Source organism: Malaclemys terrapin, chromosome 24 (genome assembly GCF_027887155.1).
Source record: "Malaclemys terrapin pileata isolate rMalTer1 chromosome 24, rMalTer1.hap1, whole genome shotgun sequence".
Classification (NCBI taxonomy): domain Eukaryota; kingdom Metazoa; phylum Chordata; order Testudines; family Emydidae; genus Malaclemys; species Malaclemys terrapin.
This window is the reverse complement of record NC_071528.1, coordinates 4,238,491-4,307,402: the sequence shown is the minus strand read 5'-3', so window position 1 is coordinate 4,307,402 and position 68,912 is coordinate 4,238,491. Positions and strand designations below refer to the sequence as shown.

General features: G+C 54.5%; 3 protein-coding genes across 3 annotated transcripts; 2 read left to right on the top strand and 1 right to left on the bottom strand.

Moving 5' to 3' along the window:
- The first annotated feature begins 7,574 nt into the window (after nt 1-7,574).
- MRPL54 (mitochondrial ribosomal protein L54) lies at nt 7,575-10,839 on the top strand. The gene is made up of 3 exons (XM_054013516.1): nt 7,575-7,741; nt 8,833-8,989; nt 10,501-10,839. The coding sequence occupies exons 1-3, from the start codon at nt 7,639-7,641 to the stop codon at nt 10,631-10,633; spliced, it is 393 nt and encodes a 130-aa protein (XP_053869491.1). The 5' UTR covers nt 7,575-7,638; the 3' UTR covers nt 10,634-10,839.
- Nucleotides 10,840-23,294: 12,455 nt separating this feature from the next.
- Nucleotides 23,295-43,750, top strand: LOC128828723 (mucosa-associated lymphoid tissue lymphoma translocation protein 1-like). The gene is made up of 17 exons (XM_054013631.1): nt 23,295-23,393; nt 27,161-27,367; nt 29,428-29,594; nt 31,181-31,311; nt 31,722-31,872; nt 32,676-32,854; nt 33,153-33,249; nt 34,189-34,236; nt 34,596-34,634; nt 35,389-35,592; nt 37,033-37,210; nt 38,488-38,562; nt 40,594-40,721; nt 40,850-40,999; nt 41,565-41,722; nt 41,972-42,106; nt 43,021-43,750. The coding sequence occupies exons 2-17, from the start codon at nt 27,231-27,233 to the stop codon at nt 43,378-43,380; spliced, it is 2,337 nt and encodes a 778-aa protein (XP_053869606.1). The 5' UTR covers nt 23,295-23,393; nt 27,161-27,230; the 3' UTR covers nt 43,381-43,750.
- An 11,888-nt stretch (nt 43,751-55,638) lies between these two features.
- RAX2 (retina and anterior neural fold homeobox 2) lies at nt 55,639-68,351 on the bottom strand. Its single transcript, XM_054013885.1, has 3 exons — nt 68,048-68,351; nt 60,500-60,750; nt 55,639-56,082 (listed from the first exon to the last, which is right to left on the bottom strand). Exons 1-3 carry the CDS (start codon nt 68,349-68,351, stop codon nt 55,639-55,641), a joined length of 999 nt encoding a protein of 332 aa, XP_053869860.1.
- Between the last annotated feature and the right edge of the window lie 561 nt (nt 68,352-68,912).

The window sequence follows — 68,912 nt, the reverse complement described above, 5'->3', positions numbered from 1 at the left end:
GGCGCCCGGGACATGAGAACCACAATAGGCCAGAGCAAAATGCTGCGTTAGAAATCGGAGCTCAGGCTGCCAAGCGAACGATAGCTGACAGACAGGAGATGCGGGAATTAAGGTTGTGAATTCAGCCAGCAACTGGTGTTCATCCGTTTGCACCACACACACACCTGTAGGCAGGGCCACTATTTCCTTGTCTGTCTGCCTGTTTAGCGTCTCTCGGTCCTTACTGTGCCCATCACCGTGGTGTCTGAGTGGCAAACCAAGGGTTTGACGTGTGCATATGAAACTGCCTGACTGGAAGGACGTGGTTTGGTGTGAATCAGTGACTGCTGGGGCGATTGGTGGCAGAAGGCTCTGAGGGCCTGGCTCATTCCGACCTGGCTCATTCCAATGGCTTCTACAGCTGACAGCAGCCCAGTCTCCTGCCTGGGTCCGACGCAAACCAGGAAGTACAGGACCACGGTTAATAAGAGCAGCTCAAAAGATGATTTTTGCTGAGCCCAGCCCTGCACAGATTTCCAGCTTAGGTTTGCATTTTCAGCAAAAGTTCTTCTTGATTATTTTCTCCCAACCCCCTTCTGCCTCCATAATAGCCAGCCACCCCGTCAGTCGCATCCTGGGGCGCTCCAGGGACAGCGTGTGTGCGTGTATGTGTACGTCTGTATATATGTGTATGTGTACATGTGTGTATGTATGTGTGTACGTGTATGTGCACATGAGTGTGTGCACATGTGAGTGTGCGTGTGTATGTGTGTACATGTACCCCAGTCAGATGTATACATCTGGATTTCCTTTGAAAGAATTTTCAAATTGAGCTGATCAAGTGCAATGGCAAAGCACCCAATTCCTCTGCCCCCCAACTGCCTTCGCTGCTTTAACGTACAACCTGCTCCGCTGACACCTCTGACTCCTGAAAGCCCTAACGCTCCAGGGGAGCAGGCCGTGCCCTGCCCTGCCCTGGCTGCCCCGGGTGTTACCTCGGAGGGAATCGTTCCAGATTCCAATGGGTGGCAGGTCCAGAGAAGAGCCTTATCTGGGGGGAGGTTGTACCAGACCCGCCCGACCCAGGCAGGCTCCCAGGTACTCTCTGCTCGGGGCTGATAAGGCTCCTTAGCAGTTTCTCTCCAAACAAATTCCAGTTCAAGACACCTGAGAGCTCCACAGCAGGGCAGCATCCCCAAAGCGCAGCAGGGCGGGAGTTAGGGGGAGCAGTCGGTAGCAGCACCTGCCCCTCGTACTAAAGGAGCGAGAAGTGCCAGCCTCTCTGTACAGAGCAGCAGCGTTCAGCCTGGGCCAGACGTGCTGCGGTGATGGGTAAGAGCGGGCTCAGAGAGCCAGAGGGTCTGTGGGGCAGTGCTGGGCCCTTCTGCTCCGCACTAGGGCCGGGTGGGGGTGTTCAGCTGGGATTGGAACCCACCAGCACTTGTGGGTGCAAATGTGGGGCTGGAACGCAACGTGGGGCGCTCCCACCTTGCCCGGGAGCGACTGGGGGGAAGGGCAGAGAGACACCTGGGCTGAGACCCCAGCTCCAGGGAGACAGTCACCCCTGCCCAGCCAGGTTAAATTGCCCAGCTGTGTTGCCTGCCCTAAAGGGCTCGAGGGGACAACAATGGTCCGTCGCCCGGTGTGCTTGGCACCAATAAAGACACCGAGGGGAGAAAGCAAGCCAAGTTTATTTCAGAGCTCTTAGCAGTTAGCATAGAAGTAGGTGAGAGTTCCCAAGATGGAGTTTGGGGGTTCAGATAGGCCCAGAGCAAAAGAGCTTCATCGGCACTTGTGGCCTTCCACTCTCCCGAGTTACCTGGTAGCTATGCCTAGTGGACCCCAACAATCCCTCCTTTGAGAACACTCAACAAACCTTTGTCAGAGTTTTCTCATACTCTAAAGACAGAATGCGATTAAGCTCCATGCAATCAGGATTATCAATGAGAGGGTATAAGGGAACTTCTGGGGTATGGGAGGTACAAATCTTACGTATGAGCACTTTACAGCAAATGAGCAAAAGAACAAGAACAAAACATATCACCACACCTGTAAGCAAGATGCGAACAATGTTTCCCCCTATATCCCCTAGTTCTCCCAGACCAGGTATCCAACCCCAAAGGGAATCCAAAATAGTGGGTTCCCCTTCCTGGGCCTTCCACTGGTTAAAGGCCCGTTCAGCTGACAAGATGTGCTTGTTAATGTCCTGTGAAAACTCTGGGACATAGGTACAACACTCTTCTCCAATAAGGGCACAGACAATTACAACAACCCAAATACCCAGAAGATAAGAAGAATTGTTGACACTAAACAAGTCAAAAAATAACAAGACCAAATACATAGGCCAGGTCGGCCTTCTGTGAGAAAATAAAACCAATGCTCAGGGTTCTCGCGGGGAGTATGCTGTGACTGTTCAGAAAGATCACAACGCATTCCCAGTGACCCTTACTGTCTTTTGAATAACAGCTTAAGTCCCAAATCGTCGTTAGCAGTCTTCTCCGCAGGCTGGACAGTCCACTGTTTAGGAGCGGGCACTGCTTTCAGTCGAGAGTGATGAATCCAGTTCTTGTGTCCTTCGACCTTTGCCGCTGTATGGGTGACTAGCAGGACGGTGTAGGGTCCTTTCCACTTCTCTTGGAGAGGCTCGTCCTTCCAGGTCCGCACGAGAATGGAGTCACCAGGCTGCAGGGAGTGGACCGGAGTATCCAGCAGAAGAGGCTGTGAATCTTTGGTATACCTGTGAAGAGAAGAAAGAACAGCAGACAGAGAGCACATGTACTGAGACAAGAAACCACACCCCATCTCCCACTCCCCTGCCAGAACTGGGGTACCATTCATAGGCCATGCTCTTCCAAACATAATCTCGAAGGGACTAAGCCCTATCCTACCCTTAGGGAGAGCACGAATGCGAAGTAACACAAGGGGCAAGGCATCAGGCCACTTAAGAGAGGCCTCCTGACAGACCTTTGAGAGGTGTCGCTTGAGTGTCTGATTTGTGCGTTCCACTACTCCACTGGCTTGTGGTCGCCAGGGTGTGTGGAGCTTCCAGGGGATTTGCAGAGCACTTGATATCTTTTGAACCACTTGAGATGTGAAGTGTGTTCCATTATCAGATTCCATCCACTGAGGAAGGCCGAAGCGAGGAATGATCTCCTTGACAAACTTAAGAGCCACTGTCTTGGCAGTGTTGTTGCGACATGGGAAGGCCTCAGGCCATCCACTGAATCGATCCACTAAGACGAGAAGGTACCTGTACCCTTGGGTCCTGGGAAACTCAGTAAAGTCTATTTGCCACACCAATCCTGGGCCTGGGGTAGGTTCCAGGGTGGCTGGTGGCACTGCTACTCCTGGTCGAGGGTTATTCTTTTGGCAGATTAAACATTCAGCTTGTACCTGTGATGCTAGGGGTTTAAGTCCGGAGGTTAGAAAATATTTATTCATGAGCTGGGTAAGAGCCTCTCTGCCTGCGTGTGTGGTCTGATGCAGTTTCTGCAACACTGGTCGAATCAAGCCCTTGGGCAGGAGGATTTTTCCCTCTGTGGAATAAAGCCATCCCTCTTTTTCCTGGAGACCGAGACTGTCAGCCAGGTTTCTGTCCTCTTGGGAGTACTGAGGGGCTGCAAGCTCACCTACTGATGGGATGAGGGCATGCATTTGGGCATTCTCCTCAGTTGCTGATTTCAGGGTAGCAGCTCGCTTAGCTTCCCTGTCTGCTCTGGCATTACCCTTGGATACATCTTGATCTTCCCTTTGATGGGCTTTGCAATGCACCACTGCTACTGCTGAGGGGAGTTGTACTGCTTCTAAAAGCCGGAGAATTAGAGACCCATGCTTGACCGGGGAGCCTTGGGCTGTTAGTATCCCCCTTTGCTTCCACAAACCAGCGTGAGCATGCAATACCCCAAAAGCATACTTTGAGTCAGTAAAGATATTAACCCGTTTGTCTTTTGCCAGCTCGAGTGCACGAGTCAGGGCCACTAGTTCAGCAAGCTGGGCAGATGTTCCTGCCGGTAAACTCTCAGCTTCCACGGTATCATGAAGAGATACAATAGCATAACCAGCCCTCCTTTGCCCATCCACAACAGTACTACTTCCATCTGTATACCATTCCAAGTCAGCATTTGGGAGTGGCTGATCTTTTAGATCTGGGCGGCTAGAATACTGAACATCTATGATTTCTAAACAGTCATGTTCCTGCTTTTCTGTCTCTGGTAGCAGTGTAGCTGGATTAAGGGAGGGACAGGTCTGCAGGGTGACTTCAGGATTCTCTAACAGCTTCGCCTGGTACCGAGCAACCCGAGCCTGTGTGAGCCAAAGACCACCCTTAGTGTCCAGCAAGGCTCGGACCATATGGGGAACATACACTTGCACAGTTCCTCCCAGTGTCAGTTTTTCAGCTTCCCCAAGCACTAGAGCAGTAGCTGCGACCGCCCTCAAACAGGCTGGCCATCCCTTTGAAACTTGATCCAGTTTAGAAAAGTATGCCAGAGGACGTTTCCAGGCACCTAATAGCTGGGTAAGCATTCCCAAAGCTACCCCTTTTCGTTCATGCACATACAGTTGGAACGGCTTAGATATATCGGGCAAACCCAGGGCTGGAGCTTCCATTAGCTTCCTTTTCAAGATTTTAAATGCCCTGTCCGCTTCTGGGGACCAGTGAAAGGGGTCATGTTCCGCTCCCTTAACACATTCATACAGAGGTTTAGCCCACAGTCCAAACTCTGGAATCCATATTCTGCAAAAACCTGCCATGCCCAGGAATGCCCTAAGCCGTTTACGGTTGCTGGGGATGGGAACTTGGCAGATAGCCTCCTTCCTTTCGTTTGAGAGCTGTCTCTCTCCCTGCCTGATGTGAAATCCCAGATATTGAACCTCTGAAAGAGCAATTTGGGCTTTGCTTTGAGATACCCTGTATCCTCGCAGTCCAATAAAGTTTAGGAGACTCACAGTAGCTCTGAGACAAGGGATTAGACCCACAGCAGCAATTAACAAGTCATCTACATATTGCAGCAGGAGGGCTCTGTCTGAATTATCCCACTCCTCCAAGTCTCTGGCCAAAGCCTGTCCAAACAGAGTGGGGGAATTTTTAAATCCTTGAGCCAATACTGTCCAACAAAGCTGCTTTTTAACCCTTCGTTTGTCTTCATTATGCCTTGCAGTATTTTGCAGATCTCATAGTTGCTTGGGCACATTCAGGCCCCCCTTTCTCTTGGTTGTCAGCCAAGTCTTGGCTGTGAACAATGTCCTTGGATGAGCCAGCATGACTGAGCTGCTAGCTATATTTTCCTCTCAGTTAACTCATTCTGTGCTTTTTCCTCTTCCTTTCTCGCTTCTTCTAACTTCCAAAGGAACTTTCCACTCTTCACTCATACACCTCTTCTCCAACCATTAACACATACTCATTGCCATCATACACCTTTCCAGTAACAGAACTTTGAAGCAACAAACCAGGACGAGCACACTCACTTCTGAGGATTCCACTCGGTACAACCTCTGGTATCCAATAGCTTTCCCTTTAAACCTTAAATGCCTTCTCTGTCTTCATCCTTAGCCTTGGCTATAACCTGATTCCGCTCTACTTCAGACAACAGGGTTCTCATAAGTATATTACAATCATCCCAGTCAGGCTTATGACTAGCTAGACATCCTTCAAAGATAGAAATGAACTTGCTTGGATTCGTTGAGAATTCTCCTGCCTCTGCCTTAAAAGCAGCTAGATGTACAGGGTCAAAAGGTACATGCGAGTAGACAGATACTATCTGTGCTGGCCGTTCTTGTGTTCCGGGACGGGCTACCACACTCTCAGTAATCAACGGATACAATCCCACGGGGGGGGGGGGGGGGTACTCTCTGAAGCCTGTGGGGGTGGAGGAGCCGAAGGGGACACCGATTCTGGCATTACAACAGTGGGAGGGTTCTGGGGTTTAGCAGCCGTTACTACCGAGCCTGTCGGAGTCAAATGGCACTTGAGCAAAATATCAGTCCTATTTCTTAACACCATAAACGTATACGCATAGAGATGTTCATTCCATTTACCGGTTCTCTGACAAAACAAAAGCAATTGAAGGATCGTGTTGTAATTAAGTGATCCTTCCGGTGGCCACCTTTCTTGGCACTCTAGCTGGTACTGAGGCCAATCAACTGTACAGAACCTTTTCAATTTACTTTTAATCAACTGATCAGATCCAAACACCTTCCAGTTCACCAGAATGCATTCTAAAGGTGTACACTGTACCCTGCCGGCTGTACTCTGTCCCTGCCCCATACCAAGGGAGACTCTGGGCGTCCCCAGGTCACAACAGATAAGTCCCCACTGGACTGTTCCTACCTTATCCAAGGGTCCGGTTCTGCACCGTCACCGTCGCCTTATCAACGGGACCGGTTCCTCACCGTCGCCCGCAGCTGCTTCTCCACTGTCTGTGTGCGTTGCACCGTTGTGCCCTCCGGGGTCGAGCAAACCACGTCTCCGCCGAGGCCCCCGATGAAGTCACCGGTGCGTGCTGGGCGTCGGTCGTTGCTGTAATCCGTCGGCCACCAGGAGGGATCCGGGCAAGGCTAAATTTCAGCATCGAGCCCACCCAGGGACGCCAAAACTGTTGCCTGCCCTAAAGGGCTCAAGGGGACAACAATGGTCCGTCGCCCGGTGTGCTTGGCACCAATAAAGACACCGAGGGGAGAAAGCAAGCCAAGTTGGAGTTTGGGGGTTCAGATAGGCCCAGAGCAAAAGAGCTTCATCGGTACTTGTGGCCTTCCACTCTGCCGAGTTACCTGGTAGCTATGCCTAGTGGACCCCAACAGCTGTGTGACAGCCCCCCCATCCCCGAGGGGTCCCCCCCCCCGGTATGTCACAGCAGGGTAATGTGCGTACTGAATGGCAGGGGTTGCCAGAGACTGGCTGGGAGAGGCCTTTGGGGATGGAGGAAGCAGCACTAAGGTACATGCCAACCTCCCTACAGAGGAGGGGCCGTGCCCCGCAGGTGTGGGGCAGGGAGCTGGGACAGTGCACGGTGGGTCATTGTCTGGCCCAGGCCCTTCCTAGCCGGAGGCCGAGGCCGAGGCATTTTCTTCAGGTCACCTTCCGCTGCAGCTTGGCCATGGGCCCCTATAGCCACTAGCCCAGCCAGGGATCCCAAGTGGGGATTGTCACGGCTGGCTCCTCCCTGCCGCCAGCAGCTCTTCACTGCCAGGGAATTCCTGAAATCCTGTGTGCCCCTCCCCCACCCACCTCCTGGGGCTGTGAGTGCCACTGGCCAGTCCCTCCCCTCAACCCCCCCCAATGAGGGGGGCAGGGAGCAGCTGGGACCCACACATGTGCACACCACTAGGGTGACCAGACAGCAAGTGTGAAAAATCGGGACAGGGGGTGGGGGATAATAGGATCCTATAAGAAAAAGACCCCAAAATCGGGACTGTCCCTATAAAATCAGGACATCTGGTCACCCTAAGATTGACACGAAACAGAGTTCGGGCCCTTGGCAGAGACTTTCCCCACCTCCAGCCTGCACAGCCGAGGGGAGGGGGGAGTCAATGAACTACACCTCCCAGCATGCTCTCTGTTCTCTCCCGGACTGCAATTCCCAGCCTGCCCCGGGCCTGCCCGGCGGGTTGCGGGCCGGAGGCCGGAGCGGAGTCCCGCGTGTGCAGCTGCGAGCGGGGCCCATGGCCGCCCGGGCGCTGGTGCGGGCTCTCGGGGCCGGGCGCTGCCTGGGCGCCGCCGCCGCCCCCTGGCGGGTGCGGGCCAATGGCTATGCCAAGAAAGCAGGTGAGCGGGGGGCCCTGGGGTGCGCTGCGGGGCCGGGACTCGGCTGGGCGCTCCCTGCTGCCCTTCCCGGGATCCCAGACTCCCGGCAGCCCCCCGGGGCCCCCAGTACTGGGCAGCGGGGCCCAGCAGCGTTTCCAGGGTGTGGCTGTGTCCTCCTGGCCCCCGGCGCAGCCTTGGCCGGATTTTCTTTCCTAGCAATCCCGTGCCTCCGAGATCCACCCTGCCCAGGGGGGAGAACATCTGCCCTGGGTGCAAGCCGGGGGTCAGGACTCCTGGGTTCTGTTCCTGCTGGCGGATCTCTGCAGCCTCTCGGGCGAGTTTCTCTTTGCCGCTCTCTGCCTCAGTTTCCCCATGTTGCAAATCCATAATACCAACCGCATTGGGGAGGTAGGATTGGCCCAGAGTTGGGGCACTATCCATGGATTCAGGAGACCTGGGAGCCAGAGACCTCCTGTGTGACCCCGGGCCAGCCTCGGTTCCTCACCTGGAAAAGGGGGGTCCATAGGCCTGTCCTGCCTCACGGGGCATTGGGAAGATAAATACACTACAGATTGTGAGGGGTCACGTACTATAGTGATGGCATCACATGAGCACTGTAGATTGATGCCCATTTTGCTCTGTGCTGAGGTCTTCCCAAGTGTGTTTGGACATCAGCATGGTGGAGGGTTTAATATGCCTACTCCGACTGCCCCCACAAGAGAGGCTCATTGTTTTGCGACACAGTGGCCTGGAATCTCAGGGAGAGAATGTGACCCTAACTGGACTGAGAGCTGCCTTGATATCATGGTGACGGGCACGTCAGAAATTCATAGGATTCTGCTCCTTGTGTTGCGGTGGGCTGGGCTTATGGGGAGTCAAAGCGAGAAAGTCCAGTGGGGCAGTTGTAGACATTTGGGGTTTTCCCTGTCAGTGGACGTGCCTCCAAAGCTGATCACTTGTGTAGCGAGAGCATTTGGTCTCTGCCCCCTAGGAAGCAGAAATCGCAGGCAGAGGAATTTGGTAGCACCATTGCTGCTCCCCGTAATAGTCCGGTGCCTCCCCAGCGCCGAGGTGACCGGACTCCGGGCTGATGTCTGTGCTTGTCTCTGCAGTGCCGAAGGCCAAAGGGAAAGGCTTCAGTAAGGAGGAGATGAAAGGCCCGGAGGTGTGCAAGGACCCCGTGCTGCTCACCACGCATGCCATGGGAGTGAACTTCTACAGACAGGGCCCGGAGGTGGCTCTGAAGGACGACTCTGAGTATCCTGATTGGTGGGTGATGCCTGATCTGCCCTCTCCCAGCCACTCAAGGCACATGGGACTAGTGCAGCGTTTCCCAAACTGTGTTCCGCACGATGTGAACAGGTGTTCCGTGAAAGACTCTTGCACTTGATTTTTGTACTACTTTATACGCGCTTTCCAGTTAGAAATTGTTAGTTCAAGTTATTTTAAATTGTATTTTTGCTTTGTTTTATAAAATAAAATATATTTGAGCATAAATAACGCAATTTTTAACGACTACAACATAATATTATAAGTGTTCCGTAATAGGCTAAAAAGTGTTCTGTGGCCAAAACAGTTTGGGAAACGCTGGACTAGTGGTTAGAGCAGGGTCCTGGGAGTCAGGACTGCTTGGTTCCATTGCTGGCTCCATCCCTGACTCCCTGCGAGACCTTGGACCTGACTGTCCCAGTCCCTAACGTGGGTTGTGATATATTGTGCCCCACAGCTCGAAGGTGCTACGGGGAGAGCAAGGTGCTGAATAACTCGGGTTGTGAGCTCCCCGGGGCAGGGACCGGGTGCTTTGTGGTGTGTTTGTGCAGCCCTAGCACAGCGGGGGCTTGGGCCACAGCTGGGGCGCGTCAGTGCTACCGTAATACACCTAATAGATAATGTAGAGCCCCTATAGCACCATGGGGTCCTGGGTAATGATGGGGGCTCTTAGGCACTACCGTAATACACCTAATAGATAATGTAGAGCCCCTATAGCACCATGGGGCTCCTAAGCGCTACCAGAATAGAAATAATAAATGCACAGAGCTGTCACCCCCTCTACAAAGGTGTCCCCCCGCTACGCTGGCACCCCTGCACTTGAGTCAGTGTCTGACTCAAGCCACCTGCAATGCTATTGCTATATCCCGGCCCCCACGGCCCCCTACAGAACCAGGCAGCGTCTCCCCTGTGGCCTCAGAGGGCCCGACCCTGCCAGTGCTTAGTCCCGTGTGTTTGTGGGATTAGGCCCTGAGCAGAGAGTCCTTCCTCCCCCATCCGTCGGGGGGTGACCAACAGGGCTGGACAAGTAAGGGGAGTTTCTGGTTTGCTGGTAATTCTGAGAAGCAGGAAAAATATTCATTTCAGATGGAACAAAACATTTTGGTTTGATCTTCTCTGTTTCTCAACGTTTTTTATTATTTAATGAAAGGAAAGCTGGAAATGCCACCTCGCTTTGAACCAAAAAAATCAAAACATTTTGTTTTGAAAAGGTGGAAATGAAATGGGATCATTTTTCCCAACCAAAGCAATTTGGTGCGAGTTTCAGTGTAGCTGAATCTGCATTTTTCACCGGGGGGGGAAAAAGCTTTGTGCAAAAAATTTGGCCCATTTCTGGTGACCATGGCTAGCCTTGGGGCGCTTTAAATGACGAGGCGTGCTAGCTAGCAAGGGACTGCATGAGGCCAGGAGCCCAGCCGGAATCTGAGGGGCTGCTGCATCCCTTCGCCTGGGTCAGGATTCAGGGATTCCGCCTGGCCTGGGGACTCACTCTCCTGTGCATTGGTCCCCAGGCTCTTCCAGATGCACCTCGGCCCCCCCAAGACACTGGAGGAGCTGGACCCCGAGACGCCCCAGTACTGGAGGCTCCTGCGGAAACACAACACCTGGCGCCGCAACAAACTGAACAAGAACAAGAAGTTTTAGGGTGGGACCTGTATGGCGACATTTCTGTGCCAGGGAAGGATGCTGCACTGGGGCTCAAGGTGGGGTTTGGACATGTCCTGTGAGACGGGAAACAGATGCAGCTGGGCAAGTCCCCTGAGCTGGGATCAGCTGGCACCTCCACCCGGACAGGGTCTCTTATTTTTACTTTGAATACTGACGACAATAAATCACTGGCCGTAACTGTACAGCGTTGGTGTGTCTGTCCTGTTATCTATGCTGTGCGTTGCCTGGGGCGTGGGACCAGAGCACTTGCAAACCCAAGGCTCAGATCTTCATGCATCCCTTTCTCCATGGCATCCGGGGCCGTTGGCTCCCTTTGAAGGCTGAATCAGGGTGTGGGAGGGGATGCAAGTAGTGGTACCCTCCCAAGCTCCGCCCACAAACCGAGCTCCAGCCATTTGACACTAGTGTGAGTCCACTCATGGTGGATCTTCATAATATAGTGGTTCCTTCTCTTTCTTGCTTTGATAAATTGTTTGTCATTAGACTTCAGAGTGAACAACCCATTAGCTTAACAGAGGTTAAGGGGTGACTTGATTGCAGTCTGTAAGTACCTACATGGCAACAAATATTGAATAATGGGCTCTTCCATGTAGCAGAGGAAGGTCTAACATGATCCAATGGCTGGACAAATTCAGCTGGGCAGTAAGGCATAAATTTAGGGTAATTAACAATTTACCAAGGATCAGGGTGGATTCTCCATCCCTGCCAATTTTTAAACCAAGATAGGATGTTTCTCTAACACATCTGCTCTAGGAATTATTCTGGGGCACGTCTCTGGCCTGTGCTGTGCAGGAGGCCAGGCTAGATCACAACGGTCTCTTCTGGCCTTAGAATCTATAAATCTATGACAAAAATGGCCCGGGGTTTTGCAGAGCCGTTAAAGACAATGGCCAACTCGGGTTGTGGAGTAGCAGATGCTGCACGCCCAGCGAGCCAGGTACAAAGAGTGTAGATGGTGAGACATGGGGTTTAGGTGAGTAGAGTGCCGGACCCACCTGAACCCCCAGGTTTGTCCTCTCCGTGGCTGTATAGAAGCCAAGCAGTGCCTCCCACTGCTGCTTTTAGCAGAGTCGTGTCCTGCTGCCTCCCCTTGGCCAGAGCCTTTCACTGCGGCATGTCGCTGTGAGTGTAGTGCCTGTACTCCGCACACTGCTGTAAATGTAGACATCGCTTCAGGCCGGCATCAGTTACACGTGGCTCTGAGATTTTTTAATTTTATTTCACAGCCGTGAGACTAGAGGCTTCATTTTTAAAATCCCCCCCCCCCCCCCATGAAAGCTTGGAATTTGGGGCTCAAGGAGACAGCGTCCAGAAAGGGCTCTGCTTTGCTGATCCGCTGCGAGCCCGCATCGGTTCACATCGCATCGTCTCCATTAGACGATCTGCTGCCCCGTGTCAGACCAATGGTCCGTCTTCCCCAGTAGCCTGTCTCTGACAGTGGCCCACACCAAAGCTTCGGGGGAGCATTTAGAACAGCGCAACTATGGAGTGATTCTCCCCCTCCCACCCCCACCCCCAGTAGTCAGAGGTTTAGGGTATTCCATGTGTGGGGTTGCGTCCCCAACTATCTTGGCTAATAGCCATTGATGGACTTCATCCTCCATGAATTTACCCAGCTTTGTTTTGAACCCAGTTATACTTTTGGCCATCACAGCATCCCTTGGCAATGAGTTCCACACATGAGTTGTGCTTTATGCGAAAAGTACTTGCTCTTCCTTGTATTAGGCCTGCCGCAGATTAATTGAATTGGAGTGTTTATTTTGGGAAAGGGTAGCTAACCCTTTTTCCATGCCAGGCATGATTTTATAGCCTTCATATCATTCTACCCTTAGTCGTCTCTTTTCTAAGATGAACAGCCCTAATCTTAGTCTCTCCTTGTATGGAAGCTGTTCCATCCCTGGATCATCTCTGTTGCCCTTCTCTGGACCTTTTCTAGTTCCACTCTATCCTTTTGGAGATGGGGGCAACCAGAACTGGACAGTATTCAAGGGGCGGGTGCCCAATGGATTTATATTGTGGCATTATGATATTTCCTGTCTTATGTTCTCTCTTCCCTACCAGTCCCTACCATACTATTAGCCTTTTTGACAACAAGATGTACACCTAGGTGCTGGTTTGGAACTTTTCTGAAAGAGCTGCAAGGAACAGTGGAAGCAGTGAATGAAATTTTTTAGTATCGTCAGCAGGTTCCAGTGTGGGCCAAGGGGATTGGCTCTGTGTCCAGGCCCTAGGGCAGCCCATGCCCTGACATGGAGGATTGATTTCGGTCGCAGATTTGAATTGTGATTTAAATCAGCAAGCAGGAAACCCTGATTTTCAATAATCAAATTGCGTCTTGTTTTGCATTTGCACTTTTTAGTTATTTTCCTAAAGCAAGGTTGATTCTCATTGGTTGGTAACCATTAAAACAGGTTGGTTTGCCATTAAAATAGCCTTTATGCTAAATTTGGTACTAGCTTTTGCTAATCGGGAGGATACACTAGAACAATGCATATTTATTTAATCAATTACATATCTAAACTTAACGTTTACTCAGATTCTTAATTTTTCCTATTTTCTACCATTAGAAAACAGTGAGTGATGTGTTTCTTATTTACTAGATGATTAATTAGTTCTCCTTGTGTTAAGCTGCATTTGGATGGAAATTGGGATTCAATCAAAAATGCACAAATCCAGCATTTCAAAATTTGTTTTTTGTTCAATACGACGGTCACAGCTACGTTGGACACATACATCAGGCACCTGACTTTCTGTAAAGCTTGAAGAGCAAACGTACTGCTTACTAGTCTATGTGATTTGATGTAAAGGATCTTAGATTAGGGTAAGTTTAGGGGCCTTGACCCAGGTTGTCAATAACTTCCCATTTAAGTAGGTTTGTTTTAAAAAAGAAACATGCACTTAATTTAAATGTAAAATAATTGGATTTAGTGTGAATTCCCCTGTGCTCTGAGCCCACCTTGCTGGGAGCGTGAGGGATGCTCCTAATCTGCAGCCTCCCCCTAGCTGGTGCTTACTTGTCTCAAGGATGCCACAGAAGTTAGAAATGGGGAGGGAGGGGGATGTGCCCCATAGCTCTCTGCAAGGTAATGTGTGCCCCTCCCTTGGGGATTTACAAAGCACCCTCCGCCTCCACACGCTCTCACTTCCCCTTCCCCCCCCTTTCTCAGAGTGTGCAGTCAGAGGAGGTTCTTCCACTCACCTGACCCTGGGGAGGGGGAAGTGTATTCACCCATTCTGCCTTCAAGTTTTCTAAAAGGGAGAAGTGTCTAGTGCAGGGTCGGCGACCTTTCAGAAGTGCTGGGCCGAGTCTTCCTTTAGTCACTCTGATTTAAGGTTTCATGGGCCAGTCAGACATTTGAACGTTTTTAGAAGGTCTCTTTCTAAAAGTCTATAATAAAGAACTAAACTGTTGTTGTATGTAAAGTAAATAAGGTTTTTAAAATGTTTAAGAAGCTTCATTTAAAATGAAATTAAAATGCAGAGCCCCCCGGGCCGCTGGCCAGGACCCGGGCAGTGTGAGTGCCCCTGAAAATCAGCTCGCCTGCCGCCTTCGGCACGTGTGCCATAGGTGCCTACCCCGGTCTAGTGATCGGGGGTGGGATTGGCAGCCAGGATGCCTAGGTCAGGGGGGGCCAACCTGAGCCTGAGAAGGAGCCAGAATTTACCAATGTACATTGCCAAAGAACCCCAGTAACGCGTCAGCAGCTCCCTGGTGCCTCCCGGCAGCCCCACCACTCAGCGCCTACTTCCTCCCGCAACAATCAACTGTTCCATGTGCAGGAGGCTGGGGGGGGAAGTGAGGGCATGGCAGGCTCAGGGGAAGGGGTGGAGAGGGGGCAGGGCTTGGGGCAGAGCAGTGAGCGCCCCACATCCCACTGGAAAGCATCTACAGCTTCAGCCCTGAAGTCGGTGCCTAGACAAGGAGCTGCATATTAACCTCTGAAGAGCCGCGTGCAGCTCTGGAGCCACAGGCTGGCCAAGGTTTCCATGCCAGGATCTGCTGCGTGATACTAGGCACAACCTGTTCATGCGTCTCCCAAAAGCCCGATGCCAGGAGATCAAGATCCAGACCCACAGGCCTGAATCCTGGAGCAGAGCCCATGTGGCTGTGCCCATCCTGGCCCTTCCCCACTGCTCTGCCAATGCACCTTGATCCTTCGCAGCCCTGCACTTCCAGCCCAGGGGCCCCTCATACCCCTGCCTTCAGCTCAGCACAGAAAAGTCCAATCTCATAGAATCTCAGGGTTGGAAGGGACCTCAGGAGGTCATCTAGTCCAACCCCCTGCTCAAAGCAGGATCAATCCCCAGACAGATTTTTACCCCAGATCCCTAAATGGCCCCCTCAAGGATTGAACTCACAGCCCTGGGTTTAGCAGGCCAATGCTCAAACCACTGAGCTATCCTCCCCAGTACCCTCTCGCCCTCCTCTCATCAGCTGTTTATGTAGTTACACTAGAAACTGCTCCAGAAGTGTAGGGAGTTTGCCCTGGGGTTTGGGGCAAGCTGCAGCCGCAGTGGATCATGCAGGATTCCCGGGGCGTAGAAGGACAAAGAGCCAGTTGGTACCTGCACAGGTGGAGATGTTACTAGCAGCTCTTGGGGAACCAGGGCACAGTACCTAGCCTGTCTGACTCACGAAAGACCTCCTCCCGCCCAGCCTCTGCTTGAACCAAAACCGATGAGAAGAAAGACTTACAAAAACCAATGACAAGGCAGTGGGAGGTCTGGTCTACACTACAAGGTTAGGTCGAATTTAGCCACATTAGGTCAATTTTATAAGTAATGTGGCTAAACAACAAGCCCTGTTCCACCGACCTAAAGGGCTCTTAAAATCGACCGCTGTACTTCTCTCCAATAAGGGGAGTAGCGCTAAAATCAACCTTCCTGGGTCAAAATTGGGGTAGTGCAGAAGCAGCGCTGTGCAATTCGATGGTATTGGCCTCCGGGAGCTATCCCAGAGTGCTCCAATGTGACCACTCTGGACAGCACTTTCAACTCCGATGCACTAGCCAGGTACACAAGAAAAGCCCAGGGAACTTTTGAATTTCATTTCCTGTAGGTCAGCGTGGCGAGCTTAGCAGCACAGGTGACCATGCAGTCCCCCCAGAATCACAAACGAGCTCCAGCATGGAGCGAACAGGAGACGCTGGATCTGATTGCTGTATGGGGAGAAGAATCTGTGCAGGCAGAACTCCGAACCAGCAGAAGAAATGCTGATATATTTGCAAAAATCACACAGGGCATGATGGACAGAGGCTACACCAGGGACACACAGCAGTGCCGCGTGAAAGTTAAGGAGCTCAGGCAAGCCTATCAAAAGACAAAGGAGGCAAACGGTCGCTCCAGGTCAGAGCCCCATACATGCCGCTTCTATGATCAGCTGCATGTTATTCTGGGGGAGGGGACCCTACCACTACCCCACCACTGTCCGTGGACACCTGCAAGGGGGGAGTCTCACGTAGCACAGAGGAGGATTTTGTGGATGAGGAAGAGGAGGAGAAGGAGGAGGAGGAGAATGTGTAGCAGGCAAGTGGAGAATCTGTTCTCCCTGGCAGCCAGGACCTTTTCATCACCCTGGAGCCAATACCCTCCCAAGGCGGGTTCCTGGACCCTGAAGGTGGAGAAGGCACCTCTGGTGAATGCACTTGTAACTACACTACAGGGGTTAAAAGCAATTGTGTTTAATGTTTGATTTGCCCTGAAGAATTGGGATGCATTTGTGGCCAGTACAGCTACTGGAAAAGTCTGTTAACATCTCCATGAAGCTCTCCTGGAGGTACTCTGAAAGTCTTTGCAGAAGGTTTCTGGGGAGGGCTGCCTTATTTCATCCGCCACGGTAGGACACTTTACCACGCCAAGCCAGTAGCAAGTAGTCTGAAATCATTGCAGCACAAAGCATGGTAGCGAATGGTCCTGGGTTTTGGTCGCATTCAAGCAACATTCGGTCTTTATCTTTCTGTGTCAGCCTCAGGAGAGTGATATCATTCATGGTCACCTGGTTGAAATAGGGGAAGTTTTGTAAGGGAACAGTAAAAGGACCCCGTTCATGCTGGGCTGTTTGTGCTTGGCTAAAAAGAATCATCCCGGAGAATAGCCACGCGGTGGGGGGAGGGGTGAAGGGCTCATCCCGGAGAATAGCCACGTGGTGGGGGGAGGGGCGTGCTGCACATCCACCTCAAACCCGTGGCCCCTCCTTTTAAATGGCAAACCCAACCGACATTGCTTGCTATGGGAAAGGAGGGCGCTGCAGTTTGAAACCATTCCCACATGTTATGAAGGTGGAAGAAGCCAACCCCGCGTACCCTTTGGTTTACCATGGTTGCCTGGAAACTGAATTCTGTTGCCCAGCCGGGTGTGATGTGTCACCATACCGACAGGTGCTCAATATAAAAGGCAAAATGTGACCTTGTACCTAAAGCACATGTGCTGTCTGCTGTGAATTGCTTGATTCACTGTGAAAGAGTCTCCCTTTTGTTATCAGAAATGTATCTTAAATTGTACTCTCCGTTTTCATCCCCCCGCAGGTGCAAATGTTTCTATGCTCCCCCTATCATCTCAGTCCCTGAGGTTATCGCAGATTAGAAGGCGAAAAAAACGCACTCGCGATGACATGTTTTCCGAGCTCATGCAGTCCTATGGCACTGATAGGGCACAGCTGAATGCATGGAGGCATTCAGTGGCAGAGGCCAGGAAAGCATATAGTGAGCATGATCAAACCACGCAGGAGAAGATGCTGAGGCTAATGGGGGAACAAATGGACATGAACAGGCGTCTGTTGGAGCTGCAGGAAAGGCAACTAGAGCACAGACCCCCGCTGCATCCATTGTATAACCGTCTGCCCTCCTCGACAAGTTCCATAGCCTCCTCACCCAGACGCCCAAGAATGCAGGGGGGAGGCTCCGGGCACCCAGCCACTCCACTCCAGAGGATGGCCCAAGCAACAGAAGGCTGTCATTCAAACAGCTTTGATGTGTACTGTGGCTACAATAAGTAATGTGGCCTTGTCCTTCTCTCCTCCCCCACCCCACCCGGGCTACCTTGTCAGTGATCTCAATATTTTTTAAAATAAATAAATAATGAATGGATTCAAAACAATAGGGACTTTATTTCCTTTGCCAGCTGTGGTCGAAGAGGGGAGGGGGATTGGCTTGGGAAGTACATTCACCAAAGTTGCATCAAGGAGAAACACACAAAACTGTCACACCGTATCCTGGCCAGTCATTAAACTGTTTTTCAAAGCCTCTCTGATGTGCAGCATGCCTCAGTGTGCTCTTCTAATCGTCCTGGTGTCTGGCTGTTCAAAATTGGCCGCCAGGCGATTTGCCTCAACCTCCCACCCCACCAGAAACATCTCCCCCTTACTCTCACAGATATCATGGAGCACACAGCTAGCAGCAATAACAATGGAACTATTTGTTGCGCTTAGGTCTAACCTACTCAGCAAACAACGCCAACACCCTTTTAAGCATCCAAAGGCACATTCTACCACCATTCTGCACTTGCTCAGCCTATAGTTGAACTGCTCCTTACTACTGCCCAGGCTAGGGTGACCAGACGTCCCGATTTTATCGGGACCGTCCCGATATTTCCTTGTTTGTCCCGCGTCCCGACCGACATGCGGTCGGGACACTGGACAAACAAGGAAATGCCCCGGAGCCTAGAGCCCGGAAGTACTCGCACCACCCCCTGCCCCGACTCCGCCCCCTCCTCCCCCGATTGGCTCCCTCCCCGAATCCCCGCCTCTTTCCCGGGCTCACCATTCCCCCTCCCTCCACAAGCGCTGGAGGGAGGCCCGGGAGACTCAGGGGAAGCGCGGGGCCGGGGTGAGTAAGAGTCCGGCCTGGCCCCGAGCAGGCAGGACTCAGTTGGGTGGTAGGGCGAGGAGGGGGGCGGCCCGCGGGGCCAGGCGGCGGCTGTTCTCCCCCCCCGGGCAGCGGGACTCGGGAGCAGCCGCTGCTGCAGCTCCCACTGCCGTGGGGGAGGAAGCGGCCATGGCGCTCGGCGGCTGCGGCGCCCCCGAACCCCCCGAGCCGGGGCCTGCTGCGGGGACCCAGCAGCATGTACACTGGGCCCAGCCCCTGGCCAGTCGCGTCTGGGCTGCTGCCCAGCTGGTGCTGTCCCGCGGCGGCCCCGGGGCGGAGGCATCGGCAGCCCAGCCCCGTTCGTTCCCCTGCGGGACGGGGGGGCTGGGGCCTGCTGCCCCCACTCCGGGGCCGCCGTGGGATTGCACCAGCTGGGCAGCAGCCCAGACGCGACTGGCCAGGGGCTGGGCTGGGCGCAGCGTGCGCGCTTCTGGGTCCCCGCAGCAGGCCCCGGCTCGGGGGGTTCGGGGGCGCCAGAGCCGCAGCCGCGGAGCGCCATGGCCGCTTCCTCCCCCGCGGCAGTGGGAGCTGCAGCAGCGGCTGCTCCCGAGTCCCGCTGCCCGGGGCTGAGAACAGCCACCGCCTGGCCCCACGGGCCGCCCCCCTCCTCGCCCTACCACCCAACTGAGTCCTGCCTGCAAGGGACCAGGCCGGAAAGTTACTCACCCCGGCCCCGCGCTTCCCCTGAGTCTCCCGGGCCTCCCTCCAGCGCTTGCGGAGGAAGGGTGTTTTTGGTTTTTTTTTTGGCCCCGCCCCCCGCCACGTCACCCCCCACGTCACCCCCGCGTCCCGATATTTGTCTTTGGTGATCTGGTCACCCTAGCCCAGGCTGCCTGTGTACAGCTTCATGCGCCATGGGAGCAAGGGGTAGGCTGGGTCCCCAAGGATAACTATTGGCATTTCAACATCCCCAATGGTAATTTTCCGGTCTGGGAAGAAAGTCCCTTCTTGCAGATTTTCGAACAGCCCAGAGTTCCAAAAGATGCGAGCGTCATGCACCTTTCCTGACCATCCCACGTTGATGTTGGTAAAACGTCCCTTGTGATCCACCAGTGCTTGCAGCACCATTGAGAAGTACCCCTTGCGGTTTATGTACAGTTTGGCAAGGTGATCTGGTGCCAAGATAGGGATATGCGTTCCGTCTATCACCCCACCACAATTAGGGAACCCCATTGCAGTAAAGCCATCCACTATGACCTGCACATTTCCCAGAGTCACTACCCTTGTTAGCAGAAAGTTATTCATTGCCTTGGCTACTTGGATCACAGCAGCCCCCATGGTAGATTTGCCCACTCTGAATTGATTCCTGACTGACCAGTAACAGTCAGGCGTTGCAAGCTTCCACAGGGCTATCGACACTCGCTTCTCAACTATCAGGGCAGGGCTCATCTTGGTATTCCTGAGCTTCAGGGCCGGGGAGAGCAACTCACAAAGTTCCAGGAAAGTGGCCTTACACATGCGAAAGTTTCACAACCACTGGGAATCATCCCATACCTGCAACACTGTGTGGTCCCACCAGTCTGTGCTTGTTTGCTGGGCCCAGAATCAGCGTTCCACTGTATCAACCTGCCCCACTTCTGCCATGATGTCCCAACTGCTACATCCCGTGCTTTCAGGAGCGTCTGTGTCCATGTCCTCCTCACAATCTTCCTCATGCCGGCGGCTCCTAGCTAGCCCCTCCACATACTGCAGGATAACGTGTGAGGTGTTTACAGTGCTCATAACAGCAGTGCACAGCTGAGCGGGCTCCATGCTTGCCGTGCTATGACGTGTGCACGGGTAACCCAGGAAAAAAGGCACGAAACGATTGTTTGCCGTTGCTTTCAAGGAGGGAGGGGAAACTGACGACATGTACCCAAAACCACCTGCAACAATGTTTTTGCCCCATCAGGCATTGGGAGCTTAACCCAGAATTCCAATGGGCAACAGAGACTGTGGGATAGCTACCCACAGTGCACCACTCCATGAGTCGATGCTAGCCACGGTATTGAGGACGCACTCCGCCGACCTACTGCGCTTTGTGGGGACACACACAATTGACTGTATAAAATCGCTTTCTAAAGATTGACTTCTATAAAATCAACCTAATTTCCTAGTGTAGACATGCCCGGAGACACCTAAACCCCTGGGACAAGGGTGACAGGATTAAAGAAACTCCCCTAGCCTCATTTGCATCGAAGATGGGACAGAGGGGCATCTCCATGAGAACAGAGATTCCAAGGCAAGAACCGCACAGAACTCTGGGTCCAGAAAAGCAGGGAAGCAGTGCATGATGGGGGATCTCTGCTCCAGATGTTAACTAACCCACGCCTGCACACACCCAGCTCAGTAGTTATCAGACCAATTCTAGTAATAAATCCTTTATTGGTATCCAAAATAGTGAAGCTGCCTAATTGCATTGTGAGCTCCCTCCAAGGAAAACCGCCCCTAGCCAGGAATGAGCAGTTCCTATTGTGTAGCCTGAACCAAACACCTTTGGTATATTCCCTTGAGCCATAAGTTTACACATAAACAAATCTACAAAAACAACTAGGAGTCTGGTGGCACCTTAAAGACGAACAGATTTATTTGGGCATAAGCTTTTGTGAGTAAAAAACCTCACTTCTCCAGATGCATTCCCCCGATACATAAAAAAATCTAGTCTTCTCCCTCGAACCATTGTTGTTTCCCTACAAAAACCCTTACCCACGCTCAAGTAAGTGCTCTGATGCCTGGATCCAAAATCTGCAGCAATTCCATTGGGACTTCATCTTCTCCTGACTGATAGTGCTGGGGGCTCTGCCTAACTCCAGCACTCCGGACCCTCAGCTACCACCACCACCACCTGGGACCCCGAAGGATTCAAGCTTCACGGAGTGATGAGAACCCATCTCTCTCTCTCTCTCTCTCGGTATAGCCTTCTGACACTGACTTGTGGGATCAGTTACAGTTTTCTAAACCTGACTTTTATAATCAAATGTAAGTTAGATTTAATATTAGAACTGTTTTGTTTGTTTGGCTCTCCTATGGTTATTACCTGGCAATAAACAACTTTCATGGTTAAGTTGGTTGCTTCGCTCTCTCTCTTCCTCCAACTCCTCGTGGGTGGTTTTTTTTTTTTTTTGGCTTCCCCAGTCGCTTTGCAGCAACGCTCCTCGTACCTAAGCTAAAGATCCCTGCAGCGCCCCAAAATCCTGTGGGGTTTGCTCATCAAGTGGGTTACTACCAGAACAATTGCAACGAGAAAGTGGGGATAGGGACGTGCTGAACCTGGGACATATGAGAGTGGCGGATTGAAAATGCTGCTCGACCCAGTCTGCTCAGGCGTGCTCTGTTCCGGTGCGGTGCCCATGGCCTATGAGGGTGACAGCTTGGAGGTGCTGTTCGACCCGGCCTGCTGAGTCCAGGGACATACAAAGGGTCAGCTGGGGAGTGCTGATTAACCTGGTCCTCTCAGAGGCACTCTGTTAATGTGTGTGTGTTCGTCTGATTCTGGGGCTGGAAGAACCCAGCCCTGGGGCACCCAGGTCCTGCAGGAGAGCTCCATTGGGAGGGAACTTGCAGCAGGGAGAAGCAGAGCTCTGTATGAGAACACAAGTGACACAAGCAGTGCATTGATAGCAGAGCCGGAACAAGGAATTTTTGCACCCGAGGCAAGGGCCGGCTCCAGGCAATTCGGTGGCGGGTCCCTGAGTCCCTCTGGGAGAGAAGCACCTGCTGCTGAATTGCTGCCGAAGAATGAATGAAGCGGTGGCGGCAATTCGGCGGCAGGTCCTTCCCTCCGGCAGGGACTCAGGGACCTGCCGCCGAATTGCCGCCGAAGAAGCGGCAGTGGTAGAGCTGCCGCTGAAGCGTCGCCAATCGCGGTAGAGCTGTGCCCCTCCGCTTTGCGCGCCCGAGGCAAGTGCCTCACTCACCTTGCCCTTGTTACGGTACTGATTGATAGAATTACAGAACCTCCCACCCCCTGAAGAGTAACCCTCATAAATGAGCACACCCCAAAGTAACGGGCAAATGTGGTAACAGAGGGAACTGTTCACTGCTAAGTCCCAGGTTCCCATTCAGGCTGGGAGTCCCCAGAAGCTCCTGGGGCTAGATCCCCACGGGTATTTCTGTACCTAACTCTTGTCTGGGCCTTGGCATCTCCTGGCTGTTGACCAGCCTGTGTGTCAGTGAGGCGCAGGGAGGCCCCATGGCAAACTCCATCCCCCACGGCACAGACAGGACTCAGGAGAAGCTAAGGTTTGAACTGGTCCCCTCAGAGCAGCGCTCCCGGTGCGGGGCAGAGGGATTTTGTCCTGGTGCTGCTCATGTTGCACCTGTGGCTCAACGGAGAGCTCCGTCTCCAAAGCTAGAATTCACCTAACCAACCAAAGCTGGCCCTGCCCGGCCATGGAGTCTCAGAGACGCTGCTGTAGGCCAAGAGCGACCCCACTTCCCGCTGGCATGTGGAGGGTGGTGTGTGCGCACACGCATGCGGGAGCTGCCTGGGGCCCTGGGTAGAGGTTCCTGGTTTAGCTGGTTCCATTTGAAGGCCAGTGTCTGGTTCCCAGGGCTCAGCGGTGTGCGCTGGGCTGCGCGATGGCCGTGCAGGGGCAGCGCTGTGGGAGCAGAGGGGGTTATGCTGGGGATGAGCTGGGCCCCGGCGCTGCTGCAGTTAGGGCTCAGGAAGCCGCTCACAAAAGCAGAAGTGCCGTGTACTGCAGTGGGGGGGGGACTTTTGTTTTTAATCCTCATTTCCTGTGCGTGGGCTTCAGAGCTCGGTGACACGGCTCTGCACAGCTGGGGCGCAGGCAGGCTCCTTGGACGGGCGTGTGGAGGGCTGCCGTCCCCAGGCTCGGGACAGTGCTGGCAGGAGCAGGTGGGCTTCCCCAGCACCCAGGCTGTCTCCAAAGGTGAGTCCGCTCGGCCGGGGCTGAGTTCACTGTTGCTGATTCCCTGCTGCCCAGACTTCTGCCTTCTCCTCCACTTCCTCCCATGCTCCCCTCCCTGCATGCCTCTTCCCATTCACCACTCGGCCCCAGCGATCTCTCCTGTGCCCACCCAGAGCCGGCCACGCCTGCAAAACCTTAATTCCACCCTGCCAAGCATCCAGCACCCTCCGCTCTATTGCTATCAGCCTCTTTGAGGATCAGGCCCTAGGCTGGTAAATCCGACAGGGATGGGCGCAGCCTCCCTTGCAGTGCTATCAGGCTGGTTGCAGGAGAGAAAGGACATGCTTGTGGTTAAGGCAACGGGGAGGGCAGGACTCCTGGGTTCTATTCCCTGCCCTGCCAGAGAGTTCCTGTGTGACCTTGGGTGAGTCACTCTTAAGCCCTGGGGAAGTGTCTGAATTGTGGCTCCCGTCTGCCACGCTCTTGATGCCAAGGGTCTCAGGCACTGCGGGTCCTGCTGCTGCTGGAGCGGCATGAGATGAAGCCAATAAGAGATTGCTCAGCTCCCCCCAGCCAGGATCAAGGCAGGGCAGCTCCCCCCTGGGGTCGCTACAATAACATGGGAATGGAGGAAAATAACAGAGAGGAGCTCCAGGGCTGGAGGAAACTGGAAGGGGGGTGAGGGTTCCTGGCAATAACTCCCCGGCCCTTAGGGGTCAGCCAGGCATACAACACCTCTAGCTGGCACCTGAAAAATCCCAGCCCCTCCCTGTTCAGTCTCCACGTATTCAGTCGTAACAAGAGACTCAGAGGCTGAGGCAGTGCAGCCTAGGGGTCAGAGCACGGGCAGGGAGCCTGTGACATACCAGGGGACAATCCAGACTAATGAGCAGCTCAGTCAGCCTGGCCCTGCACCCTTGGGTGCCTTACGATGCCTTGCTGAAGTGGCTTCCACCTGGGCCGCTCACAAACAGCTTCCAGCATGCGCCACACCCTGCGTGTGTGTGTGTAACTGCAGCCTGCCAGCCACACTGGGGTTACACGCGCTGCTCTCACCAGCCTGGGTGACACCAAAACACCCCCAGGCTTAGACGGTCCCTCAGTAATGTCTGTCCTCTCCTGGACAATACAAGCTACATTAAGTTTATTCCTTTAATAGAAATAATATGCACACAACTTGCCACCCCAAATGGAGTTTGTCAGCCACTTTAATTTAAACACAGTGGGTTAGATAAAAGAGTAAAACAAGTTTATTAATTACAATGAGTACAAGTAATGAGACATAAAAATCAGAAATGGTTACAAGAAAAATAAAATTAAGACATTTCCTAATGCCAAACTTAACAAACTATCAGATTCAAGCAAAGTTTCTTACCATATAGTTTCAGCAGTCTTACTGACCAAACCCTGGAGGTTAGGACCCTTCTCCCAGAATCCAGTGAAGGCTTCTTTTGTTGCTTCAGGTGCAGTGAATGTGATGGGCAGGGAGAGAGAAAGAGGGGACCTGTAGGGTTTTTGTCCTTCCTTTTTATAGTTTCAGTCCTCCTCTTGAAAAATATTTCCAGGTGGGCACTAGAAGGCAAAGAGTCTGTGTGGAAGGATGTTCCCTGCTGCTTTTTCCTCATCTATTTAAGCTTCTTTTGTTTCCCTTCCATCTCGATGACTCTGTTTACTGCTTAAATGCAAATTAAGCAGAGGACACATTCCTTTGTTTAGGACAAGCCTCTTTGCCACCCTCAGTTTGGAACATGTTTTAATAACGCCACACAGTGGACTCTTATAACTTCACATACAAGGTTACCACACAGGTTTTATCAGGACGTTACTGATCAGCAAATTATGAGTTTTGAAATGATATCTCACAAGGTGTACTTTGGACAAAGTTTTTTACAATAGTGTGTCAGGTGTGAGTACAGGGGTATGTCATTCTGTCACAGAGCCAAATTCTAATCCTGATGCCAACACTAAGGCCAGTGCTGGTGTGTCTTTCCCAGGTGCTCTCCCACCCAGGGCCTGAGAGGCTATTAGGACATTACTGTATTCCCCCTGCCCTAAATCCCCCTGAAACCCATCTACCAGGTCCCAGGGGCAGGATCACTCTGTCTAGGGCTCTTGCCTAAAACAAATCAGACTCTAGCTCAAGCCTTCGCCCAGGTCTGGGCTCCTACTTCTGGCTCTAGGAAATTAAAATAACCGCTCCTGGGTCCCCGTTACAGGGGGCTCTTCCCCCTCGCCAGCACTCAGCACCCTTGGAACATGAAGAGCTTTTTATCTGGGGGAAAACAGTCAAACGAAGCATGACAGCCCAGGTATAGATTTACCTGTAAGATCTTGAGCCACCTAAAACAGTGTGTCAGGAGTCTGGATGGCCTCACGGGAAGGCTGCCTGAGCAGAGATCCAGGACTCCACAGGCTTGTCTTCCGGCAGAGTTAACTCGAGTTACACTTCCAGCGTCACCCCTCACTGGAGTCCCACAAAACCCTTCACTCCTGTGATGGTGCTTTTTACACCAGCTGACTGCTCCCCCCTTCCCCCTCCAGAGCACAGGCTGACGAGTTGCGCAGTGTGGTTGCAGGCTTGCGCCACTGGACTGCTGCTTATCCTCCAACTCCTTTCTACAATTCTCCCCCGCGCCCCCCATGTCCAGAAAGGACAAACGAGTTTCCACTTACTGCAGAGCCACGACCTTGTGCCACACACGAGGGAGGGCCACGCCCAGTGTGGACACAGCAGGTGGGATTCCACAGTGTAGCGGCTCTCACGCGAGCAAGGTTAACTTGAGTGCAGATAACTCGAGTTAACTGTGCAATGAAGACAGATCCCAGCCTGTCCACAAGCCCCACCCCCCTAAAGCCCTCTTGTGGGTCTCCTCTGCCGGTCTGCTCCTGCCCAAAGAGAACCGTGCATCTACCTGGCCCAGCTCTGCAATATCAGCTCCAATCCTGCTGGCCCAGGACGCTGGGAAGTCAGCTCTGGCTGGCGTGACTAACAGGGTGCCATGGGCTGACGGAGATCTCAGCCACGTTCCACTGCTCCTAATGGCTACCACGCCAGCTCTGCACGATTACCTCCTCCACTGCTCCAGCCCCACAGATTCACTCCACACAGAACCAAGCCACTAAGTGGGGAACCCAGAGCTCGCTGCCCTCTACTTATTCCAAACCACGGGTCTGGGGGGCACAGGGGGAATGGGAAAGGGACCAGATGCGACACTTGGGGCAGTCACACGCCTCCCTAACCCTACGGGTGGTCTCTGTCTAGCACCATAGGGTGAGCCCCACGTGCCCAAGCCTGCAGACCCAGGCTCTGCGCTCGTTGCCGTGTGGACGTACTCTGTCTGCTGGCCTGTGCCTGAGGGCCCCATCAGAGTGCTTGAAACTCCTTGGGCTTCGGCTTATTGTGTTGCCTTTTGATCATTCCTTTGGGGGTGGGGGACAAAGGAGTGGGGGTTTGTACCCCAGCAGAAGGGGCTGTGGGTTCAGCCTCCTAACCCACGCTGCCACCCTGCTGGCACTTCCCCTGGTCGCAGGCTTGCCTGACTCTCCCCCCTTGCTGGCCCCCGGGCTATGGGGTAGGGAGCTGCTGCTCCAAACAGCCTGCACTCCCAGCGGGCGATTGGTGGGAGCTGGGGTGGGTGTCGGGCCAGGGAGGGCGGCTGCCCATGGCGGATGCCTGGCTATTTTGCCCCCGGCTCTCAGTTCAAACAGGAGCTATTCAGGAGCTGTTGACTGTGTTGCCCTCCTCAAAATGACGCTCCATCAACGCTGGCTGTGCTTTCTGTGCCCAGGTGAATGCTGGTTCGGGATCACCTGACACCTCCTAGGGCTTGAGGCGGAAGGAAGGGGCCAGGCGGGCCAATGGCTGACGGGAGTGTGCCCATCAGCACCCTGGGAGATGCTGCCTTGGCCAGGCTCTGCGAGCTCCTGGACAACTGCAGCCGGGGCTGGAGAAAACTGGCTGAAATCGCCGGCGCCGAGAAACGCTTCAAATGCAGGTGGAGGGAGCGAGGGGGCACAACGGGTTTCGGGCACCGATATGGGCAGCGCGGCCACGGGCACGGGCAACACGTCAGTGCAGCGGCCTCGCCAGCCTGCCCGCCCCAGTGTGCGTGTGTGTGTATGTGCACACGCAGGGAGGTGATGTAGGTGATGCTCCTGGGTATGAGTGGTCACGCTCTGTGTGTGTGTGCGCATGTCAGGGGGTAGGGGTGTCATTGCAGTGTAGGCCTTTGGTACCTACCTACCTCAGTGTGTGTGTGTGTGTGTGTGTGTGTGTGTGTGCTGTCCCATTGAAGGCTGTGGGGTGTGTGTGTGTGTGATAGAGAGAGAGCTGTCCCAGTGTAGGCTCTGTGTGTTTGTATGAGTGTAGATGTCACAGAACAGACTGTGGGGGGTGTAGGGTGTTTGCTATCCCAGTACAGGCTGTGAGGGGTGTAGGGGGTGTGGCGTTCCAGTGCAGACTGCGGGGGGCGGAGGGAAGGGGGTGTGGTGTCCCAGTGTAGGCTGTGAGGGGTGTAGGGGGTGTGGCGTCCCAGTGCAGGCTGTGGTGGGGTGTGTGTAGGGGGTGTGGTGTCCCAGCGCAGCCTGTGAGGGGTGTAGGGGGTGTGCTGACCCAGTGCAGGCTGTGAGTCGTGTAGGGGGTTGCTGTCCCAGTGCAGGCTGTGAGGGGTGTAGGGGGTGTGCTGACCCAGAGCAGGCTGTGAGGGGTGTAGCGGGTGTGGTGTCCCAGTGCAGGCTGTAGGGGGTGTAGGATGTTTGCTGTCCCAGTGCAGGCTGTAGGGGGTTTGCTGACCCAGCACAGGCTGTGAGGGGTGTAGGGGGTGTGCTGTCCCAGTGCAGGCTGTAGGGGATGTGCTGTCCCAGTGCAGGCTGTAGCGGGTGTAGGGGGTTTGCTGTCCCAGTGCAGGCTGTAGGTGGTGTGCTGTCCCAGTGCAGGCTGTGTCTGTATCTGGGTTGACTGCACCAACTCACCTGCGCTGGGTCCGGGCTCCTGGGAGCCCTTTGAGGTGAGGGTCTCTGTGGTGCTTGGCTCCGTTGCCCTGAGCTATGGGGCACTGTCTCTGAGACCCCACTGGATGCTCTGGCTCCTGGTGCTGCAGTGCATGATGGGACCTGTAGTCTCTGAGAGCTGCCTTCCCCCATTCAGCATCAAGCTGGCTGCACTCTGCTCCCTTGGGCACACACTGGGCGAAGTCATTGTGTTGCTCCCGGGCAGGGCTGCTGTGCCCAGCGCTAGCAGGCTCTCGGAGGACAGATCTCAGCCCCATCTCAGACCCTTCGAAACGCTGCGTGAACCCTCCTTTCTGCCTGCGATTGCCATTCTTTGTCCCGTAGGCAGGTTTCACCGGATAGCAGCAAGGCTCGGGATTCACTGAGATCCTGCCAAAGAAGTGCCAGGCACGATCAGGCCAGCAAACCCCTCTCTTTGTATCTAGGCTTAAATAGCAGGCTGGCCAGGAGATCACAGCTCTGGCTGAGTGACAGAGGGGCCGTGACAAGCGTTCACAGCATCCTGCCCAGCAGCTCTCCCCGGGAAGCTCAGCCCTTGAGGTGCTCCAGAACCCACACCAAGTCCCCAACGCCCAGTGATGCTCAGATGCTGGGTTTTCGTTCCAGTCCCGTCTCTGCTCCTAACCCATGAAAAGCCTCGTCTCTACGCGGCTCGCCAAGTGCTGGCTGCGAAGAACAGCCTGGGGAGGGGGGGGAAGGTGCAGGATCTGATGGGTGATGGTTGTGCCAGTGAATGTAAGTGTGGGGCCCCCGGGGTGCTCTAAGGATGGTGGGTGTCTCAGCCTGGATCCCCTACCTGGGAACGTTACCCCGGCTGTAGCACGTCTCCTGCGTAGATCTCAAGGCGGGTTAGGATTGTTATCCCTGAGACACAGGCTGTCCCGCAGGGCAGAGCCGGGCTGAGCTGAGCACCTGGGTCTCCTGTGTCACCGTTTCCCGCCCTCTCCACCAGACCACGCGGCCTCCCACTCAGAAGCTCAGGCTGTCTTCCCAGCCACAGGATGGAAAGGGTTAATGTTGTTCTGTGTTTGCTGTGGATTCCCAGTGAGGAGGAGCTGGAGATGTGTTCCCTGAAGGTCCTGGAGCCCCGCGGGAGCCCCAGCCAGTGCCTCCTGCAGCTGCTGTCAGAGCGGGACTGCACCCTCAAGTACCTTCTCTGCTGCTTGGATAAGATGGGACACACTGAGGCCTTCCAGTTTCTCTCCAGTGTCGGTATGGGCTGGTGGTTGGAGCAGGGACTGGGGGTCAGGACGGCAGGGTTCTGCTCCCCGCTCTAGGGTGGGAGTGGGCCTGGTGGTTGGGACTGGGGGTCAGGACACCAGGGTTCTGCTCCCCGCTCTAGGGTGGGAGTGGGGCCTGGTGGCTGGGTCTGGGGGTCAGGACACCAGGGTTCTGCTCCCCACTCTAGGGTGGGAGTGGGGTCTGGTGGCTGGGTCTGGGGGTCAGGACGCCGGGGTTCTGCTCCCTACTCTAGGGTGGGAGTGGGGTCTGGTGGCTGGGTCTGGGGGTCAGGACACCAGGGTTCTGCTCCCCACTCTAGGGTGGGAGTGGGGCCTGATGGCTGGGTCTGGGGGTCAGGACACCAGGGTTCTGCTCCCCACTCTAGGGTGGGAGTGGGGTCTGGTGGCTGGGTCTGGGGGTCAGGACACCGGGGTTCTGCTCCCCACTCTAGGGTGGGAGTGGGGTCTGGTGGCTGGGTCTGGGGGTCAGGACGCCAAGGTTCTGCTCCCCACTCTAGGGTGGGAGTGGGGCCTGGTGGCTGAGTCTGGGGGTCAGGACGCCGGGGTTCTGCTCCCCACTCTAGGGTGGGAGTGGGGCCTGGTGGCTGGGACTGGGGGTCAGGACGCCGGGGTTCTACTCCCTACTCTAGGATGGGAGTGGGGTCTGGTGGCTGGGTCTGGGGGTCAGGACGCCGGGGTTCTGCTCCCCGCTCTAGGGTGGGAGTGGGGTCTGGTGGCTGGGTCTGGGGGTCAGGACACCAGGGTTCTGCTCCCCACTCTAGGGTGGGAGTGGGGCCTGGTGGCTGGGTCTGGGGGTCAGGACGCCGAGGTTCTGCTCCCCACTCTAGGGTGGGAGTGGGGCCTGGTGGCTGGGTCTGGGGGGTCAGGACACCGGGGTTCTGCTCCCTGCTCTAGGGTGGGAGTGGGGCCTGGTGGCTGGGTCTGGGGGTCAGGACACCGGGGTTCTGCTCCCCACTCTAGGGTGGGAGTGGGGTCACTGGCTCCTGGGTTCTAAGTCCCGCGGTGGGAAGGTGGGAGAGGACTCTCTTGGAGCAGGGAGCAGCAAGGCAGAATGTCGGGATTCCAGAGAGTGTGAGCTGATGGCTGGAGCTGGGAACCAGGATTCCTGATGGTGGTTGGAGTGGGGGCCCCAGGAATTTACAGGTGAAGGGAAATTCTGCGAGGGGAGTGTAATGGGAACGATCTAAAACTACGGCAACTTACGCACAAGCCGGATTCTTGCCCGAGGCTACGTCTACACTGGAAACGCTGCAGCTGAGCCCCTCTAGCACTTCAGCATAGCCACCCTCGGCCGCAGCGGGTGGGGTTCTCCCATGGGGTAGCTAATCCCCCTCCCCCAGAGGCGGTGGCTGCGTCGCTGGCAGAATTCTTCCCTCGGCTTAGCACTGGCTGTGCTGGGTGTTTGTCGGCTTCACTGCGTTGCTCAGGGTGTGGATTTTTCACATCCCTGAGCAACGTCGCTGGGTTAACGTTTGAGTGTAGACCGGGCCTGTGACATATTCCTGGAGGGGCCTGATTTCCTAGAGAGCCAGGGGGGTGTTCTTTCCTCTCTTGCAGTCCAAGAGTCCATCAGGATCGTGGTGCAGCCCGAATCTCAGGTGGTTACAGAAGGGACCCGAGCGTCTTTCAGCTGCTGGGCGACGGGGCCCCCGGGACTCAGCTACCAGTGGTTCTGTGGGAAGCAGGAGGTGAGGCTGGGGGAGGGAGGAGGGAAAAGGGAAAATCTCCAGGCTTAATAAATTAATCAGTCAATAAATCCGCAGCAGCAGCAGGGTTGAGTGGGAGGAGAACAGCCGTGCCACTGACACACTGAGCGGCCTTGGGCGAGTCAAATTTGGGGGACGCAGCTTGAGACACGAAGGGCCGAGCGAAGCGCCCCCAGCTCCAGCTGAGGCCAATGGATTCATTCGTGCCTGGCCGGCGCAGGCAGTGCTCAGAGCTCTGTGTCAATGCTAGGTGGTATTATTAGACCATGCAGCCTCCCGGCGCAGCCCCCGTGGGGGGCGGAACACTTGGGGATGGATGGAGGGCGCAGGGCCAAGAGGCTGCATGGTTCCTGCCCCCTTATACCTGGCGTGGTTTATTTCGTGCCTGTTAGGTGCCTGGTGCCACCTCCCCTGAGCTGGTGATTGACCCAGCCACTCTAGAGACTCCGGATTGGTACATCTGCCGCGTTAACCACAGGGCCAGCTTCGCGTTCTCCAGGTGGGCCCGGCTCCAGGTCAAGCGGAGCAGCAGCCCCGCCTCAGGTAGGAGGGCAAGTCACAGGGCTGTTTGCAGCAGCGGCAGGGAAAGCAGCCGGCAGTTGAGTTGTCTGGGGGCAGCTCCAGTCTTGGCACCGTGTTGACTTGCAGATTCTGCCCTTTGGGCCTGGCCGAGGCGGGAGGGCCGTGTACCGTCAATGTGGGCTTCATGCTTGTGCCTGGGATGGGCCTGCTGCCCTGTGGTGCCAGCTGTGTCCTGGCCTGCAGTCCTTTCGCATGCCGTCCTCCCATTGATCCCAGCCCTTAAACAGCCTGTCTATCAGGCTGGGGTCACCAGGGCCTTCCTGCGAGTGCATTACAGCTGGGGAAGGCAGTGTGCTCTAGTGGGTAGTGCACTGGACTGGGACTTAGGAGTCCTGGATGCTATTCCTGGCTCTACCAGTGGCCTGCTGGGTGACTTTGCCTCTGTGCCTCAGTGTCCCCATCTGTAAAATGGGGACAAGGCTCCTGCCCTCCTTCGTAAAGCTCCGTGAGCTCTGTGGATATAAAGTGCTAGATAAGGGCTCAGGATTGCTGTTACGATGATTAACTGAAGCAGCCCGGCTATGAGCAGAGGGCGATCTGGGCTCTGGAGTGACACAGTGCCCTGCTGCTCAGACTGAGATGGAGCAGTGCCTGCTGGGATATGTAGTCTCCACTGGCTGGGCCTCCGTATTGCCCACCTGCTGCAGGACTGCACCCTTGGCTGCCCTTGCATGAGCCTGCCCTGGGGCCTGGTCCCACATGAGGACTCCTGTGCCTGCATTGTCCTGCCCCAGGCTAGCACTCTGTTCTCCACCCCCCTCCAGCGAGCGGCTATTGCCCAACAATGGTGGGACTGCAGATCCTCTGTCAGCCCCAGCCCTGCAACTTGGACGAAGGGGATTCCCTCCAGCTGCGGTGCGTGGCCATCGGGAACCCACCGCCCCAGTACCAGTGGTTCCGAAACGGGAGTCCGATTGAGGGGGCGCGGAACTCCCACCTCCAGGTACCCTCTCTTGGGGTCTGGGCAAGGGCTGCTGGCTGGGCAGGGGGCCCGTAATGGGCTGCAGACTCTCGGTAAGGCGCTGTGGGCTCAGCAGCCCAAGGTGGGGGGGAGCGAGCGAGGGGGAATCCCGGGTTCAGGGCTCCCAGCCTAGCCCGCTGAGGCACGTTCTGCTGCATTCAGTGCCTGCAGCCCATAGCTCACCAAAGGCAGATTCCTGGGGGCTCTAGTCACAGTGTGTGGTGCCCAGAGTGCAGGGTCTGCCCGCTGGAGCACGCCTCTTCCTTTCCCCTCGCTGCAGGTGAAGCTGGTGACAACCGCGGAGAGAGGCCGCTATGCCTGCAAGGTGTTTAACCTCTTCCAGGAGCTGTGGAGCCAGGACACGGTGGTGGAGATTGGTGAGGACTCGGGATCTGGTGTCGGGACTCGGGATCTGTAGTCACCCCCATTGCAGGCCATTGGCAGGCTTGGAACGGGGGCTTTCAGAACCAAAGCTCCGTCCTCCATCACTCGAGCTAAAGGAGCAGCTCTGTGCACGGGTAGCAGTAGTAGGCTGTTACCCTCTGTTGACCAGCCACTAGAGAACAGAAGCCACATTTTGCTCGCGTGTTGGACCTGGGTGCACCGAGCCCGCAGGCAGTCCCCACCCCACCAGCCCTGCCCTGCGGGAGAGCTCTGAGGCTGCTGGGCAGGCTGTGAAGTGATGTGGTCAGTCCTATGTGAAAACCGGATAATCATGTGGGACACATGCTAGTCACATGGCTTGGTGCAGTGGGGGAAGGTGCTTGATATCCTGGTGATGGGCCTAGGGCTGCCTGTTAAACCCAGGGATCTCAGCAGGGGTCTCATGAACAGGTATTGGGGGTCACGGCCACCCTAGCTTGCTCATAATGTTAAATGGACGGGGCCCCAGCTGCGTCCTGGCTAGACTGCAAGGTGTGGGGAGGAGTTGAGGGCCCTTATTAAAATAATCTTCTCCCATGTTGGCCTGGAGTTCCCACCCGGGCATGGCCAGGGACAGAGGGTACATACCCCCTGCCTACCCTGGGCATTCCTGTTTCTGTAATACCTTCCCAGAGGCGTTGTGCGGGGAGTGGCCGGTCCCACCCAGCCTCGCCGAGGCCTGGGGGTGGGAGAAGAGACAGCAGCGCCTCCTACGGTGCCTCCTGTGCCTATCTGCAAGCCCTGCAGGGAGGACGGGGTTTGGGGCAAGGACTGTGGCACGAATGATCTGCGGCCCCAGTCACCAGCCGGAGCCGGCTTCAGAGGAGCCGGCACTCCCAGGCAGCCCTGCTCATCTTGCCAGCCTCACAACTTCACCCTTTGTTTTGTTCCAGGCCCACAGCTGTTTGCCTCTGGAGGCTCCTGGCGGGAGGAGGACGCAGGTAGGTGAGGCCCAGGTGGGTCCCACCCGGACCTAGGAGCTCCTCTCTGAACCCAACTCCCCTGGGCTGGAGGCTCTGGCTGTGCCCGCCATGGGGCAGGTCAGGCGTTGTCACGGCAGCCGTGGCCTTTACACGTGCTAGTTAGTGGACTGGACTTCTTCTTTGTCCTCGCCCAGCTTAGCTGGCTGCTGGGGGCTGAGTGCCCGCCCTGCGGCCCAGGGGGTGCTGCTCTGGGCAAGGGAGCTCCTGGGACTTGTGTTGGGTTGCTGAGGTTCCCTCCCCGCCGGGGGGGCAGGGTCTACCAGCCATGGTGCCCGTGTGGTGCTCAGAGAGATGATCGTGTGTCTCTTTCTTTCCAGGGAGTGCCCCAGAGCACAACGGCCCCAGCCAGTTGTACGGTAAGAGGCTGCATCCAAATCCCCAGGCCAGGCCTCCACCTAGAAATGGCTTGAGAGATACGGCTCTGGGCCTTCCCCCCTCGATACATGCATCTTCCTTCCTCCCTGGTGCCAAGGCAGGGACCCATTCCAGACTGTTCTCCCAGCCAGCCCCGTCTCAGCTGACCCGTGGAGAAACATGTCTCGCTGATCCATCCTCACGTGGGCTCCTCCCTGTGGATTGGGCAGAGAACCAACGCGGATCCAGCCCTGCCTGTGGATGTGAGAGATGGAGAAGAGCCATCAGACCACCTAGCCCAGCCCTAGGATTGGCCTGGCAATGCAATCTCCAGGGCTCTGTCCATCGCCCATCTCCTCCATGGCTTTGCAGCATGCCCTCCTACCCCTGCCACAGCCCTGGCACCCACTGGCAGGCAGCGAGCACAGCGTGCTGGCTATTTTAGGCAAAGTGTGGCCTTCAAGGAAGAGCCAAAGTCTTGTCTGGAGGGATGAGCCAGCTGGAGGGAGGACTCTGCCTTGCTTTGGAATAGAGGTCTAGGCCCAGGGCTAAAACTTGGGGCCGACTAGTTACATCCCAACTCTAGAGAGCCCATCTACAGCAGGTGGGGCAAGAGGCTGTCTGGGGTGGTGCTGAGCGTGAAGGGGAGATAGAAGCAGGGAGAGGATGAACGTTCATCCCAAAGGGCCCAGGAGGGTTCCCCTCGCTCCCTCCCCATCCTCCTGACCTGTTCCTCTTGTCCCTCTCCTGGGGCAGCCACAGACAAAGTGGCTCTGCTGATGGGCAACATGAACTACCTGCACCACAAGCACCTGAAAGCACCCATGGTGGACGTACACGAACTGACCAACCTGCTGCGCCAGCTGGATTTCAAGGTGGTCTCCCTGCTGGACCTGAGCAAGGACGAGATGCAGATGGCCGTCAACGAGTTCCTTCTCCTCTTGGACAAAGGAGTGTACGGTACAGAGGGAGTGCGCTATGTCGCTGGGTAGCGGTGGGAGAGCCCTTCTTTACTGGAGGAGGGGATGTCGACATGGTGTACGTTGGTCTACGCTGGAATAGGCCATTTCCTGCTGGGGCCCCGGCCCGTCTGGGCAGACTAGTGCAGGCTGGGAGGGGTGGGACTTCTTCACCAGTAAATACACAGGAAGATTTTCATGAACATTTCCAAGTTTTTCCCCAGTTTTTTTCCTTAAAGTGCCAAGTTTTAAATGGAGTCAAATTTTAAACTTAAAAAATGTTGCCCCCTCGGTGGAGGCGCCCGTTTCCTGCCCCTCTTGTGGCTGGGAGGTCGGGCAGCATCTCTGGGGCTCAGGCAGTAAAAGCCGAGGGTGGAGCGTGTGTATTTTAGACGGCTCTATCATTTCTCGTAATCGCCCTCATTCACTTGCCCAAGTGCCAGACGGGAGTTGGCACTGAGTGATTGTCACCAACTGTAGACTGTCTGGGAGGCGTGGGATCGGTAGCAGCCCGGTGGGGGTCACAGACGCACCGTGGGGTGGCAAGGGCCCTTCCTTGCTCTCACTACTGCTCAGCTCTAGCCTGGCACACTGCGCCACACAGCCCGGGGACCGGAGTCACGATAACTCCGTGTCAGCCAGGTCGGGCCCTGTTGTGCTGGGTGCTGGACAGAGGTACAGGGGGCGAATGACAGGAAGGTAATGGGGCCATAAGGAGAAATGAGGGAGTGGGAGGGAGGGATGGGGCGACAGGCAGACAAACACAACAGGAGCTGTGTATCTCCTAGCTCGGCAGGTACAGTGGCCACAGGTCGGCTAGCAGCCACCTAGGAGATGCCCGCAGGCCGCAGACACGGGGGCGAGGAGGGACTTGCAGGGACCAGGGGATGGCTGGAGGAGTCTGTCTGGGTGCCTCCCACTCGGGACAGGAGAGAGCGCACAGATGCTTGTGGGAGAAGCCAAGGGGCCCTGGAGGCTGGATTGTTAGCAGCTCAGTGGGAGCGCGCTGGGTGAGGCCGAGCTGTGGAAGGCTCTGGCATTAAGGACAGGGTTTGGCTTAGCAGGTGTCAGCGGGTGGCATAGCCAGAGCCTGAAGCCAGGCCGACGATCCTGCTGAAGGCCTAACGCAGGACCCCGCCGACAGCCTGGCCAATCCATTGCAGCCAGCAGGAAAGGGCACTCCAGGCAGTATGACCCCAGGGATGGGAGGGGGGAACTGGGCGAGCAGAGGAGGGTTGTGTATAGGTCAGACAGAGAAATGAGTGGGAAGGAGGAGGAGAACCTGAACTGGATTTCTGAGCCCCCCTGGAATGGACTTTGCAGCCCCGGATGCAGTGGGCTGCAAGGCCAGAATTAGGAGGGAGGCAGAGATGGAGACGGTGTGAGAGCAGCACAGAACGGTGCAGGTTGATGCACTCTGCTCCTGCTCTCCCTCCGCCAGGTTTGCTCTACTACGCTGGCCACGGCTACGAGAACTTTGGAAACAGCTTTATGGTTCCGATTGACGCGCCGAGATCCTACACCTCGGAGCACTGCCTGTGCGTGCAGAGTGTGCTGAAGAGCATGCAGCAGCGGCAAACCGGCCTCAACATCTTCCTGCTGGACATGTGCCGCAAGAGGTGAGCACCCCAGAGCCAGCTGCCCGGGAGCGGCAGGGCCAGGAAGCGTCGCTCGGCACAGCTGAGCGGCTGAATACGCACTCCTGTACCGCGGACGTAGATGGGGGCACAGTTCTTGGCTGCCTGCTTTGAGGGCCTTGGCTGGAAGGTGCTATGTAAGTGCAAGGGAGGTACACAGCAAGGGCGTGCGAAAGCAGTCCTTTTGCTTTCCAGAACACATATACAGACACTGGTGCAAGCACACGTGTGACCGTGCTATCAGGTGTGAAATATTATAGCCACCCACACTGAGGTCATGCACACCATGTGTGTCCATGTGCACATATAGCTGCCTGTGGGCATGCATATACCCAGGGATTCCTACCCAGACGCACACAAGAACATGCACGCAGAGGCAGCCACCATGCAGTCCCACCCACAGGCGCATCGCCCCACTGCCCAGTAAAACCAGCCGTGATTACTCATGAAAGGGGACACCTGACAGAGAGAGAGAGGTCCCTTGTCAGAATTAACTCCAATGCTTCCCTGGAGAGCAGCCATCCCCGGGGTAACCCGTGTGGAATGGAGAACAGCAATAAATCCACAGCCAGGGGGCCGGAGCTCTTCTCCAGATGCTCTCTCCTCTAGCCCACTGTTGCACTGGCGGTTGCCTGGTTCCCAGCCCACACACACGTTCTGCGAGGGCATGCCGGGCACCTGCTGTAGGGCATCGAGCAGCTAAATACTCTTGGCCATTGAACCAGCAGCGCAGCCTGACTGCTGCTAAGCTGGCAAGTGCCATGTTGTGCCGTCGCTGGCAAATGACGCCATTCCACCAGGTAAAGATACTGTAGCCTCCGGGCGCAGACAGATTGAGATCTCGGCGCCCGCGGCTCGTATCCGGCTCGTTGGCCGATCTAACAGGTCTTCCCAAGCTAGTACTGCAGTGCGACGACGCTGGGCTGCCAGTTGGTGTCTCGTTGTGTTGGCGCACTGGCCTCATGCTAAACAATTCATCGGGCTTGCACTGTTTCCAGCCCGGTTCAGGGCTGTTCCTTACAGCATGTTCTGCAGGGCTTTGTCCTGTCTGGGCCTGGGGGCCCAAGCAACAGGGCTCCCACCCGAGGGACTAGGCCACTACCTCCCAGAGCTCACCGATAGGCAAGTGAATAGCATGAAACCTTTCCTCCGCTCCTCTGATCAGAGCCCATTGGCCTGGCCCCAGCCCGGAGGTCCCAGAGCGACCATGGACTGTGTCGGTTTCATGCCCCTCATGAGGTGCTTCCATTTCTTTTCAGGAACCTGAACGACGACATCATCCCGCAGGTGGGGGCGCTGCAGGTCACAGCCAACATCGTCTTCGGCTACGCCACGTAGGTGCTCCCTGTCGCCTCCCGCTGGCCACAGTCACTCCTCACCTGTGTCCTCCTGGGGCTTGAGTTGGGGGACGGGCGCAGGGTCCATTACAGGGGACTGAACCCACCAGTCACTCTGTATTTGGAGAGCTGCTAGCAGGGGTGTGTTCTGCCTGGGCCTCCTGGGGTGACAATCCTTAGGAGAAAGGGCAATAATGCAGCACAGCTCCATATTGCCTCTCACCCCAAGCTCTCCGAGAGGCAGTCTGGTCTAGAGGTTAGTGCACAGGGAGTCAGCGTCAAAAGAGCTGGGTTCGGTACCCCATTCTGCGGTACCTGGGGCATGTCAGGTCCCTGCTCTGTGCCTCGGGCTCCTTCCCCTGTCCATAACGTGGCCGTAACAATTCTTGGCCACCTGCTTTGAACTCCGTGGCTGGAAGGTGCTGTGTAACTGCAAGGGACTGGGGCAGAGCACTTTTAATTCATTATGCATCACAGTCCTCTTGGAAGAAGGTAGAGTTATTAGCCCCCATTTAGAGGTGGGGAAACCAAGGCACATCAAGCCAAGCTGGCATTCCACTGCCCACATGGCTGATCCGTGCCGAGCTGGACAGAGAACCCAAGTGTCCTACCTCCCAGTCCTGGACTTTGTTCTCCAGACAGCACTCCTCCCCACTGCATGTGCTGTGTATTTTGTTCAGTTCCATGTCTCTGTCCCAAGCCAGAACTTCTCCCCTCTGTAACCTGAGGGGAGGGAGTGACTTTCTGGGGCTGCTGCCTGCGTCTCTCCCAGGCAGTGGTGCTTCTGAGACCCCGGTGCTTTGGTGGGGTAGGTACGTCTGCCTCTCAGGCCTGCTGAGCTCTCGTGGTGGGGAGCTGCGTCATGAGCAGGCTCTGCAGGAGTGGAGAGCAGGGGGATTCCCCCCTCAGACTGGCCTTGGAGAGCGAAGCAAGGGGCACAGCTCCGGGGCCGGAAGCTCCAGGAGAAGTGAGGCTCCGGTTCCCATTGAAACACAAGGGCAGCAAAGTCCCTGCGGCCCTGTGAAAAAACCAGCCTTAGAACACAAGGGGATCCAACCTCTCTTCCCCCCTTATCTTGGCTATTGGGCTGCCTTGATAGGCCCTAGGCCAGGGGTGGGCAAACTTTTTGGCCTGAGGGCCACATCGGGGTTCTGAAAGTGTATGGAGGGCCGGGTAGGGAAGGCTGTGCCTCCCCAAACCCTAACTGCCCCCTCCCACTTTCCGCCCCCTGACCGGCCCCCCCTCAGAACACCCAACCCATCCAACCCCCCTACTCCTTGTCCTCTGACGACCCCCATCCAGCTCCCCCGCTCCCTGACTGCCCCAACCCCTATCCACACCCCTGCCCCCTGACAGGCCCCCCCAGAACCCCACTCCCTACCCAACCCCCCCCAAAGCCCCTTTCAGGATGCGGCCCTGCGAACATGGGCGGAGGGCTCACGAGGAGCAGGGGCAGCCGCGCAGCCGGAGAGAAGCTGCAGTTTCCCCTTCAAAGCGCCGCTTCTCTCCGGCCGTCTGCGCGGCCGCCCTGTGCTCCTCCTGAGTCGTTTGCTACGCTCCCGCCACCCGCACCGCCCGCCTGCTCCCCTGAGCTTCCCTCCCTGCTCTCCCCTGTCCCTGCAGTGCAGCCCCCTCCCACGCTGGCGGCACGGCGAGCTGAGGCTGCGGGGGAGGGGGGACAGCAGGGGAGGGGCCGGGGCGAGCCTCCCCAGCCGGGAGTTCAAGGGCGGGGCAGGATGATCCTGCGGAGTTTGCCCGCCCCTGCCCTAGGCCCAGACCCAAACCTGAACTTCCCCAGGTTGTAAGGGTGTCTGGAGCCAGGGTTTTGGTTCCGGCCCATCTCTGGTGAGCCGTTCTGCCTGAACCCGAAGCTTCCTCAGGAGTCCGAATCAAGCCAGCTGCTGTTGAGGCCAGGTTCCCAGGCCATTCCGTGCTGAGCGGGAGAAAGGGAGCAGCTGGGCATAGAAGAGGCTTCACCCCTGCTATGAAGGCGCTCCAGGCCTTAGCTCTCTCCCGTGCCCCTCTCAGGTGTGCGGACGCAGAGGCCTACGAGCTGAGCCAAGGGGAACTGTTCAACGGCATCTTCGTGAGCTTCCTGAAGCGATGGCTGCTGGAGGAGGAGAAGATCACGGTGCTGCTGGACAAGGTGGCGGAAGGTGGGTTATCCTGGGCTGGGGGTAGAATGACTCTTCCAGGCCAGCCCGTTACAGCTCAGGACTGTCGGCGAGCCGTTGACTCACGGCTGTGCTGAAGTCATGTGCCCAGCCCTGGTTGTGTCTTCCAGACATGGGAACCCTGGAGATCACCAAGGGCAGGCAGGCGCTGGAGCTGCGGAGTAACCTGTCCGAGCGACGAGCCCTCACTGATCCAATTAAACCGTCCGAGGGCCCAGAGGAGTTCTCTGTCAGGAACCTGCAATGGGCCAAGGCCCATGGTGAGAATCGGGGCCCCGTTATCCCTGCTGAGGGAGGCAGACAGTGAGAGAGGCCTGTCCTGGAGGCGGGGGGGAGGGCGTTACTCAGGGAGCCCCCAGGGATTGCAGTGACTCGGGGAGGTCTCAGCCCATGGAGCAGGCATTGCAGTACAGTTACCCAGAAAGCACGGGACAGAGCAGAGAGCCCTCAGTGCCGCCAGCCATGGAGAGCCAGAGCGTGAGGGGCACACAGCTGGGCCCAGCAGGAAGCCTAGATCTCGTCAAACTTCTGCAAATGGCTTTGTTGCTATTGTCCCAGCTCTGATCAGGACAAGCACTGCTGGGATGCTGAGTTAGTGTCACAAAGCAGCTGCCATCGGGGAGCTCCACACTGACCCTGGGGACAAGACCCAGAGCCTCCTCCACTCCCAAAGCGCAGGCCCCTGCCATGTGAGCTGAAGGAGAATCTCCATTAATAGTGTTGGTAGGAGAGGGCCTAGGACACATGGCTGAGCAGTTCTCATTCTGACCAGTAGGTGGCAGTGAGACACACACGCGTATCATGGGCCCATTTCTTTGTTTGCAGTGCTTCCCGAAAGCCGATACCTCCAGTTCAACTGCGGGGCTCGGGTACAGCTGGGCTTCGCTGCTGAGTTCTCCAACATCTTGATCATCTACACCCGCATCGTCGAGATGCCGCAGGAGATCACACGGTGTGAAGCAAAACTCACAGATGTCCCGGAGGTGAGACGCCCAGTGCCAGAGCCTGCCTGGCTCAGAGCCCTGGCTCGGGATAACCGCGGGGTTGGGGGCTGAGCGCTGGGAACAACTAGACCCCCACCATTATTATTTTTAAATCTCATGATTTTCAATCCAATCTCGTGATTTCGGGGATGCTGAGTCATGATTTCGGACCGCATTGGGTGGGCGGTACTGCAGCCTGGTGCCCTCTCATGCCTTGGCTGCCTTTGATGATAGTGTTGTCTCTGGCAGGAGCTGGATGTGGATTTGAAATTTACCAACAAGGAGAGCCCAGAGGAAATGGGGAGCAGCCTCTCCCTGGCCTGGAGCCTCAGTTTCCCCGAGTGTTGCCTCTACAGCCGCCTCTGTGGCCTGCAGAAGCTGAGGGTAAGTGCTGCCCTGCCCCGTCGGTGCTGTTCGTGGTGAGACTGCTGGTTGTGTAACCACATCCAAGGTGGAACGGACTCCAGCTCCTGCAGGGCCAAGAGAGGCTAAAGGCAGGGAAAAAATAATGACCCTGATCATGCAGAAGGAGGCCAAGTGAAGCCCTAGTGTACATGCGCTGGCTCACTCCGCTGCCTTCAGGGGACTCCCGTGCCCTGACACCGGGATTTCGATCCTTCTCACCAGTGCTGGGCTTTGCTGGAGTGAGTGACTGTAACCTTTGGGGCAGGGACTGTTTGTTCTGTGTTTGTACAGCACCTAGCGCAGCGCGGTCCTGGTCCGGGACTGGGGCTCCTAGGTGCCCTGGCAATGCACATAATGAATAGCAGCCTCAGCGGGCAGGAGCTCCCCATGCTATTATGCATGTTATAGTGAATGGATCCAATGCATCCCTCGGGTAACGTCCAAGTTATTATCTAGTGGCACCTAGAGTCGCCAGCTGACAGCAGGGCCCCATTTCCTGGGCACTGCAGGGACAGTCCCTGCTCACAGACACACGCTAACAGGAGCCAGACAAAGGCAGTACAGCTGGGGAACCAAGGGGGAGAGAGGTGAAGTGATTTGCCAAGGGCTGCACACGGAGTCTGTGGCAGAGCTAATTTGACCCAGGTCTCTGGGGTCCCAGGCCAGTGCCTTCCCCACAAGGCCATCCTGAATGGTGCTGAGCCCCTGGAACGGAGTCCCAGCCGGGAGGAGTTGGCACCATCAGGAGTCAAAGGACCAGCATTGACCTTGTGGCTGGTGGTTAAGGAGAGGGCAGTGAGGAGCGTGATGTAGATGTCGTAAGGCGATAACAGTGTCACATGGTCCTGTCACATGCCCACCTATGGTAACCCTGGCTCGTGGTGTTGTTGCAGAAAGAACTGGCCTTCACCATCTGCCTTCAGTACCAATACCAAGGACTCGACGACTTCCTTGAGGAGAGCCAGTCAGTAAATATCGGGAAACCACTGATTGCAAAGCTCAACCTGTGTGTCAGTGACGGGCCAGGGGCAAACACCCCACTGGCTCATGCAGACTTGTGTGCAGACGCCTTGGCCGGCTCATTCCAAAGCACCGGGAGCATGGAGACCTCCGAGTCACCAGCTGCCTCAGAGACCTACCGGAGTCTGCCTTGTGACTCGCACCTTGGCAACTGGTGTGCTGAAGATGGCCAGTGGGCAAACACCCCCGAGGAGAACCTGAGCCCTGAGTTCCCAGGCTCTCGCTCCATGTAGTGCTTGGGGTCTGGCATAAACGTCACCATCCACTTCTCTTCCCAGCGTGGACCGAAGGAAACCGCTAGGGTCAGATTCTGCCCTGGCCTCCACCCCACACAGTTAACAGAGACTGGGAACCGGTCTGTAAATGGATCACTGAGCACCAAATAACACAGGCTATTGACAGGCGCGAGAGTCCCAGATCCCAAGGCAGAAGGGACCACTGGGCTCGCCTAGTCCAGTCTCCTGCAGTGCACACCTCAACCCAGTAGGGGCTGCACCGGCCCAGGACTTAGCCGTAGTCCTCCCAGCCAGCCCACGCTGGCCCCTCTGCATGGGATCGCAGGGAAACCCGGGCGCTGCTGGGGAGTTGTACTGAGAAAATAAACGTAGACCTTAATATAAAAGAAGAGACGGGCCTTCTGCACCAATGGGGGCTGGGGGGGGTGTTGGGGGTAGGAGAGGAAGCACTTGCCCTTGAAGCTTCAGCTCAGATCCCCCCTGCCAGGGACTACCTCCCGGGCTCCGGTGGCGCAGGGTCCGGAGGCATGGGGGCTGCCCAAAGCCCGTAGCGCTCGGCTCTTAAACAGAGCCGAAGAGTCGGGGAGGAGCAGAGCCGCCGCGGCTGGAGGCTCTGCTCCTCCCCTGACTCTTCGTCTCTGTTTAAGAGCCGAGCTGCCCCAGCGCTACCGGCTTCGGGCAGCCCCCATGCCTCCGGACCCTGCGCCGCCGGAGCCCGGGAGGGGAAGTGCCCGGGCGGCGGCTGGGGTCCGGAGGCAAGGGGGCTGCCTGAAGCCCATAGCGCTCGGGCAGCTCGGCTCTTAAACAGAGCCAGAGTCAGGGGAGGAGCAGAACCGCCATTTTCCCGGACATGTTCGGCTTTTTGGCAATTCCCCCGGACGGGGGTTTGAGTGCCGAAAAGCCGGACATGTCTGGGAAAAACCGGACGTATGGTAACCCTACCGTCATGGCCGTACTGGGCCAGGGCCCTGCTTTCCCCACACAACCCGGCCTGCTGGAACCGGCGTGAGGGAGAACCTCCATGCAGAGTGACTGGTTTAATAGGGGCCTGGGGCCTGCCATATCCTGGGATGCCCTGACAGCCACAGTCTGGGGCTGGTGTCAGAGCCGTCACTGCGGCTAAGGACCGTAAATCTACTGCCAGACACACAGGGACTTAGGAAAGAGCATTAAGGAGGTTGCAGTGTCCTCAGCAGGGCAGGGGGAGCTGGGTAGAATCTGAGTAAGTTACAGTCACAAAAATCAGGGCCTGCACCAAATCCTCAGAGGGAACCGAGGGACAAAGCAGCACCCACCTCCGCTCGGCACTGCCCGCAGTGTCCAGCCTGTCTGCCCACTGCCAGCTCTGCCCACTGCCAGCCAGCCCCACCTCCGCTCGGCACTTCCCGCTGTGTCCAGCCTGTCTCCCCTCCTGCCAGCTCTGCCCACTGCCAGCCCTGCCCACTGCCAGCCAGCCCCATCTCCCTCGGCACTGCCCGCTGTGTCCAGCCTGTCTCCCCTCCTGCCAGCTCTGCTCACTGCCAGCCCTGCCCACTGCCAGCCAGCCCCATCTCCCTCGGCACTGCCCGCTGTGTCCAGCCTGTCTCCCCTCCTGCCAGCTCTGCCCACTGCCAGCTCTGCCCACTGCCAGCCAGCCCCACCTCCGCTCGGCACTGCCCACTGTGTCCAGCCTGTCTCCCCTCCTGCCAGCTCTGCTCACTGCCAGCCAGCCCCACCTCCGCTCAGCAGTGCCCGCTGTGTCCAGCCTGTCTCCCCTCCTGCCAGCTCTGCCCACTGCCAGCCAGCCCCACCTGCGCTCAGCAGTGCCCGCTGTGTCCAGCCTGTCTCCCCTCCTGCTAGCTCGGCCCACTGCCAGCCAGCTCCACCTCCGCTCAGCAGTGCCCGCTGTGTCCAGCCTGTCTCCCCTCCTGCCAGCTCTGCCCACTGCCAGCCAGCCCCATCTCCGCTCGGCACTGCCCGCTGTGTCCAGCCTGTCTCCCCTCCTGCCAGCTCTGCCCACTGCCAGCCAGCCCCACCTGCGCTCAGCAGTGCCCGCTGTGTCCAGCCTGTCTCCCCTCCTGCCAGCTTTGCCCACTGCCAGCCAGCCCCACCTCCGCTCAGCACTGCCCGCTGTGTCCAGCCTGTCTCCCCTCCTGCTAGCTCGGCCCACTGCCAGCCAGCTCCACCTCCGCTCAGCAGTGCCCGCTGTGTCCAGCCTGTCTCCCCTCCTGCCAGCTCTGCCCACTGCCAGCCAGCCCCATCTCCGCTCGGCACTGCCCGCTGTGTCCAGCCTGTCTGCCCACTGCCAGCTCTGCCCACTGCCAGCCCTGCCCACTGCCAGCCAGCCCCACCTCCGCTCGGCACTTCCCGCTGTGTCCAGCCTGTCTCCCCTCCTGCCAGCTCTGCCCACTGCCAGCCAGCCCCACCTCCGCTCGGCACTGCCCGCTGTGTCCAGCCTGTCTCCCCTCCTGCCAGCTCTGCCCACTGCCAGCCAGCCCCACCTCCGCTCAGCAGTGCCCGCTGTGTCCAGCCTGTCTCCCCTCCTGCCAGCTCTGCTCACTGCCAGCCCTGCCCACTGCCAGCCAGGCAGCATACAGAGACTGTCCAGCTCCAGTGTCTGCAGCCCAGATAGTACTAAGCAACCTCCACCCCAGGGCATCCATGCAACAATGCAGGACTGTAAGTGATGCCCCTGGGGCCCTGCCCTTTTGCCCAGCCATTACAATGGGCCGAGGGCATCCTGTAAATCCCTGTGAGGCCACAGGGCCCTGCAGGGTCTCCTTGTCCCAGCAGCCAGTGGATTATGGCATGTGACCAGCCCCCGGCCCCCGGCAGGTCTGTCTGTCCCAGAGATCAGGCTGCACACAAGGTGCCGCATTTGTTGCGATCGGGTTAGTTCAGGCGCAGGAGAAATAGAGAGAAATAAGCAGATTACAGGGCGCCCAAGGGGAGTGGATTAGAGGGATTGGAGGGGCAAGACACGAAGCTGCTCTTGGGGCTGGATGGTGTCGCTTCTGTTTGCTTTTCAAAGCCTGGAGCGAACGCCAGAGCTTCCTGCACCTGGCTCTCCTGCAGCACTAGCCACACGCTCTCCTGGAGCCAGCACCGCTACATCAGCGCCTTCTCGCCCTCCAGCTAAGGGGCTGGCTTAGCCCTCAGCTCCACACAGACCAGAGTAACTGGGAACTGTGTCACCAGCGCGCCTGCTCCATTCTCCACAGCATCCCTTGCTGAGAGAGGCTGGGTGCTCCCCCCAGGCAGCGCTCCTGCTCCATACCCCACAGCACCCCCTGCTGGGACAGGAGTAGTTGGGAGCTCCCCCACAGCCAGTGCTCCGGCACTATTCAGAGCTGTGGCCCTAGCAAAAGAGAGGCCAGGACTGGCAGAGCTGTAACTTCATGTCAAGGGCTCATCGCTGAACGCTTTCCCCTTTCCCTTGGGTGTCACAAGCCCAGCCCCTTTGAGTCCTGAATGGGTGGGGAGAGGGGAGCATGCAGAACTGTCAAAAGTGTTCTGACCTGCACAGCCCAAGCAGAAGCCCTGGTTCTTGGGGCGGGGCCTGTCCTGCCCGCTACCTTGTGGCTAGTCGCTGTTGGGTTTAATGGCCAGAAACACGGAAATATGTTACACCAAACATTGAGGAGAAAGAAATATTTTTCATCGGGGGGGGAAGAGGGTCGAAATTTTCCATGAAATGGTTTAGTTATTTTTTTCCCCAACAGGGAGAAAGTAAAACACTGAGAAAAAAGTGTGTGTGTGGGGGGGGGGGGGGGGGGGGGGGGGGGGGGGGGGGGGGGGGCGGAGGGGTGTCCCATCAGAACAAAACATTGCTGCTTTGGGGGTTTTGTTTTTTTCCTAAATAGTTTCAACAATATTCATCAAAAATAGAAAAATTTCAACCAAAATTTAAAAAATGTGCTCTGCCCTTAGGAGCCTAAACCTCATTGAAAGTCAATGGGATTTAAGCACCTAAGTCATTTCTGAAAGTGGAATTTAGGCTTCGAAGTCACTGGAACTTTTGAAATTTTAACCGTACTTTCTCTGGGCCACTGTTCCCCCTGGACAACAGCCTTGCCCTACCTCCCAGGGGGTTGGGGGGATAAATACATTAAGGCTTGTGAGGTGCTCAGATATTGTCAGATTAGGTAGGTACTAATATTAGTTAGAAGCCACAACCACTTCCCTGCTCCAGTAAACACACATGTACAAGTCACCCAGGCCTGCCCACAGCGAGGGAAGACACAGATTCCCCCACAAAATACTAAAGCTGGTTGCATTCTTTTTTTTTTTTTTTCTCAACAAATAATGGGTGTGTGAAGAGAACAGTTGTTTTCACGGAAAAATTTCTTCTGGTGGAAAATTTTAATTTTTCAAAGAAATTTGTAAACAAAAATTTTGTCAAAAATATTTTTTTATTTTTCAAAAATTCTCATTTTGAAATTGTGGGGGTAGGGGGAATTCTCACATTCTCTTACCACTCACCTGCCCTTTTTTCCATTGGAAAAGGTTTCTCCACTTTCACTTTTTTACTGTCTTTCCACCTTTTTCCAGTGGAAAAAAGGGCGGGGGGGAATTAAAAAAAATAATAAGAGAAAGTGGAATTTTCCCAACAAAATGAAAAGCTTGGAAAAGAGATGGCTAAGGGGAGATATGATTGAGGTCTATAAAATCATGACTGGTGTAGAGAAAGTAGATAAGGACATGTTGTTTACTACTTCTCGTAACACAAGAACTAGGGGTCACCAAATGAAATTAACAGGCAGTAGGTTTAAAACAAATATAAGGAAGTATTTCTTCACACAGCGCACAGTCAACCTGTGGAACTCCTTGCCAGAGGATGTTGTGAAGGCCAAGACCATAACAATGTTCAAAAAAGAAGATACATTCATGGAGGATAGGTCCATCAATGGCTATTAGCCAGGATGGGCAGGGATGGTGTCCCTAGCCTCTGTCTGCCAGAAGCTGGGAATGAGCGACAGGGGATGGATCACTTCCTGATTCCCTGTTCTGTTCATTTCCTCCGGGACACCTGGCATTGGCACTGTTGGAAGCCAGGATACTGGGCTAGATGGACCTTCGGTCTGACCCAGTGTGTCCGTTCTTATGTTAGTGAAAAAATGAAAATATTTTATGAAAAATGTTGACCAAAGGAAAAATGTTTAGGGTTTTTTTTCTAATTTTTTTTGTGTTTGGGGAAGGTGCATTGGACTGGGAGCCACTCCGCTGGGAGCCAGGCTGCTGACTGGTGGTTGCATTTCTGTGAAGTTTACAACCCTCAATATGTACCAAGGCCTCAGACACCTCCCCCGGGGCACGCAGATAAAATTCACCCAATTCAACAGAGAAGATATGTGAGGTCACTTCTGGCAGCACTGGGAACAGAACCCGTGCCTCGGCTGCTTTGCCACACAGCCTTTCAAAATGTGTACATTGAGTCCGTACGCTTGGCTAGACTATCTGTAACCAACACCCTGCCAGGGGCCAGCAGAGAGCCCAGGAACCCCATTACCCAATGCCCCACAGCTGGCTCACAAATAGCTGTGAACCCCACTAGCAAAGGGGAATTAAGGGTGGCCGGGTAGATTATCCTTCTTCTGGCATTTGCTGGTTGCTGGGACTCAGACATGGGGCAGGGGGGTTAGTGCTGGAGGCTGGGAAGTGTCACTATGGCTTCTGGGAAAATCTGTGTAGATTTGGCCAAGTTATAAGATAAGGAAAATCACCATTTGCAGTTTGCAAATACGGAACAGCCCCTTGCTTTAGTGAGCACGCGCCGCCCTGTGCCCTGACTGAGCCCCGGTCCCCTCTGTGGCAGCTCCTCCACAGCGCTGTGGACAGGGGCATGTTGCTGGTGCCATTCAACCCCCCTCTGACACTGGCCCCTCCTGCAGCACGCTGGAGCCCGAAGCACGTGCCTATCTCCGGAGCACAAGGCTGCAGTGCCTCCAGAACACGGGCCGTTCGGTTGGTTTGCAGCTGGTCAGAAGCCTTGCGACAGACTCCGTAGGAAAATGCCGTCTCATCGACATCGAAACGTTTGGTGGCAGTGAGTTGGTGTCCACAAGATGTCATTTAGGAAACCCCCCAAAAGGGAGCGTTTTGGTGACATCTGTCCCATTCTGGTGTTATCGGAATGCGATGGTGCCTTTTTAAATTTAGAAATGTTTTCTAAATTATTCATATTTTTTAAAAAAATCAAAATCAGAACACAGCATTTTGAGCCCAAACAAGTCAGTAAAGCCAGACTTTTCAAAAAAAAAATGTCATTTCACCGGAACTTTGGGATGTTTTTGGTCCAATTTGGAACAAAAACAAATGTCCAAATGTTGGCATTTCTCATGGACTGGAAATTCCCAGTTTCAACCAGCTCTGGTTTTGGCTGCGCGTTGCCCTTCTGCTGTTTAGTTTTGGTCCCGCCATCCATGGCTTGTCCAGAGACCTTGTCATGAACCTGCTCCAGGCATGGGCCAAGATAGCCCTTTATAAAGCCAAGAGGTGGCAATTCAGCCCTGGGAATGGGGACACTGAGGCCGTGGGACCATTCTCCACATCCCAGGTGGCATACGCAGGCAGAGTTCCATTGGACAACTCCCACCTAGATCCTTGGAGCAGTGGGAGCTGTCAGGAGGGAGGGGGGCATCTCTACTCTGGTCTCCCCCTCACATCCCTTTGATTGAAACTTTGACCCCCACTTTTTGAGCACTCTTTTGGACCCTCCCCTTTTTGGGGATGGCCAGTGTGGTTCTTGTGGGCAGAGCCTTTCAGGGGTCCGCCCTGCCAACAAAAGTCAAACAGAGCAACCCCTTTCAACAGCACTAAATTCACACACCATTTTGCTTTTATACTGGTTGAATGCAAATTAGCTAATTTAAATAATTGGTATTCAAATTGGGGGCACATATGGAGCTGCACCTAAGGACACCAACATGCAGCCCCCTGCCCTGTCTGGCACACCCACCGCTGGCCGGCCATAGAATGGCTGGTCATTGCAGTCCCAAAGCTATTGAGTGGGCATGTCCTGGCTCTGGCTTACCACTCAGCCTCTCCCCCACCAATGGGATTCAGCAAGGAGGGGAAAATTTGCATATCCTCTTCCCACAGTCCTTTGCGGGAGCGAGTGATGAATTGGCTTGTCTGAGCTGGTGATTTTGGTCAAGGGAACCCTGACCCAATTAAACTACAATTAAACGGGGAAGCAGGGAGGAGCTGGCTGGATGGGGGGAAACGGGGAGAGATGGTGGTGGGGGTGGGGTGAGATTACCCCTTCCCCCGCTTCCACCTCTCCACAGCCAGCCTTCCTTTGTTGGGACTTGAAAGGCTGAGGCAGACCAAGCCGGCAGAGGGGGTCCCCAGTTCCACTGGCCACCCTGAGAGGGCAGTGGAGCTGGCGCCAGCCAGGATCGGACGCTCTAATTATGTCATGTGAAAAAATCAGCCCCCATTCAGCGTGTCCCTTCCCCGAGATCAAACCCCATTAGTTCCGCGGCCGTTGCTTCATTATCTCTGCTCGGAAGTGCGCCTCTTGATGGGGCCTGTTAATCTAAGCCCAGTCCCATTAGCCGGGCCAGGACGCCAGGGGAGAGTCCATTATTCATTTAATTGGTCGTTAAAGGTTTAATTGTTATTAACGAAGTGGTCCAGCATCAGGAGCTCCTAACGGATCAGGAACAAGAGGAAGGGAAGATGGTTTCATTGGGGCAAGTCCCATTCCAGCCCCGTTGTCCCCTGGGCCATTAGGGCCTGACCCTGACTCCACAGGCCAGACCTACTTGAGCAGAGCTTGTTTCCCCAGCCCTGGGTGGGGGAGAGGGCTGGGTTGATTGGGGAGACCCTTCCAAGCCTTGGGGTCACTGATTGGGCTTGGGAAGCCCCTGAGGCTTAGATCCCTGCACTGGCAGCCCAGGCCTGGTCATGTCCGCTCAACGGCGGGGTAAGTGGCTGGCATTAGCTCTTCCGCCAGGGCTCATGTAACTCCTGAGCTCCTCCTCTCAGGAGCGATGCTGCCAGGCCAGTCCCGCTCCAGAGCCTTGCCAAGACAGGCCACCCGAGGTGGCTCTGCCAGGTGCCCTTGGGGTGGGGGTTTCGTTTTTAACAGGGTTCTTTTTCATTTTTGTTTTTCCTTCTCCTCCCCCTGCCCTTCTCCCCCTTCTCCTCTCCCCTTCTCGTGTCCAGGAGCAAGATGGGGAAAAAGAGCAAAAGGGAAAAACAAACCAAAACATTGGAAAATGTTGGGGCAGAAAATGGCAATGAAGCATTGTGACTCCCGGCCAACCCCACCGGCTGGCAACGACTGACGGTGTTTTGCCCACTCCACGCCGGCTCTGGCTTGTGCATCTTGATTTAGTTGGGATTGGTCCTGCTTTGAGCAGGGGGTTGGACTAGATACCTCCTGAGGTCCTTCCAACCCTGATATTCTAGGATTCTATCTGCTCCCCGCACAGCCCGGGGCCAGTCAGACGTGCACACCTGCCACTTCTGCCCTGAGGGACGGAGCTAGCGCCTAGCACGGCCCGCCCGGCAGAGAAGCAGCGCCAGCTCAGGGAAATGACTATAACATGAGCGGGCAAGGGTGAGGCAAGGGGCATTACCTGATTCCATCCAGGGGGGAAACTCTCCTTGTAGATTGCCCTGCGGTTGGTCTAGGGAACTTCATTCTGAAAAGGACCCAGCTCCACCTTCCTGCCGCCTGGACAATGGGGAGCTGCAGTACCCAGTGGGAGCTCCATGAGGCACCGTGACTCCATCTGCCTGGGGCAGTAGGGCCAAGGCAAATCCCTTTGACAGACTGTTGCTGGCCTTACTCCCAGCAATGGGGCCAGACTTACTGTCCGGGGAGACGGGAGGATGGGCTCGCTGTGTCTGGGAATAGCGGGGATCTGTGTCAGGGGAGATGGGGGGGGGGCCGGGTGGAGAATACAGACTCCCTAGGCCTGGTTGCACTAAATGCTATTTCCCCCACACACACATGCAACATCTGCTCTGCTGTTGCCATCTTGCTTACCAGTCTGCTCCCTGCTCACCTGCCATGTGGCAGGGCCTAGAGGCCTTGGAAATCCCAAATGATCTGTAAACTATGGGCTGGCCATCACCCAGCCTCCTGCAATACCCTCCTCCCTGGTCCCATGTACTGAGCTCTGGGAAGGCTGGCTGGTTTTCTCTGCAGCTCCATCTGGGTCCCTTTGAAATTCACACATTGTGGAGAGCGTAATTACTGCAGCTTTGTGTACCCAACATGTGGCCTTGTAGTCACTGCTTGAGAGCAATTAGGAGAGGCAGGGCCCCAGGCTGACCCCCCTGCGCTGCCCCAGAGTGACTGGAGAGCAGATTCCCCTTGACAAGCACAAGGGACTGACAGCAACTGTTAAAAACTCAACAATACCAGCTCCCGGCCCAGAGCCTGGGAGAGACTTGCACTGGGAACTTGTGTCAGGTCACCCATGCGTGAAATATGGAATTAGACCTGACATACAATAGACAAGGAGAAGGCAAAGGCATGAAAGAAAGAACTTGGAGCCGAGAGGAGGAGATGAAAGAGCATGAGGAAAAGAGTGAGGGGAAATTGTGAAGAAGTGAATGAGGAAGAGATCAGACAGAGAGAGGGAAGTGAAGAGTATGAGGAAGAGAGACAGAGAGAGGGAACATACATGAGGAGCAGAGACTCGGAGACACAGCACACGGGGATGCAGCCCCTCCTCGGTCCCATCCCATCCCTGGCCTTGGGCCTCCTTGACCCTGCTCCACATCACTGCCGGGGCTCCTGGGTTGTTTGCGCCCCCCGCCCTGTCAGCTAGGGAACATCCTTCTCCCTCGCTCCTGAGACAGTGTAAATGGCCTTGATTTTTGCAGCGCTGGGCAGGCCGGCTCTACCAGCACCCTGCCCTCCCGCTCCCTTCCCCATGGCTGAGCACAGCAGGATGGCAGCCAGAGCCAGGGTGGCAAGCCATCCCCAGCAGGCAGCTGGCATGTAGGATGCTGCGTACCGGCCCTGGAGCTCCTCCCCCGGCATGTGCTGTCTCAGGAGCCACCTGCAAACGGAGCAAGCTGCAGCCTCTCCACTCTTCCCTGGGGTGGCCATGTCAGGGTTCCACAGCCACCAGGCTGGGCTTGCCAACTGCATGCAGTCTGGGGGACCCACAGAGCACGGTTAGATTGCAGCGGGGAGTGAGATTCCCAGACGCGCACTAGCCGGGCTCAAGAGAGCAGCGTGGGGGCGGCAGCTCACCCAACGCCCTGAGTCTGAGCTCAGGTGGCTAGCTGGAGTCTCTGTACAGCCTGCTAGCTGCTGGCGCCAGGCTGTCTACCCGGGCGGGTGGGGAGACTCGCTCCCAGCTGCAGAGCAGACGTGACGTCCAGATTCTATTTGGATAAGGGCAAGGACCATTTCTTTGTTCTGTGTCAGTACAGCACCTAGCACAATGGAGCCAGGATCTCAGCTGCGGCTTCTACGGACTGCCATAAGATACATAATTAGTACCCACGATCACCTCTTGAAAACAGCCTGGCAGCATTCTTTTGGCCCTGCTGTTTGGAAGGAGCATGAAGCAGAGGGCCTGGGAGCACTTTTGCATGATGCAATGGGAATGCAGCTAAGGAAAGCAAAAGCAACCGGAAAAACAGGCCATCCTCGCTCAGAATCAAGCTGAATGTCAGGGAAAGTGGGCTGCTGGAGACTGCAGGATTGTCTCCCAAGGGTGTGGATTGGAGCTCCAACACGTGGGACTTCTACGAATGGGCAAGACAACTGCAAACTTCCTGCAGGAAAAAACAGACAAGACCCAAATGGACTTTTCTGTCTCATCGTTTCTATGATTCAAAGCACAGACATGGAACTAACTGTCAGAAAACTGAGTTCCCACGTGAAACCCTCTGGCATTTCTTAGACAAACAATGGTGTTGGTCAAACTCCAGCTCAGACTGTCACATTCTGCCTCCCTAGCCCCCTCCCCTCCCCCCTTCTCCCTTACCGGAATGCTGCTGTCAGACCATGGGCCACACCAGAAGTAGCTGCACTTCATTTGTGGAAGAAGCGAGTCCTACATACAACACAGTTTGTAAGGAACACTGGAGATCTTTTGGGATGAATACACTAGTTACATTGTCGCTCACAAGTGGTGTATTATTCTGATATTACGGGCATCAAGAATCAACTAGCAGGTCCCGTATCTCAGAATGGGTTTGAGTTTTTGTAAGTGTTTACTCTGAATACAACCATAAATGTATATAGTTGCTTTTACCAGCAGAATTAGCAACTCTCTGACGTAGCTAAACAAATACCCAACAAAAATGTTCTCTAGGAAACTAGATCATTTCATTTGGGTTTTTTTTAAAATCTGCAGCATAAAAAAATGAACAACAATAAAGACAAAGGGCTGAGGGAAGAGAACCCCGAGATGATTCCGCAAGTCCAGGGAAGGTCGCTACGGGCTGCTGGAGGACAGTGGGTTTGAACTGACAAGAGGTTTGTGGGAGAGTCCATGTGTAAGTGCAGGGGACCTGGCCAATTGGTTAAGCCAGCCACAGGTCTGGGGGGGTGTTCGCCCCGCTCCCGGGAGTGAGAGACAGGGCTCTGCAGGCGCGGAGTCTCAGATGCTAAGGCTAGAAGGGACCATTGCGATCACCTAGTCTGACGTGTATGACAGGCCGGAGAGCTGCCCCTGCATTGAGCTCTGTCTTCTGCCTGCTCTCGCCTCTGCCATGTGCCGACCCTGCAGGGATAGTCTGGAAGGTGCCTGGGGAAAGATGCAGGGCCAGTCCCTCACCTGGTGCAAATCGCCGTAGCGCCAGTGATTGCCCCCAGCTGCGGATCTGGCTCTCTATGGCTGAAAAGAAAACAAAGGAAACACAAACCACACACTGAACTGTCCCTTTGGTTCTGCGGAGGTGGGCTGGCTCTGACGGTCACGGTAGTTGCTCTTGGAAACCCGTCCCCTTTACGCAAGGTCTCGGCCACGCCACCCATTCGCTAGTGTCCACGTCTGCTTCCTTGCTCACGATGCCAATCAGTTCAACCCCGAGACCCTTCTAACACGTAGGTGTGGGGCCGGGGGGGGGGGGGGGGGGGAAGAGAGGGATTCCTGCCCTACCTCGCTGCGCTGAGCTCTGGCTTGGGAAGTTTGGGAGCAGCCGGCAGGGTTCTGCATGGGGAGGCCTGGCAGTGCCCCTAGGGAAACACCAACATCCAACATCAGTTCTGAGCAACCCAGGATGCAGAGTAGCCAGCCTGATGGGACCAGGAGATTGGAAAATTGCAGGAGGGTAGGGAGGGGGCATCATTAATCAAATAGGCTGCCAGGTTTTATCAATGGTCTGAATATGCTCCTTGGCTTTCATCCGTAGGGACGCGATGCTGGAGCTCCTCTGGTCGACGTCTTCCAGAGGGTACTTGTCCACAAAGGGGGTGGCGCACTGGTACGGCGTGGGTGCCATGGGCTGCATGGGCTGAGCCATGGGAGGTGCAGTGTTGAGGAAGGAGTGGCCGGCGTAGGCGGGCTGCAGGGCTTGGGTGGGCCCCATGAAACCTGGGATGCTGTGGACCGTGGTAGCGCTGGAGATGGGGGAAGTCAGCCAAGGGTCCAGAGGCAAGGAGTTGCTCATGGGCCCGACGTTGGCGGTCATTGGGGGCCTGTTGAAGGACAACATGGGGGTGTCGTGGAGTTTCATCGAACTGGCTTCCATTTTCTCTTGCCGCCTCCACTTGGCGCGTCTGTTCTGAAACCACACCTGCAAGAGGAGAGGCTGGAGCGTGACTAACTGCACTCAGTCCTAGCCCACCAGATGCCATCAACATTTCACACCGCAGCCTAGGACTGGATGCCTGCCTACAACAGCCACCTGGAACTCTGTGGCTGCAATGAGAACTCAGAGTCTCCTGCCCCCAAATCACCCTTTCTACCACCTGAGCTAAAGGAGAATCCTGCAGTATAGGACCTATGCCACATGGCTGAGCAGTTCTGATTCCACCAGTAGAAGGCAGATCTAACACATACACACCAGCCAGTTCTTTCCCATACTTAATACCCAAGCAGCACCAGAACTTGGCCATTCTGAGTGATGTTTCCGTGACTACCCACCCATTATTACTATGTTACATTTGCTGGGTATAAAATCCTGATGTCTTTAGGCAGGCCAAGCGCTTGTTGATTTTTTAACTCCTGAGTGAGGATCTGGCCCCTTGTTTGGGAAGTCGCTCTCGGATGATTAGATAATACAATGCCACACAATCCAGGATAGCATCTTCCCTGCCAACCTGCTCCCAAAGCACTTTGTGGAGTTAAATAATACGTAGCAGAGAGAAGGAAAAAACACAGTGTGGAGTGATGTGAACTAGAGAGGAAAAATAGGGGTAGTCAGTGAAAGGGCCATTTGGACATTCAGTAAAAGAGTCTTTTTCCCAAAGCTGCTGCTCAGAGCCAGTTGGCAGCCCTAGTTAAAACTCGTGGACCTAACTCATTTCTAGGGCTTTCAGTTCAGTCCCAGCAGAGATCAATGTGTTTTAAACGTCCTTCCCCGGGCTGCTAGTAACACTACGGGTTTATCAAAACCAATGGGCTGCCAGAAATGTTTCCTGTTTGCATTGGCCTGCTCCACTTCCTGTTTCTAGTCAGTGACCATTCCAGGGGCAGATCTTCAACTAGTTTAAATGGTCATTGATGATTCCCTGTTCTGCTCACTCCCTCTGGGGCACCTGGCATTGGCCACTGCCAGAAGACAGGGTCCTGGGCTAGCTGGACCTTTGGTCTGACTCAGTATGGCTGTTCTTCTGTCCCTCACCAGCTGAGAATCGGCCCTCACAATCTCTAGCTACCCAGCCTACACCTGCTTGGCAACTGGGCCCCCAGGACTCAGCCACCAGTGAAATCAATGGATGAAAAGATGCTGTGTATATGCTATTATACTGTCTTATGTGACGCTGTATTTTTTGCTCCCATACTATGAAGTCTCGTCATATCTAATTAAATATGAACATCAGTTATCAAAATCAATGAACCATATACACTAAAAATTGCGCCACCCTTGTCTTTTTTAAAAAACAGGTCCTGCTAATCTACACCACTCCCAGATCTGCAGTGGGCTGGCTGGTCTTTGGAGTGACTCAACAGAATTTGACTGTGCATTTTAACTAGAAATCATGCCGATCGTATCAGTATCAAATACCAAATTATCTTATCCCCCAGCATGCGGGCCACTGGTGGTAGGTTTAAACTTAATTGGATGAACATGCTTATTAATGTGTCTGTTAATCCTTTAGAAGGTGCCATGAAATATACAGCTAACCATGTATAGCATGCAGTTAATTACCTTTTAATTGATTTTCTTGTTTAATTACTCAGGGTGGTTTCCAAATTAATAAAGAGCTAGTCGATCCCCTCATTCCCGCTCTACCCATTGCTGGAGTTTGTGGGGGATGAACAAACATTCATCTGAAACTCCTCTTCTGCCTGTGTTTTATTAGACAATCACTTGTTTCCACATAGATTATGACAAAGATCTACTGATGAAAATAAAATGCTGCCCTTCTGTTTCATTTATATGGAATTGGTCTGGGGGCGGGCCCCAGGCTCCAGGGATACTGTAAAGACTTGGCTGGTGTGTGTATATGTGTGTGCATGCGCACCACTACACCTTATTAGAAAGAACAGGAACTGCTCAGCTGTGGGTCATAGGGTCTGTACTGCTAAGAGCTTGTGGAGATTCTCCTTTAGCTCAGGTGTTAGAGACCTGAGCTTATGGAGCAGCAGGATCTGCTGTGAAGTTCCAGATGGCTATGGCTCCCCTGGACATCCCCCTCTCTCTGATTGGTCACCCTCTCCCTGCACACTAATTCCTCCTCCCAGCTCCTGGTGGCTTGGTAGTGCTGTAGCCAACGGGGGCCGTGCGTGTAGCCACCCTCAGGCCTGGCGCAAGGCCCAGTGCCACTCTGAGAGTCAAGCCCCAGGGGGCGATGAAGGCCTGTGCACCAGGTCTCTCCTATTCTCCCTCTCCCACACATGCTACCTCTGCTCGAGACATAGAGCAAGGCAATGAACCCTGGCTCAACTTCACGTGGGACTGGGGCACAGCTCAGAGCCCATTCAAAAAGATAAGCCAGGTCCTGACTCCTAACCACACGTGGTCCTGCAAGACCCCTTGGGGTTTCTCCTGCAAAGGGGTTTCTCCCATGCCTGGCCTAAATTCCAGCCTGCTGCCTTAAATGCAGTTTCAACAGGATTGAATACACTTCTTCACTTTCTGTCCTAAGCTCCCCTGCGGCGTTGCTGTGTGATGCAAAATAACTGCTTCTGTGTTTCACCCCAGAGCTGGCTGCATTTCAGTGGTGGCCAGAGTCATTCTAGTATCTATGGTTTGTTAAGTCTGCAAAAAGGCTTCGTGAGACATTTAACATTAACAACAAGGAGTCTGGTGGCACCTTAAAGACTAACAGATTTATTTGGGCATAAGCTTTCGTGGGTAAAAATCCAAATTTATGCGCAAATAAATCTGTTAGTCTTTAAGGTGCCACCAGACTTCTTGTTGTTTTTGTAGATACAGACTAACCCGGCTACTCCCTGATATTTAACATTAAGGCATCATTTTCAGAACTGGCTGAAATTTTTTTGCATACAAGTTTTGTTGTTGTTGTTGAAAATGGACTTTTAAAAATAAAATTAAACTTTTAACAAGAAAATTGCCAGCACGACTGAAATTTTCTCATTTTCATGAAATTTTCCATGAAAAGTTCTAATGGCAGTTTGTATCCAAATCATTTTCAAAGTCGTAATTGACCTGTTTCTTTACCAAGAATCTAGTTTTCAGTAAGGAAACATGGCTTTCAATAAACTAAAAATATTGATAACATTCCTGTGAAAAAAATTGACTAAGATATTGTGACAAATTTCACATGAAACTGGAGCCCCAGGCAATGGACACAGGTTGGAAATTTAATTTTTTTCATGCAATCCTTTCCCCCGTTTTTAATAAGACTGACAACACCTGGTTTTTTTACAGCACTTGTCACCCACAAATCTCGAAGTGCTTTAGCAAGGAGGGACGTATCATTACTCCCATTTTTACAAATGGGGAAACTGAAGCACAAATTGGTGATGTGATTTGCCCCTGGTCACTCAGTATGCTAGTGGCAAAGCCAGGAGGAGAAGCCGAGTCTCTGGAGTCCCAGTCCAGGGCTCTCTCCCTTAGATTGTATTTTGTCTTCAAGAATTTCTCAGCCCTGCAGGGCGATCCCAGGCCAGATCTCATCCAAGGCGGCCATGCAAGATTAGGGCTAGTAGTGGGGATTTCCTGGATTTCACTTCACTCCATAGCAGAGCTGCTGGAAGAAGCACCCAGTCTCCGGGTCTCAGCACTGGGCAGAGATTGCTCTCACCTCCAGGACCTGCAAGTCCGCAAGAAGCCCCTATCCAACTACCCCGCTGCAAGGCAGAGGTCCCGAGCTCGCCCCACATGTCTGGTAGGTGGAGAATGGGGGGAGCTCTGCCACGGTTCGACCACCCCTGCCTAGACCATCCCTGACAGGGGCTTGTCCAACTTGTTCTTAAAACCCTCTGATGATGGGGATTCCACAGCCTCCCTGGGAAGCCTGTTCCAGACCTGCGGGAGCCTCAGGATTAGAGAGTTTCTCCTACTATCTAACCTAGATCTCCCTTGCTGCAGATTACTTCTTGTCCTATCTTCCGTGAACACGGCGAACAATTGATCCCCTCCCTCTCTCTAACAGCCCTTAATGTATTTGAAGACGATCAGGTCCCCCCTCAATCTTCTGTTCTCAAGACTAAACATGCCCAGGTTTTTTAACTTTCCTCACAGGCCAGATTTTCTAAACCTTTTCTCACTTTTGTAGCTCTCCTCTGGACTCTCTTCAATTTGTCCACGTCTTTCCTAACGTGAGGCACCCAGAACTGGACACCATACTTCCGCTGAGGCCTCACCAGTGCTGAGACAAGTGAGTGTCTTACATGTCACACTCCTGTTAATACGCCCCAGACTGATATTAGCCTTTCTTGCAGCTTCATCTCATTGTTGACTCATGTTCCATATTCAACTGAGCTGGACTTAACCAGTGACCTAGCGGTGAAAGGCTCCTGCATACCCCATTGGTTAACCTGGTGCCCAGGAGTAACAGCCTCGTCTGGCCCTCCCTCACCTGCACTCTGACTTCCGGCAGATTGACTTTCATGGCCAGCTCCTCCCGGCTGTAGACGTCTGGGTAGTGGGATTTCTCAAAGGCCCTCTCCAGCTCGTGCAGCTGGTAGGTGGTGAAGGTTGTGCGGTTCCTGCGATGTTTCTTCTTGGGCTGCTCCTCCTCTGTGTTCTCCGGCGTGGTGCCCTCGCTGTCCACGCTCTTCCGCAGCTCACTCAGCTCTCCCTCACATTTATTTAGGAACATGTTGGCTTCTGCGGAGGGGACAGTAGTTGGGGGTTAGATCGGAGCTGGGCAGGGAACACCAGCCTCGCCGCTCACCAGAGAGACCCAGACAGGTCCCTCTTCACACTACAGCTGCAGCAGGAGCAACTTAAGAATTACTATTAAGTAGCAACTGTTAAGCTGAAAACTAAACCTAGGGATCAATTTACCTGCCAGTGAAAGGCAGCCACCTCTGGGGTGGAAGGTGACAGCTGTTTAAAGTGCATAGCGGAGCTGCACAAGTTTCAAGCCAGTAAGTGAGAAAGAATCAGCCTGCACAGAGTGTTTGTACTGATTTAAATACACTAGAGCCTCAGAGTTACGAACACCAGAGTTACGAACAGACCAGTCAACCACACACCTCATTTAGAACCACAATTATGCAATCAGACAGCGGCAGAGACAACAACAAAAAAGCAGCAAATACAGTATGTTAAACGTAAACTACCCACAAAATAAAGGGAAAGCAGTGTTTTTCTTCTGCATAGTAAAGTTTCGAAGCTGTATTAAGTCAATGTTCAGTTGTAAACTTTTAAAAACAACCATAACATTTTGTTCAGAGTTCTGAACTTTTCAGAGTTATGAACATCCTCCATTCCCGAGGAGTTCAGAACTCTGAGGCTCTGCTGTGCATCTCTGTGCCGGTATTACTGCACCGCTACAAGACCTGCATGCAGACCGGCCCTAAATGAAACTACCTGGGGGAAGTGAAGCAATTACCCACCTGGACAGAGGGGCTAAGCCTCCTGCCCTTGCAAACAGTGCCACGGTGAACTAAAATGCTGTATTCCTCCAGAGCCCGCTAGTGCAGTCGCTCAGTGCTGGACACAGCCCTTCCTACAGACTCGCCAGCACACTTCAGGCCACTGTTGCCTGTTCCTTGGATACCTTCCCAGATCCCTCCTGCTTCATTTGTGAGCCCAGTAGAGATTCATGGCACAACATGGTCCAGCTCTCTGAGCACTTCACCCTTATTCATCCTTTCCTGGCTATTCCCTTCCACTCCCCTGAAACGCTGCCAGGATCTCACGGGAAATGTTCAGGTTCGAAGCAGCTCTGACTTTCCAAAACGTCTCCAACCCTCAGTCACAAGGGACTTTTGGCACTGAAACAGCACTAGGAGAGGGGCATCAGCAACGAAGGCCAGAGAAACCAATACCTCCCGGCTGCTTTGTGCCACTCCAGCACCACAGAGCAGCCATAAACCTGGCCAGTGAACCTGGCGTTTCAGCCGCTTTGTGTCACCAGAGTGGTCAAAGCAACCAGAGTGCACTGTGAAGCTGGCCCCCGGACAGACAGATAGATGGATACAAGGAAACAGATTGTTCATTCCCTTAAGAGTTGACCTGCTCTTGTTGCTTATTCCCTATACAAAGTCACAACGCTCCCCTTCTGACATCAGATGGGTCCCACAGCCGCTCATTGTGATGTTACCCAAACCACAAGAGTAGACTGCAGGACTTGCAGCATTGTCTAGTGGGGAGAGCAAGGGGCTTGGCTTGGAGCACCTTGGGTTCTAGTCCCGGCTCTGCCACTGATTGGCCATGTGCCCTTGGACACATCTCTTCCCCTCTCCGTGCCTCAGTTTCCTCCATCTGTAAAATAAACTCCACCATAGTGAAGCACTTTGAGATTGTCCAACAAAAGCAGCTAAGTAACATGATTCACATGCAGGAAGAGGACAAGAGAGAGCATGTGACCTCTGCTCCGGCAGCTTCCCAGGAGGTGCCAGACACTTATTACCCACAAAATCCGAATTCCTTTGTAGTCAATGGGAGTTTTGCCATTAGCTTCGACAGGATTTGGGTTTGGGTTTGCATGTGCACAAGGGGCAAGGCACCCTCCCGGCAGCACTGCAGGATCACAGCAGCTGGGCACCAAAGCCCCTCGCAAGAGAACCTGGACATGTTCAAACTAGAGCCATAAAGACGTCCCCATGGTATGTGATCCTTTCAAACAGCAGTGCTCCCCAGCCTGAGAGGATGGCTGGACAAGGCTGCCATGGGAAATGAGGGCCTGAGCCAGTTCCATTGAACTGGAGGAGAAATACTGACTTAAATGAGGTCTGATTCAGACCCTGGGTGATCTAGAGGAAAGAGCCTGTCTCACTGTCTCACAGAAATGCAGGGCTGGAAGGGTCGTCCAGTCCCGCCCCCTGTGCTGAGACAGGACCAATTAAACCTAGACCCTCCCTGACAGGTGTCTGTCCAGTCTGTTCTTAAAACCCTCCAGTGACGGGGATTCCACAGCCTGTTCCACAGCTTCGCTACCCTGAGAGTTCGAGAGTTTTTCCTAATATCTCACCTAGATCTCCCTTGCTGCAGATTAAGCCCATTACTTCTTGTCCTCCCTTCAGTGGACATGGAGAACACGTGGTCCCCCCCCCTCTCGATAACAAACTCCCTCCTGCCCAGTCTTCTTTTCTCAAGACTAAACATGTCCAGTTTTTTAACTTTTTCTCATAGCTCAGGTTTGCTAAACCTTGTCTCATGTTTGTTGCTCTCCTATGGACTCTGCAATTTGTTCCATCTGTTTTACATTGTGGTGCCCAGTAGTCTGAGTGCAGAGTAGAGCAGGACAATTACCACCAGTGTCTTCCCTGTTAATATACCCCAGAATGATATTAGCCTTTCTCGCAGTTGCATCACACTGCTGACTCGTATTCAATTTGGGATCCGCTCTAACCCCCAGATACCTTTCAGCAGTACTACGCCTAGCCAGTTCGTCCCCAGTTTGTAGCTGTGCATTTGATTTTTTTTCCTCCTGGGTGTGGTACTTTGCACTAATCTTTATTGAATTTCATCTTTATTGATTTCAGACCAATTTGACAAGTCATTCTGAATTCGAATCCTGTCCTGCAAAGTGCTTGCAACCCTCCCCACTTGTTGTCCCATGCAAATGTTAGGAGCATACACTCCACTCCATATTGAATGATGGTCTGCTCCCTCTGACTTCAAAGCCCAACCCGCATCAGCATGAAACAGAGTCAGCGAGCCAGATCGTCAGCTGGTGTCAATCAGCGTGACTCCAGTGAAGGATCTGCTGTGGTGCCTCTGTGTCCTATAAAGAGTCAGAACCTAATGGATACAGTGCAGTGACCCCAATGAGAATACACCCGTAGGTGGAGTTGCACACTTACTCTTTGTTTAAACATCCGTGGGACAAAAAGCCAGGCTGATGACTAGATCGGATCCCTGCCTGACTGCAGTGGGAGCTTTGGCTGTGCAAAGACTGCAGGATCTAGCTCAATCTAGTATGGCGTAAGGGAGCTTCAGTGTGTGTCTGTGATTAATCACCAGTACCAAAGGCATTTTGTTTCCCTGTCTATGACCCTGCCTACGTGAAGGAAATTTGCCCCAGTATAACTATTTGGGTCTGTCATCAGAATAAACTATGGTGGTGTAATTCCACTGGGCTGGAATTACAGCAGTGGACTTACATCGATGGAGTGCAGATTTTCGTAACACAGGCAGGGTTTGGGAACGCACTGTCCAGTTCATGAGTAACGTATACCCTCATCTGGGGTAAATCAGATGGACTTCAATGGAACAACACTGATTTTTCACCAGATGAGGTTCTGAAGATTATATATATAATGCAGATAGATAGATAGAATCCATCTATCTATTTTACATGGGTGATTATTAAATTCTTTGTGAAAGCTATTGATTATATGTGTATTAAAAATAAGCATCCACAATTTAATGTCCTGTCAAGAACGGAGAAAAATTATATGAAAAACAGAATTTAAAAATAAGTTTCATATGAAAGCTCAGATTAATAAACCACCTGCCATATGAATTAATTCAAACCTTAACTTAATATGGCTGCAAATCACAATCAGCATGGGCTTTTTAATTCTTTCCGTTTAAATTGTTTTCTTTTACTACCAGACTTAGCAGAGGAAAGTAAAAATTCTCTTGTAATGTCTTGTGACAGTATATTTGTCCATTCAATACAGATCACCTAAGAAAATAATGAGGAGTCCGGTGGCACCTTTTTTTTTACCCACGAAAGCTTATGCCCAAATAAATCTGTTAGTCTTGAAGGTACCACCGGACTCCCTGTTGTTTTTGTGCATACAGACTAACACGGCTACCACTCTGATACTTAAGAAAATAATGAAATTCCCAAAGCTAATCCCTGAAGCTATCTTAAAAAAAGACACGCAGTTGTCTGACCAGTAAAATCCACATTTCAGAGATGCAATAGAAATAGGCTAAAGTAAGATTTTTTAAAAAGAAAAATCCGCTAAACAGTGTGTGAAAAAAATCACAAATATAAACTGAGATTTAACCTGCTCATTTTTTTTTTTAAGTTCACCATCTTTTTGGTGTTTCTCTTTTAAAATCTTAATTTAGATCTGGACAATCTTTACTTGCTGGAGATAATATGGCCCTTGAAATTCTATGACATAAAAGTGCAAATAACTAGAGAAACCAGTGGTATAAAAACTAGAGACTCCTTTAGCTCCCCGCACATCAGTTCTGCGATTTGGCAGTTCTGAAGGAAGGGTATTCCCTATAACTACAAAACGAACAGAGAGAAAACAGCAGAGGAAATAACAGGCCCATCAACATGGCTGTAAAAAAAGTTTCCCGCAAAAGTACATGGTTTCTTTACCGCTCTGCCCCCACCCCCTGTTTCTGGCTAATGACCTTTTTTCCCCTGAGTGTTTATAAGCGTTTTCAAACCTAGGAACATTTCGTCTTTAAGCTTTTTATCCAGTGTATCTGAAATCTTTCTGCAGCATTTGATAAGGATTACCAGCCCCTTTCTATCGGTAGGGATCTAATACAAACATTTAAATAAAACGAAAATACATAATCCCAGGATATTTCTTCAAAGGGAAATGTGATCAGATCTTGCTGGGATAATGATGTACTGGAGTGTGTGGTGTGTCTCACATACACACAAATACACACATATATGTGAGTCTAAAGAAATCAAAAAGGAAATTACATTAAGTAACTAAAACTAAACTAAATAAAAGATCCCACTGAATATATGTGTGTGTACATTATATATGTACACACCTATAGACACCTCTAGAATATAGACACGTGTGTGTTTGAAGAAATTAAAAAGAAAATTAAATTAAGTAACTAATTAAATAAAAAGCGACAAAGAGTCCTGTGGCACCTTATAGACTAACAGACGTATTGGAGCATGAGCTTTCCTGGGGGAATCCCCACTTCGTCACCCACTATTCACCCACGAAAGCTTATGCTCCAATATGTCTGTTAATCTATAACAGGGGTAGGCAACCTATGGCACACGAGCTGATTTTCAGTGGCACTCACACTGCCCGGGTCCTGACCACCGGTCCAGGGGGCTCTGCATTTTAATTTAATTTTAATTGAAGCTTCTTAAATGTTGTAAAAACCTTATTTACTTTACAAACAACAATAGTTTAGTTATATATTATAGACTTAGAGAAAGAGACTTTTTAAAAACGTTAAAATGTATGACTGGCACGCGAAACCTTAAATTAGAGTGAATAAATGAAGACTTGGCACACCACTTCTGAAAGGTCGCCGACCCCTGGTCTATAAGGTGCCTCAGGACTCTTTGTCACTTTTTACAGATCCAGACTAACAGGGCTACCCCTCTGATAATTAAATAAGATTAAATAAAGAACAGATCTCTCTTCCTATGTTTGTGTGTAGCTAGCTAGCTAGGAGGTGTCGGGGGATGAATAGATAGATGATCACTCTAGGTATGGTACAGTATACACATATACATACATGCACATCTGTAGTTAGACATACAGACACACGTGTGTACACACACTCACATGTATACACAGGTATCTTTTAGTTAGTTAAATGTTCTTATGAATTTCTTTCTGATACCGTGAACACAGTTTTTAAAGCCCCTTTCCGCGGCTGATCTGTTCCTACTGGGATCCACATTCGATGGTCCACCCTTGTGTCGTCTCTCTGGGGGGCTCTGCCCGGAGAGCAGCACCGGCCCCCCAGCTTTGGCGGGGGGGGGGGGGGGGGGGCGAGGGGTATTTGGCTCTTTGTTATTCACTCATTGTCCAGCCGCTGCTCAGATGACCAGCGGGGTCTGGAGGATGCCCCGGGCCGGCCTGTCCTTCCGCAGCCGGGGCTGCCCAGGCGCTAAGCCGAGGAGCGAGCAGTGCCACTCGGCGCACCCCGATGCACGCCTGGGAGCTGACCGCCTGCCTCCCACCCCGTCTCTGCGGCCAAGCCCGGGCCCAGACCTCGGCAGGGACTTGCGGGGAGAAAGGAAGAAAAGTTGCAAAGTCCCAATGCCCGACTCGCGAGGCTGCCTGGCTCCGAGCTGGTACCGCGAGCCCCGGGCGCCCCAGGGCCCCGCACCGCCCCCCAACGACCGGCCCGACGGTTCTCAGGGAGCCGAGCGCTCAGCCCCGAGCACCGCTTAAAGGGGATCTCCGGCTCCCCTCGCCAAGCCGGGCTGTGCAACCGGGGGAGGGAGAAGGTCCCCCCGGGGCCCGGCACCAGCCCTTGGGTAAGAGGGGGTCGGTCAGCGCCTCTGCTGCGCCCCATTCCTCAGCCCAGCCGATCGTCCCTCGGGCACCCCGCGTGTCAAAACCCGCTCCCGCGGGCCAACTCGGAGTCGGCCCCGCTTCTCCCTCCAGACTCCGCGGAGGGACCCCGGGCTGGCCCGGGGCGATCCCAGACCCGAAGCAAGCCGGCAAACAGAACTTGGACCCGCAGCGCCTGGGGGCGGACTCGGAGAGCTGCGAGCGGCTCTCCCCGGGATCGGGCTCCGGGACGCGCCGGGGAAAGCTGGAATTTTAAGGGGGTCAAAGCTTCAGAGGCTGCTATTAATTACTGTTAATTGTTATTGCTGCGGGGACAACCCCGGGCCAGGCGCCGCCGCAGAACGGGGCTGTTCGCATTTGGAAAAGAGAGAGAAAAAGTCTCCAAAAAGTTGGTTCTAGACACGGGTAGGGAGGCGCACGGGGCGCCGCGCTCAAACTCCGCCGAGACCCCTAGCGACCCCCCGACTCAGCCACCCCCGGGCACGGCCCTTTTCCGGGGGGCTCCCCACCCCGGAGCGCCCGGCTGCCGCTGCCTCGCCCAGCCCCGACGGCACAAGCCAGGGGAAGCGACGACACTTGTTCGCTGCCCTGAGCCCGCCGCCGCGCCCGGCGCTGCAGGGAAGCTCCCAGCTGGGGGCGGCTCGGGGGCTGCCCTGCCGGGGGGCTCTGGCTGGGACTCCTGGAACCGGTGGTGCCCCCCAGACCCCGGGAAGGGACGGTCGCGGCTGGATTGGACTTGCAAACCTATTTACCGTACAGAGCCGCCTCCTCCGGGTGCGAGCCCAGGGGCTGGGCGCTGTAGGGAGCCGGCGGCTGCTCCGCTCTGCTGGCGTCCCCCAGGCTGCCCGCGCCGCTTTTGCTGGCCGCGAGGCCGGGCACCTGCAGGGGGCCCAGGAGCGAGTCCTGATCCCTGCTAAATCCCAGGATCACGTCGATGCTGTGCACGCGCCCTGCACCCCCCGCGCCGCTTCCGCAGCCCTTCAGTAACACCTGCTGCTGCTGCAGGGCCCCTGCCTCCAGCACGTTCATGGGGCCCTCCTGCAAGGCCAGGTGCATTCAGACCGGCGGGGAGCCTGGGGCTGGCAGTGTACCTGGGGAGGAGGGGAGAGGCTGGGGGTGGGTGAGGGGATGGATGAGTGAGGGGGGTCTGTAAGGTGTGGGGTCAGCGACTGGGGTGAGTGGATGGATGAGTGAGGCGGGTCTGTAAGGTGTGGGGTCAGCGGTTGGGGTGAGTAGATGGATGAGTGAGGGGGGTCTGTAAGGTGTGGGGTCAGCGGTTGGGGTGAGTGGATGGATGAGTGAGGGGGGTCTGTAAGGTGTGGGGTCAGCGGTTGGGGTGAGTGGATGGATGAGTGAGGGGGGTCTGTAAGGTGTGGGGTCAGCGGCTGGGGTGAGTGGATGGATGAGTGAGGCGGGTCTGTAAGGTGTGGGGTCAGCGGTTGGGGTGAGTGGATGGATGGGCGAGGCGGGTCTGTAAGGTGTGGGGTCAGTGGCAGGGGTGAGTGGATGGATGAGTGAGGCGGGTCTGTAAGGTGTGGGGACAGTGGCAGGGGTGAGTGGATGGATGAGTGAGGGGGGTCTGTAAGGTGTGGGGTCAGCGACTGGGGTGAGTGGATG

Excerpts from the sequence above, each read along its gene's own strand:
- MRPL54 (XM_054013516.1), top strand. The coding sequence starts at position 7,639 with ATGGCCGCCCGGGCGCTGGTGCGGGCTCTCGGGGCCGGGCGCTGCCTG. Across the intron at positions 7,742-8,832 it reads TGGCTATGCCAAGAAAGCAG|TGCCGAAGGCCAAAGGGAAA; the intron begins GTGAGCGGGGGG and ends TTGTCTCTGCAG. Across the intron at positions 8,990-10,500 it reads GACTCTGAGTATCCTGATTG|GCTCTTCCAGATGCACCTCG; the intron begins GTGGGTGATGCC and ends ATTGGTCCCCAG.
- LOC128828723 (XM_054013631.1), top strand. The coding sequence starts at position 27,231 with ATGGCTGACGGGAGTGTGCCCATCAGCACCCTGGGAGATGCTGCCTTG. Across the intron at positions 32,855-33,152 it reads CGCGGAACTCCCACCTCCAG|GTGAAGCTGGTGACAACCGC; the intron begins GTACCCTCTCTT and ends CCCTCGCTGCAG. Across the intron at positions 33,250-34,188 it reads GGACACGGTGGTGGAGATTG|GCCCACAGCTGTTTGCCTCT; the intron begins GTGAGGACTCGG and ends GTTTTGTTCCAG.
- RAX2 (XM_054013885.1), bottom strand. The coding sequence starts at position 68,351 with ATGCACCTGGCCTTGCAGGAGGGCCCCATGAACGTGCTGGAGGCAGGG. Across the intron at positions 60,751-68,047 it reads GGAGGAGGCGGCTCTGTACG|AAGCCAACATGTTCCTAAAT; the intron begins GTAAATAGGTTT and ends TCCCCTCCGCAG. Across the intron at positions 56,083-60,499 it reads TGCCGGAAGTCAGAGTGCAG|GTGTGGTTTCAGAACAGACG; the intron begins GTGAGGGAGGGC and ends CTCCTCTTGCAG.